Here is a 72,089-nt window from a genome sequence, read left to right on the forward strand (position 1 = left end):
AAAGCTGGGTCTGTGTTTATAACTTTCATGTTTACGCAAAGTCTACTTATTCCTATCAGTCTGTGTGGTGTATATTCAATGTAAATTGTAACATCTGTTTGAAAATCCGCCTGTCTGCCATTTTGTCTGTTACACTGCTTCTCTCAACGTAGACAGACCAAAAAGTATGCTCTCACTTATATTACTACAATAGCATTGAAGACAGTCAGGTTGCCATTTGTAATGTCATGGGTATATTCCCCCCTAGATTACTGACCAGGACTCTGGAGCATCTGAAGCAGAGACTGCCCCCAGATAACCCTTCTGAGGTTTTACCCCGGCTTAGTGATAGTGGTTGGGAGGCGTAGTATTTTGAGAACACTTATGGGGTTCATAGATCTTGTGCATAAGTCCCACTTTAGATCTCAAAATAAGGCTTATGCGGTGCGTAGACCTTGATCAGGTCCTTTGCATGAAATTCATTCCTGTGCACTTATGTACCTCACTATTAAGTCTCAGTACAGTATATCCTTGATTTGAAGAGTTCCCATTAACCTGAGATAAAACGTGGCTGAGGATTTGGCCCAATATATGTATAATAATGAATACATTAAATGAAAAATCCATGTATTGGGCTTGATTCTGCTTCTACTTACACACTGTCTTCACTGGGAAAAGGACAGGGCCTGTTAGGTAGGAATCCAAAACATGTCTGGAGAAGTGACTGGAAACAGAATCCTGTTAACTTTTGGGAGCACAAAGACTGGAACTTGTCACAGGTTGATTTACCTTGAGGGCAATCTACAAAGGTTGATAAAATGAAACTTGTACTTTTGAGAATGTAGGGATTTAGCAATACCAGCTGTGTATGTGATGTGTGGGAATTAAACACCCAGCAGGTAAAAGAGTAAGAATCTTTTAAGCTATTTAGGGTGCCGTAAAGATGTGGGAGTTGTAACCAATTCATTTATTTTTTTCATCCATTTATCATTGTATATGATGTGATGTTATGGTCAATGTATATGCTATTTTATATATAATCAAGGTATGCTAAATGGATTTAAATTGTAGGATTATAGAAGTATAGGATTGATAAATATTTCAGAGTGATGAGTGTAGTAGGTATATAAGTAAAGCATGGCTGAAATGCAAGGCCTACAATCCGAGACTGAGACCTGTAAGATTTTAGCTTGGCCATACTAGGACATAGGCTTAAGAATGCTTAGCATGAGCCTAGGCCACAGGGGTGGGAGGGACTGTGACAGAGTTCTCGGTGCTGGCTGGACCTCCGAGCCCGGAGCCTCTTCCCCATTCCACCCCTTCCCCTGCAGCCATGCCCCCTGCTCGCTACTCCCCTCTCTCTTCCCCCGCTGCAGCCCCAAGAGCAGAAAATCTTTGTGCTCCCGGTGCTCCTCCAGCCCCAGGGCTATGGCTGGGGGAGTTTTTTTCCGGGCCCCCCAAATCCACCACTACCCCCCATCCTGGTGGCATGAGGTTTGGGGAGGCTTAGCCTCCCCCAGCCTCCATTACGTGCCGCCCATGAGTATGACTCCATCTTTGGTATATACGTATGTGCGCACACACACTTGGATGAGGGGAAACTGGTCTAGAGAAGTCTCAAATGTGAATCTCCACAATGTTTCATTAAAAATAATTGACTTTGACCTTTAGACAGAATGAAATTATACAGGTTCACAAGGGTTTAATTGTGTTTCTTCACTAAATTCAATTTACTTGGGCTTATGATGACTTAAGTTTAGTACAGCTGCAAAAGACAGATGAAAGGCCAGCCATGAGGAATGTTGGTTATGTTTAACACATTAATTAACCATAATCTGAAGTTATATGAAACCTTTTATCCACAGACCTTAAAGTGCTTTGCAAACAAATTAATGACACTTGTGCAGTAGGTAAGTATTATTATCCCCATTTTAGAGATGGGGAAACTGAGGCAGGAAGCAGTTAAATGACTTGCCTCACGGTCACAAATTAAGTTGATGGCAGAGCCAGGAATAAAACACTCATGCTTCAGCCCCAAAGTCATTCTCTCTTTAGTTGTTTCTTTGTCATCCCTGCATTTGTATTGTTTCTTCTCCTCCCTGGATAGATACTACATCTCTTCCTGCTTGTCTTGGCTCTCCCTTCAAACATACTTGTAAATAGAGTTCTTCAGCTCACCAAGCCTTATTTTACATTTAGGAGTAAAAGCTGTTAGTTGATAAAACTATTCAGTCTTTTAATCCTTTTTTATGCTTTAAGGTTGTCTCATCACATACAGAAGGAGAAAGAGAGGACATTGTGTTAGGGCAGCTGTATGCAAAATAGGACATGCTCTCCACTGAGCTGTCTAATAATATATCAGAAAAAAAGCATTAATGTTTGCTGGATCCTCTTCGAATTATAGATAAAATTAAGCAAAACTTGTTTGGTTTGTTCAGGTAGGAACATTTGAGAACCATTTGATTATTTTAGAGGCGGCTTGCAATTTTGTGGTCCGATCCTCAGCTGTGGAGCTTGGCGGGCACAGCCCAGCTCAGAGCAGGGAGCTGGATGGGCACAACCTGCAGCTGCCCGTAGCCTTCTGGCTCCTCACTCCCTGCGGGGAGCCCATCGGTTGCACAGAGGCTCCTGGGAGCCGTCTGGACTCTGTGCGTGGAGCTCACAGCCAGGACACTGGCTGCAGCGAGGACCAGGAAGCCAAGACCCTGGGGGGCAGCCAGGCTCCCAGAGGGGAGCTCCATGTGGAGCTGAGAGCCCACGCTCTCAGTCCTGCACACTGCCCCTCTTAAGTCAGTGGAAGCGCTCCCAGGGAGGATGTGCACCACTGACAGAAGGAGGGTAGTGTGGACATGAACCACCACAGTAATTACTGCAGTGGCTATAAGTCAACCTAACATAAGTCAACTTACATTTCTAGTGTACACCTGCACTCATTTACAGGGAGCAGGAGGGAAGTGAACTGTTAATGTGTAACCTCAGAGAGGGGGCAACACTGCTCCTGAGGGAGCCATGGGGAGGGATCTATTACTGGCATTAATTCTTTGTCAACAGGAAGGTTGGGAACTAGTTCTCTGTCAACTTTTGGGCTTTTCTGAGGTCTAGAGGCTGCATACCTTCCCCCTTTTATAGGGACATATTTCTCCTCTGAGGAGCACGTGGTCCCAAGTCTGCAAGGTGAGGTGTAGTAGTTTTTTGCAGTAGTTTTTGCCTCATGCTTGGTGATTTCTCCATGGCAGGGGAGCATTGTGACACATTTGACAGGCCTGTGAACTACTAGGATGACTTGTATTTCCAGCATCTGAAACACATTATAATTAAGTTCATCATCTCTTACTATGGTGTCAGCTTAATAGACAGTTTAGGAGACAGGTTTCAGCAGATTATATTCTGCAGGGTTTGTTCCTAGAAGAATTTGGCATTGGGCATGTTAGCATTTTGGAAAGCTTTAATGTATTGGTGAGTGGAAGTTCTTACATCAAAGATTAGGTGTGTGTCCTTAGTGGTAGGTCTGAAAACCAGATAAGGACTCTCTGCTCTTCACATACCCACACATGAAGACAAACAAGCTTCTGTAGTGCTAGGCAGTGACTAGAACTGGGTAACCACTTTTGGTTGGCAGGGGTTTGTGTTTACATTTTTCCTGGTGGTATGTCACATGAGTTTTGCACCTGCTGAATTTTGCCAAGAGCTCCAGGTTAAAAAATAAAAATGAAATGCTATCAAAATAGCTGTGTTTAGTCTGACATGAAGTGAAAAGTCACGCTGTTTTACATGGTTTCCACACAAATCTATCATTCATCCCGTAACTCAGCACAGGTGCAACTGAAACTTGATCCAGCTTTCCGTAAAGATCCCAGTTTGTAATGAAGCTCCACACCAGACATGATACCTCAGAGTGGCATTTGCCCCCACCATTTGTTGCCTACTGGCCCTGACTTCCTTTTCAGAGAGCTCTGCTTCTCCATCTAGACTTGTTAGTGCCACTGACCCTCCACTGGTTTGGAGGCCTAGCTTTCCTTTTGGAGAGTTCAGCCTTCTCACCTCCATTCTTGTCCCAGGGTGGTGGATCTGGCTTTATATTTTGGAGGGAGTTTGAAATTACTGAAGCAACGAGACTGGCAACAGATCAATGAGGGTTGCAAATCTGACACCCGCAGACATAGATCAGCTTCATTCCAGGGGTCAGAGATGATTAATTAGAGAATATTAGGAAAATGTGTATGTTTTTAAATAATGGGACAAATTCTGCTTCCAACTACACTGTAAAAACAAAGCAATTCCCGGGAAATCACGAGATCTTGAATTTGAAATGTTCTGAATTTACATATCGGCTTTAGTGTTATAGCCCTAATCCTGCCAAGGCTTAATTACTTGCAGAATTCTGAGCACTCTGAGTAGCTCCACTGATTTCAGTGCAACTAATTACAGGGTATAATTTTCAAAAGCATCAAATAATTTAGGAGTCTAAGTACCATTGACTTCACAGTGCATAAAGTTATACCCAGGCGAAAGTCTGCAGGATTGGAGCTTATGCGTAATAGTGACCTTTCTGACAGCAAATATGTAAAATATAATCATTCTATCTATACTTTGTGTTTTGTTCATTTGCTTCCTTTTCTTTTATATATGGTCCCTCTTTCCCTTTAGTCCTCTAGATAAGTGGTTCTCAACCAGGGGTATGTGTATCCCTGGGGGTATGCAGAGGTCTTCCAGGGGGTACATCAACTCATCTAGATATTTGCCTAGGTTTGCAACAGGCTACATAAAAAGCATGAGGGAAGTCAGAACAAACTAAAATTTCATACAATGACTTGTTTATACTGCTCTATATACTATACACTGAAATGTAAGTACAATATTTATATTCCAATTGATTACAATTATATGGTAAAAATGAGACAGGAAGTAATGTTTCAGTAATAGTGTGCTGTGACACTTTATTTTTACTTCTGATTTTGTAACCAAGTAGTTTTTAAGTGCAGTGAAACTTGTGGGTATGCAAGGCAAATCAGACCCCTGAAAGGGATACAGTAGTCTGAAAAGATTGAGAACTACTGCTGTAGATCCTGTATTTTTCTGCAGACTAGTTTTTCCTTTAATACAGCCTAAAAAAAAAGGGATTTTCTGAATTTTTTCTTAGTCCAAGCTGGGCTTCTTTCCTCTTTCTAAACTTTTTCCTTTTTCAGAGTCATGTTGGTTATCTCTTCTCATGTTTGTGAATAAACCTTTCCCATCTCAGTTGAATTCCCCTCTCCCACTTTCATCCTTCCTCAATACTATCCTACTTCCCATCTCCATCTATGTTCCTCCATTTGTGTATTCCTCCTTCAGGTCATTTCTACTCTCACCTTCATTTGATTCTCCAAGCCCCCTACCTTGTTTTCTCTCTGTCCCTTACTTCACTCCCCCGTCACTCTGTGTATAACACATGAATACAGTTTTGCTCAGTATGTACTGTGGATATTGAGTTAAAAACCCCCATTCAGTCAGTAAAGCTTCCTTCCCATGAGAAACATTATTATTTGTGAAACAGGAGACTAGTGTCTGACACAACATTTCAATGCAGTTGATTTATAGTAAAGAAATTATGTGAATAAATGTCACTTTACTGTTTAAACAAGGGAAATATTGTATCAAATCTCACATCATGCTCAGAAATGATGTGTTGTCATAAATGGATGGACAAGCTCCCAAATAGTAATTAAGATTTATTGTCACGTCAGACACTCATAATTTGCAAATACAGTTCCTTTTAAAGGCTGATCTTATGAAGAAATGTTTGCCAGAAGTGTGAAATTCTGCCCTTACAGTCACACAGTTGATTTCAGTATGTCACTTGTGTATTTGAGGGCAGAATTTAGCCCTATTTGTTTTAAATCCCACCCCACTATGTGTCTGTCTACATGATGCAAGGAAACTAGTGCAGGGACATAAAGTGGTTATGAGGGGAAGAAGCTGGCAGTGGGCAAACGGGGAAAGGGCAGTGTGTAGAGAGAAGGCATTGCATGCGTGTTGCAAGGTCAAGGCCAATATTCTTTTAGCAATGGCTTTTGTCTAGTAAAGACAAGGCCCGTGTAGTTATAGTTTGTTGACTGTGAGCATGACATGGCATAGCTGGGGGCTATTTTCGTACCATAGAGCCCAGAACAGTACCTCGCAGCTTTTTGGAGGTGGAGCAGGATTTAACCACTTCTGAGAGCTCCAACATGGAAAAGCCCTAATGGAAACACATAAGTGGAATTTCAGATGTACAGAGCTAAGGCTGCTGAACAATTTTAAATACATTTAAGCAGCTATTTGAAATACACTTTGTTAACCGTGTCTCTCAACTTCCCAGACAGGAGCCTGAAGGGAACAGTGACTGGGGAGTTTTGCCAGCACACCTTGTGTTTCGTTTGCCTCATCTACTCCTTCCTGTAGCATTTTCCAAGTTACATGTGAATTATCTGACAATATTTATTGAAAAATCCCTGCCTGACCCCTTCATATAGGTAAACTGTCTAAAATGCAAATTCTTCCCCACTCTCCTCTCAAAAAGATTCTGAGATTTAAATTACCATGCATCATCTCTCTCCTAATCTAAGACAGAAAGGGACAATTGTGGTTATTGTGGCACATTCAGTGATGGTCCTGATATAAATATGAGTGAACTTGACCGTGCAGCCTGGTGCCAGTTTCAAAGGGAGGGTTAGGGCTTTGCAACCTCTAGATGGAGCTGCTGCTTCCAGGTAGGTTAAACAATACTGCAGGCTTCTTCAGTCAATTTGATCGTCCAAGTGCAGGCTGCCCTGTTAAGGAGCCTGTGTCTGAAATTTGGAGTGAAATCCTGGTCCAAATGAAGTCAATGAGTTTTACCATTGACTGTGGAGCCAGGGATTTCACTCCTGGACTTCCTGTTTCATATGTCTTCTTTTGAGGACTTAAATATGTTAATTTTAATTTTATAATTGATTGAGAGAGCAAAATGTCATAGTTAAAATCAAGGTGGATATGCACAGAATGTAGTATAAAGGGTTACAGATGATATACTGTAGAAAAGACTCAGAGCCTGAACCATTATTGTTTTCTTTCAGTCTTACACTGGAGCAACTCTTGATTTCAGTGGATCTGCTTTAGCATAAAAGTGATGTAATGCTGTGATGAATCAGGTCCTCATTCTGTTCTGAACACGTACATTACTGGCAAGGTTGTGCTGCTGTTGCACAAATACCTGACATTTTGAAAGTGAATGTGAAAAAACAGACTAGTATCTAAATACATTTTTGAACTACGATTAGAAATGCTAGGTGGCCCCCTTGTGGCCATTTAAATTAAAGCGAACCCTCCTTCCCCAAACAAATCCCTGACTCTGTAAAACCATTTGAAAAGATCCATTGTTTTTGATTATAAGATTTTGATATTTGTGTTGTGTCATTACACTTGTTAAAGATGTCATGTTGGAAAATATTTGAATAAATAATTATTCATTGTAAAAAAAGTACTCCTGTATCCTCTTTATACTACAACAATGGCATTATTTTAAAAGGATGTATTTATTGTTAATTTCTAAGGCCCCAATACTACAAAAATTTAAGCACATATGCGTGACTGCAGATCTGATTAGTCCCATTGACATCAGGACTGGGTGTGTAAAATTATTCACATGCTTAAGTCTTTGCAGGATCAGAACCAGATATATTTAGTTCTCCTAATATTTATTTTATTATAGGATTATGGTAGAGATTTACAATAAATAGGCATTGCAGCTTTGGTCTTTTTCTTATTGTGGCCTTGGTCAATTATTGGACTCAATAGGACTACTATGCATACACTTAAAGCTAAGCATGTGTGCAAGTGTTTGTATGATCGGGGCCATGGTCTTGGTGATATCAATTAAACAATGAGTTTGAGAAAACACATATATGATAGTAATAAACATATAGATATCCAGGCCTGATCTATACTAGAAATTTACATCAGTATAGAAAAATCCATGCCCCTGAGCGATGTAGCTGTACTGACCTAATCGCATGTGTAGACAGCACTAGTTCAATGGAAGAATACTTCTGTTGACCTAGATGGAGTACCTATGCCGACAGGAGAAACCTTCCATCGGTGTACATAGTATCTACTCTGAAGTGCTACAGTGGTGCAGCTGCACCACTTGCAGAGTTTTAAGTGTAGACATACCCTCAGGCAGAGGTGACGCATAGGGGGTAGGGATGTAAATAGGGTTTTAAAATAGTAACCGTTTAACCTATTAACATTCTATCAGTTAAACAGTTAACCATTAAGGAGTTCTGCCGGCCCTGCGCCCAGGGTCCTGGCTGCCAGGATCCCGGGTGCAGGGCAGCAGCGGAGTTTAATAGTTAACCAAAACTGATAAGACTGATGCTTATCGGTTAGCCGGTTAAACTTTTACATCCCTAGTGGGGGGGGGGGGCGTGCGGGGTAAAGTGCCTCCCCAGATTGTCCTGCCAGGGGGACGAGAGAGGGGCTCTGTCCTCCTGCTGCGGCTGCCCCCCGGCATGCTCGGCTCCTATTCCTGGCAGCTGGGCCTGGGCGGGGAGCAGAGAGGGTGGGACCAGCTGCTTCTCATGCCAGCTGCTCTGGGTCGCTGCTCCAGGCACAGCAACTGCCTCCTCTTTTCCAAACCAAACATACCCAGTTCCTTCAGCCTTTGCTCATATGGCTTGCATTGCATCCCTTTGTTCATCTTTGTTACTCGCCTCTGGGTCCTTTCCATCCTTTCTATACATAGATGACCAAAATCCAACTGAGGGCAAACCAGCGCCAAGTAGAGCAGTACTATTACCTCCCATGTCTTGCATGCTATGCCTCTGTTAATGCAACCTAAAACCGCATTTGCTTTTTTTGCAACAGCATTGCAGTGCTGACTCATGTTCAGGTTGTGATCCACCACAACTCCCAGATCCTTCGCAGCAGTGCTGCTGCCAGGCAGTTTCCCCCCATTTTGTATTTGTGCATTGGTTTTTCTTCCGTAAGTGTAGCACCTTACATTTGTCTTTGTTAAATTTCATTTTGTTGTCTATAGCCCAGTTTTCCAATTTATCACGATCCCATTGAATTTTAGCTTTATCTTCCAAAGTGTTGGCACCCTTCCCCCATCCAGCTTTGTGTCCTCTGCAATAAAGATGTTAAACAACACTGGACCCAGGACAGATCCCTGTGGAACCCCACTTGAGACCTCCCTCCAATCTGACATCATTCCATTAACACTTACTCTTTGTTTGCAGTTGTTTAACCAATTATGTATCAACTTAATGGTAGTTCTGTCAAGCCCACATTTCTACAGCTTATCAGAATGTCATGTGGGACAGTGTCAAAAGCCTTGCTGAAGTCTAAGTATATTATATCTCCCGCTTTCCCCCTAATGCTACCTTTTTGATCTGGTAGCGTTTCACACCCACTACACTCATTTTGCATTGATGTAAAGGATGACGCAGAGTGCACGGAAAGGGAAATTTAGGCCCCAGTCTGCAAATAATCTTAAATTGTTATTTAAGGAGGCACTGGCAAAATAGTGTAGTGTAAATCATATTATATCTCCATTAACCTAAAAATAGCTCCACTCACCTAAACTCAGTTGTTGCTCCAGAGGTTTGTTTTGGGCCCATTGTTATTTAGTTTGTATGTAACTGACTTGAGATACCTTCATTTCCAGAAATAACTCTTCTAGAACCCAGCCCACATTAGCAGAATGCAACACTGATTTGGAAAACAGTCCTGCAAACACAGCTGTAGCACAGTTACAAAACTATTTTGTAAGCAAAACTGTCCCATCCAGTATTAAACTGTGCTGAGGTACCAACTTTCTGTGTGATCAATGGTTTGCTCCACTGGACATTGATACCCTTATTTTTGTTACCTTTAGTGCTGCATATGATACTATCTGAAAGTATTTTTCTTGGTTGGCTAGCACATTTTCCCATTGTAATAAGACTGGGGCTTTTCAGCTTGGAAAAGAGACGACTAAGGGGGGATATGATGGAGGTCTATAAAATCATGACTGGTGTGGAGAAAGTAAAAAAAGGAAGTGATATTTACTCCTCCTCATAACACAAGAACTAGGGGTCACCAAATGAAATTAATAGGCAGCAGGTTAAAACAAACAAAAGGAAATATTTCTTCACACAGTCAATCTGTGGAACTCTTTGCTAGAGACTATACCAGGGTTCAAAAAAGAACTAGATAAATTCATGGAGGATAGGTCATTCAATGGGTATTAGCCAGGATGAGCAGGGATGGTGTCCGTAGCCTCTGTTTGCCAGTAGTTGGGAATGGGCAATGGGGGATGGATCACTTGGATGATTACTTGTTCTGTTCATTCCTTCTGAAACACCTGGCATTGACCACTGTTGGAAGACAGGATACTGAGCTGGATGGACCTTTGGTATGACCCAGTATGGCCGTTCTTATGTTCTTATCTCAGGTACCTTTTTCTCCACTTTTTGTTTCTACCTGTCCAAAAGGTCTCTTGCTATAACTAGCGCTAGTCACCTCCTTTTATCCACAGGATTCGATAACTGGACTCTGCCTGTTTAACTGTACCTTTGTCCACCTTGTTTTGAATTTAACCTTTGTTAATGTCGGAGATATTCACTCTAGACTCTTGACCAGTCCTTTGGAACAATCAAAGAATCTGCCCCCAAATGATCTTTCCAAGGTTCTACGTGGAGCCCACATCAAGAAGGGGCATACAGGGCTTTTGAGTTTGGGGTGAAATTCACTCCTGAGCATGGAAGTCAACTCAAGGTTTATGCACAAGTTAAATTCCACTAAAGTCCTATTTTGAGGATGAATTTGATTCAACCAACAAAATGCATTAATTCCTTTGTGTATAAAATGATTTGTTTTTGTGGCAGGTAGAAAGTAACATAACATAGGAAAGAAGAAGACTACCCATTAAAATATTTGCAAGAAGAATGCTTAAACCTAGTGAAGTCAGAGATGGACTGTAAAAAATGGAACAATTTAGATATTTGGATAAAACTTATATGAGGAACCCTAACCATGAGGGTCTTTTATAGCAATAACAAAACTGTTCAATCAGCTGTACATTTAAATTGGAACCATCAGTAAAAATCTCTGGAATTTTTGATTCAGATTGCTCTTGGAACATCATGTTCTGCACATTATAAACGCTTCCCACTTTCACCTAAAAAGGAAAGGCTAGACTGAGGTTGTCTAGCTGTTGGCTGATTCTGAGAAATCCTTATGTTTTCTTCTCCTTCAGACTAAAATACTGTAATGCTCTGCTTGTTTATCTGCCAAGCAGACTGATTACATCTTGTGCAAAACTTTGCTGCCTGGATATCATAGAAAGAAGCATGAACATTTTATTGACAGGAATGTGTCGTCTTATGAGTCTGACATTTCTGCACTGAGGGTGAAATTCACCCTAGTGCAGAGGACCAGCACAATGCCCGTGCATCCCTTAAATCCCTGTAACGATCTCAGCATTGGGCGTAAGTGGGATTTGTAGGGTACATAGGACCTCTGCACAGGTGTGAATTTCACCCTGATTTACTCATTTTTGTCAGTAATCTAACTGTTATTTCCCTACAAGAGCCTCATGGTCAGGGCTCTTAGTATAAATTTTATCCATGTCTCTCAATTGTCTTGGATTTGCTGAAGATCTGATTTCAGTGGATATTTTGATAGGCATGTGTAGGACCCATGGATCTTGAAACGTGTGTTGTGGGGAGTATTGATCATTGTAGCAATGGAGATGTGTGTGCAGGTTTTGCAGCTGTTGTTCTGACAGAATGTGGTGCGGCTTTGAGTTGGTGAGTCCTGGTCTGTGGGAAGTTTATAGACTCATAGACTTTAAGGTCAGAAGGGACCATTATGGTCATCTAGTCTGACCTCCCGCATGATGCAGGCCACATAAGCTGACCCACCCACTTTCCCTTAACTCAGCTGTTGAAGTCTCCAGATCGTGATTTAAAGACTTCAAATCGCAGAGAATCCTCCAGCTTGCGACCCCGGCCGTATGCTGCGGAGGAAGGCGAAAAACCTCCAGGGCCTCTGCCAATCTACCCTGGAGGAAAATTCCTTCCCGACCCCAAATATGGCGATCAGTAGAACCCCGAGCATATAGGCAAGATTCTCCAGCCGGATCCTCATTTTACCAGCGATGGCACGTTATTGCCTAATTGACTAAAATCACGTTATCCCCTCAAACCATTCCCTTCATAAACTTATCTAGCCTAATCTTGAAGCCAGACAGGTCTTTTGCCCCCACCGTTTCCCTCGGAAGGCTGTTCCAAAATTTCACCCCTCTGATGGTTAGAAACCTTCGTCTAATTTCAAGCCTAAACTTCCCCACGGCCAGTTTATATCCATTTGTTCTCGTGTCCACATTAGTACTGAGCTGGAATAATTCCTCTCCCTCCCTGGTATTTATCCTTCTGATATATTTAAAGAGAGCAATCATATCTCCCCTCTGCCTTCTTTTGGTTAGGCTAAACAAACCGAGCTCCTCGAGTCTCCTTTCATAGGAAAGGTTTTCCATTCCTCGGATCATCCTAGTGGCCCTTCTCTGTACCTGTTCCAGTTTGAGTTCATCCTTTTTAAACATAGGAGACCAGAACAAGTTTGGCTCTGAGGATGAGCTTGGAGAGGTTGGGAGCTTGTTTGAAGGCCAGAAGGGGGTGAGGGGGAGGGTTGTGGTCCCCATCTCCACTGCTACAATGATCAATACCCCACCAGAACATACTTTTCACGATCCATGGGTCCTACATATGTGCTCTGTTTAGCTCAAAAGCTTGTCTGTCTCACCAACAGAAGTTGGTCCAATAAAGCAGCGGTTCTCAACTGGAGGTCCGCGAGCCCTTTCAAGGGGGCTGTGGGGCCCCGCAGCTGAAACCCAGATCCCGAGCCCTAGCGCCCCCAGCGGGACTCTAGCTGAGAGGCGCAGGGCTGAAGCCCTGATCCCCGCCGGCGTCCCCCACGGGGCTGAAGCTGGGAGGGGCAGGGCTGAAGCCCCGATCCCTGGCGCCCGGGAGGTGCAGGACTGAAGCTCCCTGGCAGAATTTCCTATCTTGGTTCTACTGAGCACTCTCACCAGCACTGAGTAGGCTCAGTAGGTAACTGCTATTGGTGGGGAAATGTGCTGGCTGCTGTTTTTGCCGTTACACTGGGCAGTGTGGGGCAGCTGCTGCTCTCTCTAGTGCCATAGAGCAGGCAGCCGCAGCATTCCCTCCTCTCCTGCTGGTGCCCTGGGTTGATGCTGGTCCTCAGCTCCTGAGTCCCAGCCTCCTTTGCTCCTGCAGAAGCCGCTGGTAAGAGTGGCCTGGGCTCAGCTCCTTGAGCTACCCCCTGTCTGCACACAGCCCCTAGCAACCTCTTCCCTGTAACGTGAGCTACCCCCCTGCCTGCACTCAGCCCCGGGCCCTACGCTGTTTTCAAACTTTTGAGCAAAGCCCCCGACTTTGAGTTATAATTTTTGGTTGCTCCCCCCAACCCAGACAGGTGGGTGGCCTGCTGAGGTGAGTCAGGGGGTGGAGGTGGCACTCCCTCCCTAGACCACTGGCCCCTGCCCTAGGGTTACCATATTTCAACACTGAAAAAAGAGGATACTCCACGGGGGCCCCGGCCCCGCCCCAACTCTGCCCCCTCCCGTGAGCACCCTGCATTCCCCCTCCTCCCTCCCGCCCCCTGGGCTCCGGCTACTGCTGCGCTGGGGAAGTTGCTTCGGCCCCCGCCGTGGTGGAGAGGGGCGGGAGCCGGGAAAGTTGGAGCCCGGGAAGGAGGCGGCTGTGTGCTCGGATGCCGCCCGCCACCTCTGTGCTCCTGCAGATAGCGAGTTGTAAGTTTTGCTGCAGCCATTTGCAGTCGGGGTCCCCTTACCATGCCTCCCTATTTTCCCGGACATGTTTGGCTTTTTGGAATTCTCCTGGACAGGGATTTGAGGACCAAAAAGCCGGACATGTCCGGGGAAATCTGGACGTATGGTAACCCTACCCTGTCCCTGTCCCTCCCCCCCCATGTATAGAAATCAATCTACACCTATGCACAAGGCCCCTCTCACTGGGCCCTGGAATTTTTATAGCACATGGAGGGGAGCCTCAGAGAGAAAAAGGTTGCGAACCCCCGCAATAAAGGATATTTCCTCACCCACCACATCTTGAATATATGATTTCATTCCTACCCAGTGAGGCTGGATCACAGCCTGCTGTGCTCCCTTCGGGTTTTGCCCCCACTCCAGAATTGGCTGCCTGGCATGTGTTTGTGCAACACTTTGGGATGAAAGTTGCTTGATCCAAGTTAATATTTCATTTTTGTTAACTGCCATTATAACCGGTCTGGTAAACGTGGGGTAACCGCGGCATTAGAAGGAAAGGGAAACAGGCCCCTGTGGTGGGTGCAAAGCACGGTACCGCGCTGCCAGCCCCCGCCCACACAGCGCGCGTGGCTGCAGCTTCACACAGCTCACCCCCACCTCGCCCCGTCCCCGAGCAGGCCCCTGGCCGCCCCGGCCATCCGACGCCTTCCGCCTTCCCGGCGATTGGAATCCTGCGACACTTTCCACAGGTCAACGTTCCACAGGGGTATCTGCCCGCTGCCGATTGGCTCCCACAACGCCCGCTGCGCCTTGCGACCAATCAGAATCCTCCACCGTGCTTACATCGGGGACGGGAGCGCTGCCGGGAAAGTTTGAAATTTCCGAGACTGGGTGAGGCTGGGGAGCGCGGAGCAGCCGTTCGTCATGGCGCAGGGGGAGCCTGAGCCGGTGCTGGCGGTGCACGGCGAGGAGGAAGAGAAGAAGGAGGGTGGGGAAGGGCCGGAGCTGGCCCCGGCGGCTGGCGGTGTCGGGCTGCAGGAGGACGTGCAGGGCCTGCAGCAAGGTATATTCCCCCGCCCCCGTTTGTACTCCTCGGGAGCATATTTCCCCCGGCTCCCCACACTCGCCCTCCCTTGTACTTCCCCCCGGAACTTGCACCCTGTGCTTCAATACTTCCTCGGACTCCCCCACCCTAGATCTACTCTCCCCGACCCCTGGAATCTGTAGTTTCCCTGCAACCTGCCCTTCAGCCCCTGGTCTGCAATTTACTTTCCAGTCCTAGGGGTTTCCTCCTGCGTTTCTTTTCTGTCCCCGCCCAGCTCTCCAGGTCAGTTACAAACGGTTGTTGTCAGCGTGATAAACTGTCGGAAGATTGTTGAAGTTTAAGGGACAGTCTCAATGAGTGTATGCTGTGGTGGTGTAGCTTGTCGGGCCTAGGATATCAGAGAGACAAGGTGGTGCGGTAGTGAGGACCAACTGCTGTTTGTGAGAGAGACAAGTTTTGAGATTACACACAGCTCTTCTTCAGTATCCGTGGGTGTCTGCCTGAAACACCTTCCCAGGACATTCGCCTCTGTGTCCATTCACTATGCCCATCAAAACCCGGCAGGCGGTGGTAGGACCTTTGCATTTTTGATCCTAGTGGGTAGGGAAAGGGGGGATTCTCTTCTCCTGCTTTCCCCCCAAAGGCTATGAAATGTTCCTTTCTGCTGTGTCCATGGCACCTGTAATTGCAGGTTGCTCATGTGCTGATGATTTAACCATGTATAGCCTATGCTGCTCCTGGCTAGGAAAGACCTGGCGTACAGCTGTTCAGTTTGGGCCTGTCCAAACTGTGATTGTTTATATGGCTCTAACATTAACACCTCATTGATGTGGGTGGGGTGCTGAGTGGTGGGTAGCATTCTGGAAGGTCCTTAACAAGCTTGAGGCCACCAGTGCAGCTAGGAACTTTTAAAGGTTATTTACATGTGAAGTTGTTCCCCATTAACTCCATGTGTGGATAATCCACGTACAGAAGCTGTGTTTTTTAAAAAGGGCAATGTCCTTTCTTCTACTTTGTGATGTATAAAGGCCTTAGTCAGTTTTTTGTGTTTTTACATCAGAAGTTCAGATCTTGTTTACACTATAGCAATTTACTATGAATGTTTGGTCCCCATGGAACACTTGTAAAAGATTTGCGTCCACACACAAGTGATCCGGATGGGTTACATGTGTCAGCATTCTAGAAGTTCTAATAGATCGGGGACCCACTAAGCCAGGCACTGTACTAATACATGGGAAGCTGCAATACCTGCCCTCATAAGCGTACAGTCAAAACAAGGCAGATAGAAAAAGAATGGGAGGAGAAACAGGCACAGAGATGAAGTGATTGCCCAAGGTCACATAGCCGCCAAATTGGGGATGGAACCCTGGGCTCCTGACTCCCAGTCCGGTGCCTCATCCACTGTGTCTCATTGCTTACAGCAGAATGAGCACATGTTCAGTCTGTGCTTGTGTGGATGGTACTAGCATGGTTCAGATAAGCCCGGTCCCACAGATCATGGTAGCTTTTTCGAGTTTCACAGAATACGCTGTTTGTGGCAGACTTGTGGGGAACTGTGCGATAGCTGCTAGAAGGCATTGCAGTTGAAATGGCTGAGCAGTGGACCTTGGACAAAACTGCACTGGCTCAGAAGTCAGCATCACTAGCATGGGCAGACTGAACTACACCTCTACCCCGATATAACACGAATTTGGATATAACGTGGTTAAGCAGTGCTCCGGGGGGCGGGGCTGCGCACTCCGGCGGATCAAAGCAAGTTGGATATAACGCGGTTTCACCTGTAACGTGGTAAGATTTTTTTGGCTCTCGGGGACTGCATTCTATCGGGGTGGAGGTGTATTTGTGCTTGAATTGGTTGTTAGAAACCATTCTAGTCTCTAGTGTAGAAAGCCTGGGGTGACAAGTGAACTGGTGAAACTGACATGCACTAGAGACTGAAAACTGAACTATTGAGGGGAAGATACTTTCAGCTAGGTTTGATTTTGTATGTCTTATTAAAGCTTATTCAGTGACTAGTGAACGTTGTGGGGTGGGGTCGACAGTCACATGTATGTAATTTAACATCTCTGCCTTTCAGTTATGAAGTGGATTGCGCACCCTTCCAAGAGGTGGACCTTGTCCCAAGAGGTCATCCAGCCAAACCAGGCTTGCCAGTCCTGATATTCCCAACCTAAAAAGTAGTGGGGGAAATCCATTCTACTAGCAAAAGCCTTTCAGACCTTCTCTATACTACACCTATTGGGGAAAAAAAGGCATAATCTCAGTTTTACAAATCCTGTTTGGGTCTGTATCCAATAGATAGGGAGACCCTGTTTTGGCAAGTGTGTGTATCCCTGAAAAATGGAAAAACTAATTAGCTATTTAACCACCATTCCAATAGTAAATTAACATATGGTCTAGAGAGGAGGCATGCATGGATTTTGCACTTAGCAGTAGATCCCTGGGATAGGAATGAAAGAGTGAACAGTACTTGAGTTGAGGTTCTGACTTTTTTTTCCTTCAGAGTTGTTCCAAGATGATGATGATGATGACAGCTGCAGTGATTATGGGAGTCGTGACAAATCAGGGACCATTTTAGGAAGGATTGTGCCAGATGGGAATGTGCTTTTCCCAGACACGTTCCAAACAAATCACCTTTTGTTTTATGAGCGATTTAAAGCCTATCAGGATTACATCTTGGGTGAGTGACCTTTCTGCTTCTAAAATTCCCTCTTGTCATGATCTCTGTAGTGCTGACTTTTCCTGATGATTCAGTTTTAAGCTGTATATATTTGTCCTCCTTTTAAATTGCACCATCCTCCATCCATAGCGTGGTAACTACAGAGGATCTAGACTAGTGGCAGAGATGCAGGAGAGGTCAATTAATGATGGAGTTGAGACTCTAAACATCCTTAAACTTTTACTTTTACATTAAAAATATCATGACATAACAAACGCTTTTAGCTGGAGGACTAGACCTGGTGGATTTTGACATCCCAAGAGACTGAAGTCTGAACAATTGAAAGGGGGAAGGATTTTTGATAAGACTAATTAAAACAGTGTCTTCCTCCCCCCGCCACTTATTTAACTCCAGTGGCATAATTGAGAGATGTTGGCGGTCAAGTGGGCAGTTGCTCTTTTTGTGAAGCTTTTGGGGGGCTGAGGGGGCACCTTTTGGTAGTTCTCCAGTCCTCTGGTCTAAGCTGTTTGGGGGCAGGGACTGTCTTTTTGTTCGCTGTTTATACAACACCAAGCACCGGGGGGTCCTGGTTTGTGATTAGGAATCTCAGGCACTTCAGCAATACAAATAATAAAAAGACTGAGCAGAACAAAGTTGAAGACAACTTCTGACATAATGAAGGAACACTAAAACCCCATTCTGTTCAGCTTCCCTTTAATTGCTCATGTATGAACTTGATTCCTTTTGTCCTTTTATTGCATAAATACATATTGTAAGTGATTTTAATTTAATTTTAGCTGACTGCAAGGCCTCTGAGGTAAAAGAATTCACAGCTGAGTACTTAGAGAAGGTCCTTGAACCATCTGGATGGCAAGCAATCTGGCGCACTAATGTGTTTGAGGTGCTGGTCGAGGTAAATGTAATTCAGTTGCTAGACATTTGTCTCCAATTAACATCACTTTACTCCACTGTTAACAGGCAAATCACTTCCTTTTAATTAAAAGTTTATGAGCTGATAGAAAATAGCATATTTTTCACATCTAATTCTCAGTGTGGAGGATAGAGCATTAGGCGAGAAGCTATTTAACTGCTTGCAGTGACTTCAGTCCTAGTGTCTCTTGGACATGAGAATGCAGGAGAACAACTTGTGACATGTAGAAACTTACCATTGACAGTCAGATGAGATGCAGTTAATTGTTAGCCCTCATGATTGTAACGCATTTTGTGCAGATTGTAAGTTGTTTGGGGCCAGGACTGTCTTATTGTGCGTCCACTGCCTAGCACAATGGGGCACTGATTGGGTCTGCTAGGCTGCTGTACTATAAATAATTATCCACAGGACTGCCTCTCTTACTTTACAGAGCTGCAGCTGTACGGGCTGCATTTTTATTTTACTGGCTGGGACTTTGTGAAAACAATTTGCACTCTGGTTCTATCTGTCAGTTTTGCACCTGGTTCTACTGAATAAAAAACTGTTGAACCTATAAAAGCCTGAATTTAAATAGATTTCACCTTCTAGGCACTCTTTGCAGTTTCTAAGACCAGAAAAGATGGTGTCAACATGGAATTTTCCTTCTCTGTTTCCTTGGTCTTAGAAATTGCTTATCTTCTGTTTGAATGTTATTTTTTGTATTATACTAGTAAGGATGGTATTGAGTTGAATTTTTTTTTTAGTATTCTCTTATATAAACAAATGCATGGCATTGTGGTCTTTTGTAATGAGCTAGATCTGCTTCAATGATAGTATCAGTCCTTCAAGGATGTGACTTTAGGGCAGGGGTTGGCAACCTTCGGTTAGAAAAATTATACTCAAAGGTCAGAGGGGTAGCCGTGTTAGTCTGAATCTGTAAAAAGCAACAGAGGGTCCTGTGGCACCTTTAAGACTAACAGAAGTATTGGGAGCATAAGCTTTCGTGGGTAAGAACCTCACTTCTTCAGATGCAAGTGCAAAGCTTATGCTCCCAATACTTCTGTTAGTCTTAAAGGTGCCACAGGACCCTCTGTTGCTTTGTACTCAAAGGGTATGTCTACACAGCAACTAGACACCTGCAGCTAATCCATGCTAGCCGATTTGCGCTCACAGGGCTCAGACTATGGGGCTGTTTCATTGCTGTGTAGACTTCCGCTGTGAGATGGGAGGGTCCCAAGGCGCCTGAGCCCTGCGAGCCTGAGCTGGCTGGAATGGGTCAGCCGCAGGGGTAGACATACCCAAAGAGGAGCTATCAATGCCTTGCTGTCAAACTAGGAGGACTTATCAAGACTTGCAGGGATGTGTCGTGGGTCTGGTATTGTTCTGTTTTCATTAATGACTTGAATGATGGAGTACAGATTCTCATCTGCAAATTTTATATGAGTAATGCTGGGAGGGGTTGAAAGCACGTTGAAGGACAGGATTAGAATTCAGAATAATTTTGACACATTGGAGAGTTGGTCTGAAATCAACCAGATGAATTTTAATAAAGACCAAGTGCAAAGTACGACACCTAAGAAGGAAAAATCAAATGCACAACTACAAAATGGGGAGAAAACTGGCTAGGCAGCAGTACTGCAGAAAAGTATCTGGGGGCTACAGTGGATCACAAGTTGAATGGGTCAACAGTGAGATGCTGTGGCAAAAAAGGCAAGTGTCATTCTGTGGTCTATTAACAGAAGTGTCTGTGAGACCTGGTCTATGCTTAAAACTTGGGTCGACAGCTGCAGCGCTCAGGGCTGTGAAAAATCTGCACCCCCGAGTGCCGTAGCTCTGCCGACCTAACCCCTGGTGTAGATGCAGTTAGGTGGATGGACGAACACTTCTGTCAACCTAACTCTCATTGCTCTGGAAGGTGGAGTGCCTACCATGATACAAACCCTTCTGTCGCTATAGTCTGTTTATACTACAAGGTGACAGCGGCAGAGCTATGCCGCTATAATGCCTGTAGTGTTGACATGACCTCAGACATCCTGTGTCCAGTTCTGGACACTACACTTTTATTAAAGATGTGGGCAAACCGGAGAGAGTCCAGAGGAGAGGTTTGGAAAACATGACCTGTGAGGAAAGAATGAAAGCACTGGATGTGTTTAGTCTACAGAAGAGAGGGCTGGACATGGGGGCATGAGTTTGTAGAAGGTTGTTATAAAGAGGACAGTGATCAATTGTTCTGTGTCCACTGAGGGTAGGACAAAAGAAATCTGCTTAGCTTGCAGAAGGGAGATTCGGGTGAGCTACTAGGAAAAACTTCCTAGCTATAAGAATAGTTGAGAACTGGAATGGGAAAATTGGAGTTTTTTAAGAACAGGTTAGACAAATCTGTCAGACGTGGTCCTGATATTGTTTGTCCTGCCTCAGCACAGGGGTATGGACTTGGTGACTTCTTGAGGCCCCTTCCAGCCCAGCCTTTCTGCGATTCTATGATGGAGGTGTACAGAGAGGAATGGAAGCTGGGACACAGGGAGGCAAGCCTAGAGCAGGATGTAGAAATTCAGCCTTATTATCTGAATGTTAAACCTAAACCAGTTTTCTACGTATTAAGGTTTTTACCTCTAATCCCCCTGTCTCAGCCAGGTATAATTCCTCACTGCCCCTCATGTGTGCACTCCTGCTGCTTATGGCCATGCTAAAGTCTGCAAGAGGGGAACCCTGCTTTGCTGGGCCTCATAAGGCCTGTCAGAGCCATGTTGTTTTTGTGTGAACCTTCTACATGAACCTGATTTTAAACTTTTAACTCTCATTTAAAAAAGGGAAATGCTATCCCCATCCCACACTTAAAACACCTGCAAGTAAACTATGATCTTAAAATATGTAGATGCATGCAAACATATTGGTGGTTTGTCTTTATAAAGGAGCCCAAGTTGTTTGTGTTTTCCAGCAACATAGACCTGCATTTGATCAGCTTTGTCCTCTCCTTAAATTAGAGGGCAAGGATTGACATGCTTTAGGATTCTCCATGATACATTTGGTGCCTGTTGAAGCACTTTCCAGCCAAAGGGCATGGCAGCCTACTGGGCTAAATATGGGATTAGTGCACAGGAATTCTTGCTATTCCTGGCTCTGCCACTGTGTGGGCTGCTGCAAGGCACTTGGGTCCTGATTTTTTTCAGAGCACCCTCAGCTCCAAGTAAAGTCAATGGGAGCTGCCAGGTACTTGGCATATCCAAAAATCAGGCCCTTAACCCTTGCCTGTGTAAAAAGAAGATAGTAACTTCCTGTCCTCCCAGGGACATTATGAGGCTGTGTTTGTACAGTCCTTTGAAGATGGAAAGCAGTGTATGTATATGTATATATTTGCTGAGCAGTGAAGCTTGTTTTGGGGTTATAATTTCAAATATGCATGCTCAGACATCTCTGGAATAAAATGCCATGTCGTGTTTAAAAAAACTTCATGCTTTAACAAAGTTGCTGATTGGCTTCTATAATAAGACTGAATGTGTGTTGTTTTGGCTTTTCCGGTTGTAAATACTGTTCTGTCTAAAGCACCCTAATAGCTGTGTTGTTCATATCAGGTTGTGGATGTGGAGTACTCCACTCTGAAAGCAGTGGTTCGGCTCAGTGAACCTTTCCTGTGTGACTCCCATGTTAGCACCTTTACCTTGGAGTGCATGCAAGAGCTCTTGGAGCTGAAGAAGCATCAGTTACCAGTGCAGGAGCTGTGGGTTGTGTTTGATGAATCTGGAGAGTTTGACCAGACAGCCCTGGCCATAGAGCATGTCAGGTAGGAAAATGTTCATGAATGGCTAATTGTCTCCTGAACTATTATTTCTTTAATTTTAAAAGAGTCAGATAGTTTAGGCATCACATCTGAGCTACAATAAATAATGTATATGGGTTTCATACATGAACCTATAGTAAAAGATGTTGTTAGTGTCCAGTCAGAAAGAGCTTTTGGTATACACCCATCTTTGTGAATTCTTGAGACCATTCCTGGGGCTACGTTGACCTAGGCTTTAGAAGTAAACCTGATGGCTGCTAGCCCAAGAGCTAAGCTGACTGACCAGAAGAAAAACAACAATGTTGCTATGTCACAAGGAATCAAATGTGCATGCTGGGTTTCATTGTAGCGCATTACCAAATAATTTTCTACGAAGTTTAAAAGATGTAGCTCGCTCTGTTCTTGCTTTTACTAGACCTTCTCACCTCCTCCGTTCACTGCACTTTTTCTGCCTTTTCCCCCCTATAATTCATTGTGGTGTATCTTTCCCTGCAGTGTTTTTAGTTTTTCTTTTCTCTCCCCGATCTCATTCTTTCTTTCCCTGCCGTGTGCACACTACATCTCCCTTATTTGCAGTTTCTCTGATGCATCTCTACATACCCTACTTATTTTCTAGCTCTTCCTTTAAGATCGCTTTTCCTTTCTTTCTCCTGTACTTCTCCTCTTTCCCCGCCCTCCGATACATACATACACACGCGCACACACACACACACTTTGTAAGGTTTAGAGAAATTGATTAGTAATAGCCACAAGGACTGAACTTGAAGACTAAAACTAAGGTGAGAGGCCCCACTCGCCAGGACAATGTCCCAGTGAAAATCCAAGACCCTGGATGCTGCTCCTGGATCCTGCTTTTGTGATGGCTAATAGATGTCTGATAAACTCAAAGCCCAGAAGGAGCATTTGAAGGGTGAGGATGCTAAACTTAATGTGGAAGGTGAGAGGAGGCCAGTGGAAGAATTTGAATTGGAGCGACAGATGGCAAAATTTTCAAAAATGCCTAAGTCACATAGCAATGTAAGTCCTATTTTCAAAAAGTAACTTAGGTGCTTAGCATAAGTTTAGTCAAAATCAATGGGACTTATGCTCTTAAGTCATTCAGGGAATTTTTGAAAACTTTACCCACGTTGTTTGCAGCGGACAAGGAATATCAGGAAATTCTGTGTACTGAATAGCCTGGAGGAGGGTGATATGCGAATTAGAGAGGTGTGATATTTTGAGATGTCTTCCTCAATTTATTGCATTTCTATTTTCAGTCCTAACTTTTGTTAAAGTGACTCTGGATTCATCAATGTACAGTGCACTCTTAACTACTTGCTTTATTTCAAAAGGTTTTTCTACCAGCACATCTGGAGGAGTTGGGATGAAGAGGATGAGGATGACTTCGATTATTTTGTCAGATGTGTTGAACCTCGACTGAGACTGTAAGTGACTTTATTTAACATTTAGTTTAAAAAATGCTGGAAGGAGATGCATGGGAGTAGTGACCGACAAAACAAAATTCATACAAAACTCTTAGTTGGCAAAGCAAGGCCATTGCAGCTTCAGCTTACCATCAGTCGCTAGAAATCTTGTATTTGGAAAGATCCAGGGGAAACAAGCAACTTCATTGTCAGTTATTTTCTTCTTAGCCTTTTTTTGGCACAACCCTCTTCCTTCCATTAGATGGCGTTCCAAAACCAGGTATAGCCTCTTTCAAACATAAGACTAGTTTGACTTCAAGTGTGTAAGTGTAATCCTAATTAAGACTAGTGTGACACGCTCAGATACCTCTGGGTGTGGAATAAGAACCCAAATAGAACAGAATATAGAGGAAAACTTAAAAGAAAAAACCCCTAGTGACGCTGAAGGAGACGTGTATTCTTTCCCCAGTGGGATTACTTTGTATTAGATTTTTCTGAATGTGGCTTTTTAATACCATCCAGCCATATGGAACTTCAACAGCGCACAAGGGCACGTTCTGGAAATATATTAGAAACTCGTTTTTTAAATACCTGAAATGAATCGCTGGAAAGTAGCTTTACAAATTCTCTAGGGCTTTTTCCTCATATTTGATGATACGTCTGTCAATGATTTTCATGCCTGTTTTGCTCAATCCCTTTTTTTCTGCATATAATTATTTAGAATAGGAATTCAGGAATGCATATTGCATGCCAATTCAGTTTTGATACAATGATGACTCTGAAATGGTGATTCTTTGAAATGGAATTGATTATGACAGTTCAGTTCCATGTTATACCTGGGCCATGTTGATACAAACTGGGAGGAAATGTTTTGAGGTCTGGAAATGTTACATGTGGAAATAAATATTTCTTATGTGTTTCTGCTTCTACATTGCCAACAGATGGGGAGGCAGATGGAAGGAGTTGCTTTTTTTTCCTTGGAGGAAAAAAACTTTGCATCAAATGAAACTGGAATGTAATCACATGCAATCAGACTTTTTTTTAAGGGTAGCTAATGGGCTGAGATGGGAGTAGAAGCATTTTTAGAGAGGACCCAAAAGGGAACCATAATGCTTCAGCTTTGTATTGCAATGAAGAGTAAATATTTTCCTTTCTCATTCCCAACACCATGCTTGAAGCAAAGCCTGTACTCTGAGCCACATTGAAGTTTATATACTCTTCTGCTCTGATATAAGCACCGATGTGTCAATTGATAAGTAGCAGTAACATATCCTTCTATCCCTGTAGACAAGCAATTTTTTACATTCTTATTCAGAAGGTTTTCCATGAGCTTAAATTAATTGAAGCAGACAGTCCTCGCACTGCAAATTTTATCTATGATTTTATTTCATTTTTAAATATAAGTTCTGGTCTTGTAAAACAGGTAAATAATTCTTTGTAAAGTATTTTATTGAAGCTTGGTAAAAATCATTTAGTTTTACAGCAAAACCTCAGAGTTACAAACACCTCAGGAATTGAGGTTGTTCGTAACTCTGAAATGTTCGTAACAAAATGTTATGTTGGTTCTTTCAAAAGTTTACAACTGAACATTGACTTAATACAGTTTTGAAACTTTACTATGGCAGAAGAAAAATGCTGCTTTTAACTTTCCCTTTATTTTTTTAGTAGTTTATGTTTAACGCAGTATTGTAATGTATTTTCCTTTTTTTTGGTCTCTGCTGCCTGACTGCATATTTCTGGGTCCCAATGAGGTGTGTGATTGACTAGTCAGTTCGTAAATCTGGTGTTCGTAACTCTGAGGTTCTACTGTATAAATCTACAGAGTGATCAGTTTTAAAATTGAGAGTACACATTTTAGGGTCAACTTAGGTACAGTTTCCATTGTTTTCTTTAAGTAGTGTACCTTTCTATATTACATTAAAAAATCAACTATCTTTAGTTCCTCACCTACTCTAAAGTATATTCACGTGTTGTCGCCAGGCATACTGCATCTTATAACACTATCTCCACACAGTTGTTTTAGCTGTGAGGTTTTTGTACTACTTTACTGTCTGTCTGTTGCAATCAAGCAGATATTTATTATTCTGCCTCCAGTTGTTTGTTCTTTATGGCACATTCTTGAGTGCCCTTTAGCGAACAGCTGAATGATTGAAACTTGGCTCTAGGGAATTGTCTTGGCCCTTAGTTTCCTTGGATGTTTTCTTCTTCCCAGTAAGACCCCTTCAGTGACTGGGCATGGAGTTATTTACACTGGGTTAACTTCCTTCCCCTTCAACTGTACTGAAGACAAAAGAGGATTCTTCTCTTTGCTTTCAGTATCTTTTCATTGCTGTCTGACCTTTTTCTGGAGTGATCACTGTAGAACCACCACTCCGGAATTTTCAGCAAGCCATCTTCTATCTGGCAGATATGTGACTCTGTCTGACTTAGGCAGAGCCACTTTGCAGGAGTGTTTCCATCTCTTGTGTGTGAAACTCCTTGATGGTACATTTTATTTTCTAGTAAATCTATCATCCAGTTCTAATTGTTGCCTCTCTCTCTCTCTTTTCCCTGAGTTATGTTTCTTTTTCTCTTGCTCGACAAAGTTCTGCTTTTGCTATTTCAAAGCCAACGTTTTCATGGTGTCTTAAAAGGACACCATCTAGTCAGTATTTAAGTAGTGACTTAAAAATAGTTCTTGGGAATATACCTGCCTCTGAAGCCTCCTGATAATTCTTGTGTTTTTTAAAAGTATATCTTTGTATTTTTTGAAACATATTTCTCTCCCTTTTTCTGTGTGTACTCTTTAAACTCTAATAATCTTGGGTGTGCATCGTAACAAGGGGGGGGTGGCATATTTAGACAGATGTGCTTTTTGTCAGCCATGCCCCTTTGAATTGAGGTGTCATAGATGCAGGGAGCTCAGCACTTCTGACTCAAAGCCCATTTAAGTCAGTGGAAAGATTCCCCTGGATTAAAATAGGCTTTGGGTCAGGTTCTCTCTGCTTTGGAAAGGTGAAGAACACTAACTCTTCTACACTTTGAATTGTAGGCATTATGACATACTTGAGGATCGTGTCCCTTCTGGACTCATTGCTGATTATCACAATCTGCTGTCTCAATGTGAGGCGCTCTACAGGAAGTTCATAAACCTGAGGAGCGGCATATCAAGCAGTGACTCTGACTCCGAGGCAGAAAATGTCTCCATGGTGGAAGGCTTAAAGCTGTATGATGAGATAGAGCATCTGAAGCAAAAGCTAAAGCTCATTGAGAATCCTCTCTTGAGGTACTGTGTGTGTGGAGGGGTGGAGGAGAAGAAACCAGCTAGGAAATGCTCTCCATCAGGACAGAACTGATGGTTTATTGCTCATGTTTCAGGTATGTATTTGGTTACCAGAAGCACACTGGTCTCCAAGCCAAAGGCTCCCGTCCAATGGGTACGAAGATCACTCATGTTGTATCTTCTACTATAATGGCAAGTCTGTTGCAGTCTCTGCTCAGGGAGAAGCTTTGTCCTGAGACCTGTGATGAAGAACTAGAAATACAGGTAAAATAGTAGTTGTCTTCATTCTCTGTCCTCCATTTTCTATCTTCCCTCAATAGATTAATTTCTTCTTTCACAGTATTCACTTCTGTATGTACAGAGCTTACCATGAGGGGACTGTAATCCCACAACTGTAATATAAATAGCGAGTAATAAGGGTGGAAGAAACAGTGAATGTATCTAACTAACTTGTAACTGCTAAATACTCCTTTACAAGCACTTTCCTCTCTGCACTCCTGTAACAATTTCAAAATGAAGTATTCTAAGTAAGGCAAGAGATTTACTTTGAGTTTTAATGTACCTGGATGCACGCTTTTTAAAGGTATTTCTTTTAAATTTTGAGCAGGTCTGGGTCTACTGATAAATAGGGGGAGGGCAGGAGGAAGGAACCTGTCTCAACACATCTGTTCCTTTCGAGTTTGAGTCCTGCCTCAATTCAGTGACAGATATGATTTTACTGCTTTGGCTCTCCATGCCTTTTAAAGCCAGTTGGGAGTTGTCATCTGCATTCTGTTCCTTGTGAATAAACTGAATTATTTACTCAATTCCAGTTACAGCTGTGTAAAAATTGATAGATAAAACTATCTCTTTCTATATACACTGCTACCTCGATATAACGCGACCCGATATAACACAAATTCAGATATAACGTGGTAAAGCAGTGCTCCAGGGGGGCGGGGCTGCACACTCCGGTGGATCAAAACAAGTTCAATATAACGCGGTTTCACCTATAATGCAGTAAGATTTTTTTGGCTCCCGAGGACAGCGTTATATCGAGGTAGAGGTGTAGTTATATATATGTCATTTAATTGCCCAGATATCTGAGAGCTTAATTTGGCCTTCAGAACAGCTATTACTGGTGTTGTGCAAAAAGGAAAGAACCGGGTTTAACTCTCAGATCCTGGGTTGAGTGTGCAGGGTGAGCAGTTGGAAGAGGATCTTAATACTTGTAAACTGAGCATGCTTAATCTGGAAGTCACTGAGGCAATAACCGTGGAATTCCATTACGCCGTTTTCAGTCACAGTTCAGAGTAGAATCCTGTTGTCATGCTTGTGATAGGTGCCAGCTTGCCCACTTTGGAGACTAACACAAAATGTCTGCCAGACAGATCCCACACTGCAACAGCAGTGTCCTTGAATTCTTTTTTGGAGGGATCAAAAAAGGGATCTCCAGGAGTGAGAGGATAGTGTCTAGACTAGCTCCTACCTAGTTCCCTTGGCTGTTACTGTCTCTGCCTCATATTTCCTTTGTGACCTAGGTGGTGGCTCTCAACCTTTCCAGACGACAGTACCCCTTTCAAGAGTCTGATTTGTCTTGCATACCCCCAAGTTTCATCTTACTTAAAAACTACTCACCTTTGTATTCTTGTTTGATTTTGTAAGCATCACAGCACACTCACTGAAAAATTGCTTACTTCCTCATTTTTACCATATAATTCTAAAATAAATAAATTGAAATATAAATATTGTATTTACATTTCTGTGTGTGTATATATGTGTATGTATGTGTATATATAAGTAATTGTATGAAATTTTAGTTTGTACTGACTTTGCTAGGGCTTTTTATGTAGTCTGTTGTAAAAGTATGCAAATATCTAGATGAATTGATGTACCCCCTGGAAGACCTCTGAGTATCCCCAGGAGTACACATACCCCTGGTTGAGAACCACTGACCTAGGGTAAATCACTTAAGGCAGAACTTCCAACACTGCATTTACAGGCAAATTGGGGTTTGCATTTAGGCACTTTAAAACATGGTACTAATCTTTACCTGCCTCAGTTTCCCATCTGTTCTCTCAGGGATATCTTGAGGCTGATTCACTGTTCTAAAAGTACATGGAGATACTTGCATGCAAAGCACTATTTGAACACAAAGAATTGTATTCTATAGATGCCACTAAAATGGGTTTCCTTTAAGCAGAAGCAGTAGCATTTCGACTATGTAGCAACATTCAAATGAAAAGGGAATTCTGTTGGCATAAACTCAAGCTATTCTCTTGCATTTTCTGAAGCTGATTAAGTGTTTATTTCTCTTTTACAGTTCCACAGTGATCCACTGACAGCTGTCAGTGCCTGCTATGAAGGAGATACTGTCATCATCTGTCCTGGCCATTATGTTGTAGATGGCATGTTCTGCATTGCTGACTCAATTGAACTAGAAGGTATATAAGACCAGCTAGATGGGGTCAGACCAATGGTTCATCTAGCCCAGTACCTGATCTTCTGACAATGATCCGTGCCTGTTGCTTCAAAGGAAATGAACAGAACAGGACAACTTTGAGTGAGTCCAGTCCAAGCTTCTGGCAGTTGGAGGTTTAGGGTAGAGCCCTATGCGGAACAATTTCTTTAATCCCGCTCCTGTTCTGCACCACAATACCCACTCCCACCCATTCCCACATTGTTTCTTGCACGATACCCCCCCCCCCCACAAAAAAAAACTTAAAACCATAAAAAAAAAAAAAAATACCCCCCCCCAAAAAAAAAAAAAAAAAAAAAAAAAAAAAAAAGCTGGTTAATAAAACACATCTTGCTTAAACCACATAAAAGAATACTTGAATTCCTGTTATAATAGACATTAAATCTTTCTATCCCTCGCTTAAATTTAAGTATTTAAACTTTTATTTAAAAATAAGAGTGTTTTCCTACAAATTACAGCAGTCTGGTATATTTTTTTTTTTATTTTTATTTTTTTTTTTTTTCCCATCCAATTCCTCCCGTAACATAGCAGGACCAGGTAAAATGCACTATTATGGCAATGGGTCCTGCAGGACCCTCAGGATCCCAGTTGCACTGCAGGGCTCTAGTTTAGGGACATCTGGATCATGGCAATGCGTCCCTGACCATCTTGGCTAATAGCAATTGATGGACGTCCTTCATAAACGTATCTAATTCAGTAATACTTTTGGCCTTCTAAACAACCCATTGCAACGAGTTCCACATGTTGATCGTGCATTGTGGTGAAGTATTTTCTTTCAGGGTGGACTGATTTAAATCAGCGATTTAAATCAAAGTGGAAAGCCTCGATTTAAATAATTGATTTTAATCAACTTTTCCATTTGTATGTCAGTTACTTTCTAAAGACAGGTGTATTCTTACTGGCTGATATAACCATTAAAACATGTTGATTTACAGCTAATTAGAGCCTTTACTTTAGATTTGGTACATCTCTTTGCTACCTAGGGCGGTACACTATAACTATTTAAATTTATTTAAACAATTATATAGCTTAATATTTTCAGATTTTTATTAATTGTACGTTTTTAGTAGGTTGAATGGTGAATGATATTTGTGTCAATCTGCATTAGGATGGTAACTGGAATTAAATTAAACACACAAAATAGCATATAAAATTTATTTTTTTTATTAAGAAAACAAGCCCTTAGTACATGATGTATTGTCATATTTATAAAGCTTGAACTCAAAAGTTAGATGTTTGCCCTCTATTCTTTCTGTATTTAGAAAAGCAGCCTTTAACTCAGTTTTTTGATTAGAGGCTCATGTATTCATCATATTTATTTTTTATTTAAATATTTTAAGAAATTATAATTTTGATCCTTAAAGTATTTTGTAGTAAATTCAAATTTCCTTTTAAACAGGGTTATTTTTAAAAGAAAAAACTTATATTTTAAAATAACAAAATAAAAAAATCCAATTTAAATAAAAAATCTGATATTTTAGATTTAAAAAGAAAGTATTGATTTATAGCCACTCTGCTTTTGTTTGTTTTAAACCTGCTGCCTGTTTACTTCATAGGGTGACCACTAGTTTTTGTGTTATATGAAGGGGTAAATAACAATTCCTTATTTGCTTTCTCCATATCATTCATGATTTTATAGACTTCTAAGTCCCCCCGCCCTTAGTTGTCTCTCATCTAAGCTGAAGGATCCTTATTTTTTTAAGTTCTTCTCATATGGAAGCTGTTCCATACCCTTAATCATTTTTGTTGCTCTTCTCTGCATCTTTTCCGATCCTAATATATATTTTTTTGAGATGGGGGTGACCAGAATGGCACACGGTATTCAAGGTGTCGGCGTACCACAGATGTTTGATATTTTCTGTTTTATTATCTCTCCCTTTCCTAATAGTTCCTAACATTCTGTTACCTTTATTGACTGCTGCCACATATTGAGCAAATGTTTTCAGAGAACTATGTGCAGTGTCTCCAAGATCTTTTACCATTCCAAAAAAAAAAAAAAATAGTTAATTCAGACCCTATCATTTTGTAAGTAGAGCTGTGGTTATTTTTTCCAATGTGCATTAATTTGCACTTATCAAAATTGAATTTCAACTGCCATTTTGTTGCCCCATCACCCAGTTTAGTGAGATCCCTTTGTAACTCTTTGCTGTCTGCTTGGGACTTAACTGTCTTGAGTAACTGGGTATCATCTGCAAATTTCGTTACCTCACTATTTTTGTCACCTTGAGGGACCCTGCTATTTACTCTCTCTCCATTGTGAAAACTGATCATTTATTCCTATCCTTTGTTTCCCATCTTGTAATCAGTTACTGATCCATGAGAAGACCTTCCCTCTTATCCCAGGACTCCTTACTTTGCTCAAGAGCCTTTGGTGAGGGACCTTGTCAAAGGCTTTTTGAAAGTACAAGTACACTATATCATCCGATCACCTTTGTCCATATGCTTCTTGACACCCTCAAAACATTCTAGTAGATTGGCAAGGCATGATTTCCCATGTTGACTCTTCCCCAATATATCGTGTTTGTGTCTGTTAATTGTTAACTATAGTTTCAGTCAGTTTACCTGGTATTGAAGTTAGGCTCACTGTCCTGTAATTGCTAGGATTGCCTCTGCAGCCTTTTTAAAAAATAGGCATTACATTAGCTACCCTTCTGGTACGGAGGCTGATTTAAGTGATAGGTTACATACCATGGTTAGTTGTTCTGCAGTTTCATATTTGAGTTCCTTCAGAACTCTTGGGTGAACAACATCTGGTCCTGGTGACTTATTGCTGTTGAATCCATTAATTTGTTCCAAAACCTCCTCTGCACCTCAGCCTGGGACAGTTCCTCAGATTTGTCACATAAAAAGAATAGCTTGGGTGTGAGGATCTCCACCACATCTGTTGTGCAGTGAAGATTGATGCAAATAATTCATTTAGTTTCTCTGCAACAGCCTTGTCTTCCATGAATCCTTTTTTAGTACCTTGATTGTTCAGTGACTCCACTGTTTGGTAGACTTATTGCTTCAGATGTACTTAATTTTTTTTGCTGTTTTTATCTTTAGCTAGGGGCTCTTCAAATTCTTTCTTGGCCTACCATAAACTTTTATAGTTGCCAGAGTTTATGCTCCTTTCTATTTTTTCCTGCTAGGATTTGACTTCCAATTTTTAAAGGATGCCTTTTTGCCTCTAACTGCCTCTTTTACTCTGCTGTTTAGCCATTATGGCATTTTTTGTATCCTCTTACTGTTTTTTCCCTTAAATTTGAAGTATACGTTTAGATTGGGCCTCTCTAAACTAGACTATTTAAAATAGACTCCATGCATTTTACAGGCATTTCGCCTTTGTGATTGTTCCTTTTAATTTCTGTTTAACCAGCTTCTTCATTTTTGTGTAGTTCCCCTTTTCAAAGTTAAATGCTAAGGCAGTAGGTTTCTTTGGTATTCCACCCCCGTCTCCCCAGGCTGTTAAGTTAAACTCTATTATAGTCCTATTGCTGAGCAGTTCAGCTATATTCACCTCTTGGACTAGATCCTGTGCTCCACTTAGGACTAGATCAAGAATTGCCCTTCCCTTGTGGGTACCAGTACAAGCTGCTCCAAGCAGCAGTCATTTATGGTGTCTAGAAATGTTATCTTTGCATCCCTTCCTGAGGTGACCTGTATCCAGTGTGATAGACCCAGGCCAGTTGGGTACAGCAGAATAGCAGAAGGCAGATATACTGGCCACTGGATTAACAGTTTTCTGTTCCCTGACTGACCAGAGCAGGGGCTGCTCCAGGCTAATGAGAACACCTGACTCCAATTAACCTGCAACGAGTCAGGTGAGGCCATTAAGCTAATGTGACCACCTGACTCTAATTAAGGCCCCGCTGATACTATAAAAAGGGCTCACACCAGTCAGGCAGAGGAGAGCCAGGGAGCCAGAGGAGAGGAAGTGCGGCTGAAGGGCTGGTTAATGAAGACACCCTCACACCATCAGTAAAGGAGCCCTAAGGTAAGGATGAAGAAGGGAGAAGTAAGAGAGCTGTGGGGAAGTGGCCCAGGGAAATGTAGCAACTCTGGCAGTGAAAGGTTGGCTGCCAACAGCTGCTACCATTAGGGTCCCTGTGCCGGAACCCGGAGTAGAGGGCGGGCCCGGGTTCCCCCCAACCCACCACTACAGGAACATCTCCTGGGAGGGGAAGTCAGGCCCCTGTCAGGACAGGAGGCTAAACTGTTCTAAAACAAGCCCTAGGGACAACAGAGACTGGTGAGAGAATTCCCACAACCTCCTTGCTGGCTTATGATGAAAAGGGCTCAGTAGACTGTAACCCTGGCCCTAGAGAGAGAAGGGCTACGTGGAGGGTCACAGAGAGCCACTGAGGCTAGCATATACTGCCTAGAAGCGCAGGACCCACGGGGACAAGATCAGAGCTCTGCCACACCAGTCAATATGAGAATAGCTGAAGTCCCCCATTATTGCATTTTCTGCCTTTGTCGCCTCTCTAATCTTGCTGAGTATTTCACAATCACAGTGATCATCCTGGTCAGCGGGTTGATAATCTATTTCCACTTCTGTGCTCTTATTGTGTAAGCATGGAATTGCTATCCATAGCGATTCTCTGGTACAATTTGATTCAGTTAAGATTTAAGATAAGGTAGAAGGTTCTTGTAAGTGTGGAAGAGCCTAAAATTAATGTTAACTGGTCCATTTTCTTAAAGTAAACTGAACGGTGCAAAGGGACTTGTTAACTTCAGGAGGGATCTGTTGACCGGGAGTTTATTAACTTTTCTTTTTTCTTAAATGCCTTCACATTCCTGCAGAGGCCCTGCTGCTAGAGCCAGGAGTATGTTTCAAACGTATTGAGTGGTGTGTGCGGCTGTCTGTGCCCGTGAAGGATGTGAGTGCTACAGCTGCAAATGGGCCAGGATAGGACTTCGGAAGAGTACATTTATCCCCAATTCAGTGTGTTCTCATGCTATTTATTTGGATGAAATCATTCAGTCGCTGCCTGATTGTTTAGCTAGCGGACAGACTCTGGCAGGAGTATATAAGGAAGAATTGACTTAATTTAACGAGCACAAAGGTCACTTGAGGTAACTTCTGTATTTAAATTGCAGAGCATTGGTTCTAAAATATAAAGAGTATACAGTAGACCTAAGCCTTCGGTTCTTTATCCTCACAGTAGAACCTCATTTAATTACACTCACCAGGAAGACTCACTGTGCATTAGTTGAATTTTGTGAATCATCAAGGAAGCTAGTTTTCCCTCTTCATTGCCAGGAGAAAGCACTGCAAAATGTACTTGGTCCATGTGATTTAACATGGTATGATCCTTGATCCTATGCTGGTAAATATTCTGCATTTTATATTTATAGCTTTTGTTAATAAGTGGTAATTCTGTCTAGTGGACTAAACTGGTGGCTATTAAGACCTCAATTCTATTCTTGTCTCTGCCAGTTGTGTGCCCTTTGGCAAGCCACTTCACTTCTATGCCTCATTTTCCCTGTTTATAAAATAGGGATTATTCGTCTGCTTGAGAAGGGTATTCTGAAGATTGTACAGCACAGGTTGTGTGTAACCTTATTGAAGTAAGGGACAAGTCAAGACCTTATAGCATGTTGCATTCAAATATTTGTTGAGAAATGTGAAGCTTAATGTGTGTAGTGCACAAACTAGCAGTGTGAATGGTGATGCTATACCATATAGACCAGAATAGAGAAGGGAGTCACTGGCTATGGGTGCAGAGCTCTGTTTATTTTGTGGCACCAAATAGGCAATGTATACATGTTTATGATATTTTTCTCAACAAATGTTTCTGTGCTTTTGAGAATGGCTTTAAAATTAAATGCTCCTGCCTTGTCTAGGATACATTGCATCCTTGTATCTCTCCCAGTAATGCCTGAGCTACAGGCATGTACACCTGTTAGCAGTTTACCAAACAACTTTAGGAATACAGTTCGTTCTATAGTAACCGATACATCATTGTGGGCTGTTCAGAAACTGCTTAAGCTGCATTCTTTATCTTTATCTTGTCAAAACTTCTTAATGGAAAAAAGGCTGGGAGTTTAATTTCCTGCTGTTGCCTACTATATTTTCTTGCCTCTTTTTGTTTTATGACTATAATTTTCTTTCTCTCTTGTATGTGTTTGATTTATATAGATATACATGCCCATATGCAATACATCTGCAGGATAAAGGGCCTCAATAAATTGCTTTATTTATCAGTGAGAATAGTATTGTTCTGAAATCCTGGTGGGTGGTATTTATGACAGATGTTGTCCTGTCTTTGAGAAAATGGTAATACAAGGGGTGAAGTAGCAGGCCTATTAGAGTCATAGAATAGAAATAGCCATTCTGCTTTATGGAACAAAATATATAAGTAAGTTTACTTTAATAGGGACTACTCCTTGAATGAGCAAGTGTCAGGATGAGTAATCTTTGTATATGGACTTGTGTTGGGGGAAAGTTTAGTAGTAGGAGTTGCTGAAAATGTCCTAAAGGGGGCATCAAGTAAAATCTCACTGGCTCTAATCTGAGTAGTTAATACTGTTTTGGTAGCTTTCTTGGCACGAGGGGATGGGAAAATTTGTCAAAGGAATAACACGACTTAATTGTATAGGTGTCTTCCTTTATTTATTCCAAGACACAATGAGAGTGAAGATCTGTGATTTATGGGTAAATAAAAACTTTCAAGAATGTATAGTTATCAGTAAAGTAAGCACTAGGGAATTGAGTTTAGACTAAATTTAGAAGAAACCCTACCACTTGTGATGAAGCTCCTAGTTTGAGCACCCAGATAAATTTGCCTTTGCTGCAATGATAGTCTTTACCCTTCCATAAGCTTCCTTCCATCAGAGATACTAAGTGTTTAATTCTTCATTGTACAGTGGTTGAATAACTCCAGCTGTTGTACAGTCCACAGGCAGACATACTTTACAGAATCTTGACTAGACAAACAGCATACTGAAAAATAGTAGACTAGGAAGCAGCCAATTAGCTCCATTAGGAGCTCTCTAATGACCTGCAAATCAAAAAGCAATCCTACAAAAAGTGGAAACATGGATCAGTTGCCGAGGAAGAGTACAAAAGAATAGCACAAGCCTGTAGAGACAAATCAGAATGGCTGAGGCACAAAATAAGGTACAGCTAGCAAGGGAAATAAAAGGAATAAGAAAAGAGGTTCTATAAATAAACTAGGAACAAGAGAAGATGAAGGAAAGTGTTAGGTCCCCTACTTACCACGGAAGGAGAGCAAATAATTGGCATTGAGAAGGCTGAGGTGTTTCATGCCTATTTTACTTCAGACTTCACTGAAAAGGTTAAAGGTGACCAGGTACTTGAGATAAATTAATATTAACAACAAGGGGGAAGGAGGGAAATGGGGAAAGATATTATTAAAGCATATTTAGATAAATTCAGTGTATTTAAGTTGGCAGGGCCTGATGAAATTCATCAGAGGGTGCTTAAGGAATTAGCTGAAGCAATTATCTTCGATAACTCATGGAGGATGGGTAAGGTTCCAGAGGACTGGAGAAGAGCAAATATTTAAAAAGAGGAACAGAGAAGACCCAGGGTATTATAGAGCAGTCACTTGAACTTTGGAAAGATACTGGGATAAAATATTAGACAATCAGGTTGAGTACCTAGGAGTACCCAGCATGAATTTGTCAAGAAAAAAATCAGGCCAAGCCACCCTAATTTTCTTCTTTGACAAGATTATTGGCCTAGTGGATAGGGTGGAAGCTGTAGATGATGTAGCTTAATTTTAGTAAGGCTTTTGACACAGTCCCACCTATCATTCTCTTAAGCATACTAGGGAAATGTTGTCTAGATGACATCACTATAAGGTGGTGCAAAATTGGTTAAAAGACAGTATTCAAAGAGTAGTTATCAATGGTTCGCTATCAAACTGTGTAGGTGTATCTAGTGGGGTCCAGCAAGGGTCTGTCCTGGGGCTGGTGACCTGACTGGTCATTAGAGATCTCTAGGCCACTTCTAGGCATGTTAACCATGATATCCTTGCATTTGGGTAATAATTCTCCTTTCAGTTTCTGTAGTGTTGTATGTTTCAGCTGGATACAGTATTCATTTTCTGTGCCAAATTGTGTATTCTTGCCGTGCACTGTGAATCAGCTGGCACCTCGGAGGGGTCTGTACACCAGTGGTGGGGGAAGTGATTCTATATTTCTCATCTACCCTCAGAGGTGCTGAGACCTAATTAGTTTATATCTGACTTCTTTAAAACTTAGTGCAAACTTTTTCAATATGCTTTATCTTTTTATTATGCAAGTAATAAAGGCTTTACATGCTGATACATCAGTGGATGGTTTAGTGAATCAGTATTCTCATCTGCTTTAAAGTTTGTGGTTTTACTTGAATTCTCCTGGAAACTACAGCAGTCAAGGGTTTTGACCCACTTCATTTAAATACACAAGTCAGTAGTGCAATGAATGAAATTCGTTGTTTTTTGTGTGGCCCTCCACCTCAAAACCTTTGCAGTAAGGCAGTAGTGGTTTGAGTGAAGCAGCCATTTGGAGACTTTAACCTTGCTTGTATGCTTCAGGGGTGCGATTCCTGCCAGTTTAGAGAAGGCTGATGTAGCAGGGAGTGATGTCTGGAAAACTAAAACCTGTTAGCATGATAGAACTCAAGTTGCAGTCCTTTAACTCTAATTTTGATATCTTGTGATGTGTACGGAGCATCTGTGTCCACCTGTGAACCACAGTAACACTAAGATTTTTATTTTTTCCTTATCTAAACTTTTCCTTTCAGGGTATGGCCTGCCAGATGATGTTGTGATAGAAAAGAGGGGCAAAGGAGACAACTTTGTTGACTGTACAGGGGCGAATATAAGAATCTCCAGTTTGAAGCTGGTTCAGCATGATGCAGTAGAGGGGATCTTAAGTAAGTAATAAAGTGTTTTGTTTGTCCATTTTTATGGACAATAATTACTGGTGGAATTAAACCTTTGCTACTCTGTACATTTGCATTCAATATTACACTCGCCTTCATGTTGGTGCACATGACAAAATTCATAATGTGGGGTTGGGGCCAAGGGGTTTGGTGAGTGGGAGGGGGCTCAGGGCTGGGGCAGAGGGTTGAGGTGTGGGCTCTGGGGTGGGGCTGGGGATGAGAGGTTTGGGGTGCAGGCTGCCCTGGGGCTGCAGTGGAGAGAGAGGACCCCCCCCCCCAGCCCTCTCTTGCCGCAGCAGCTCGGGGCCAAGGGAGGGGCTCAGCCGGGCAGGGCTGAGGGAGGGGCTCCTCTCCCCTGGCCGCGGCAAGTCCAGGGCAGGTCCGTGCTGGGGCCGGCGGGGAGGGGTGCGGCCATGCAGTTTAGAGGGAATTTAGCTGCTAAGTCTACCTGCCTCTAAAAATTGCTACATAGCCTACTCCAGTTTGGCCGGAGAATGAAACCTGCTTGCCTTACTGGCAAAGAGACCTGTCTGGGAAATACCTGACTATTGCTGAACCAACCTTTCCTCTCCTTAGTCACCACAAACCCCTCTGCTGGCTGACAGCACATTCATATTGAGGCTCAGCAGGATACTTCTTTTATCCCTTCCCTCAAACAATATTGATGTGGCTATCAAGTAGGCCCATCCCCCACTCTTCGTGCTGGCAGGTCAGTTCTATAGCTCTAAGCCGTCTACCTTTTCCTTTTGTTCCCTACCCTCTGACTGCCAGCTTTGTGCTATTGTGCCTCACATCACTTGGCCTCTCCTGTTCTTGTCCAGTGATCAAGAACCTGATCCCTTTGCTTCCCCAGAAAGCACTGCTGCCTGCCCTGGACTCCGGTTAATAAGATTTTTCTCATGCTGTAAACCCTTCAGTTGAGAATCTGCATTTTTTGTAAGCAAAACCAAGCTACGTTACATGCTGTTATTTTCATCAGTCCTTGGAATATAGTATCACTCAGACAATTCTTTTGATCATCTAAGGAAAAATTAGTTCCATCTGAAGATAAACTTATTGGGGCCTTCCCTTCTGCCTTTGGGGAAGATGCTAATTAACACTTCACTAAATAGAGGTGGATTGGAATAAATATCACTTTAAAGTTCTTAGCACCTTCATGTAGGTATTTCATATTTTATCAACTTAGGTAAAACATCTTCACAAAGAAAAGGAATCAACGTTGATATGGAGAGGTTACTGCTGTCATTAAAAAAAAAAATCATAACTCGTAAGGGTAGATCTGAGGCTAATGTTCGTTTAATGGTTCCTTTGCAACAAAGGGCCTGGATTATGTTTGAAAGCTTGCACTGGTGTAACTATTTGTTTTTAGTTATATCAGTGCAAACCACTATTGTAGGCAAATTTAAACTGATTTAGCTTAATTCAGAAATTTATGAAATTAAGCAACTGGTATAAGCACAGTTTGCATTAGTTCAAGTGCCTCTACATTAGGTTTTTGCATCAGTGTAACTGAATTGATTTAGTTACAAAAATAAGTGTGTAATCCAGATCACATCCAGAGGGTTACAACATGTACACTGGCATGTGAGAACATCCATGTGTGTAATTGCTTTGGTCTCAGATATACGATAAGATTTATTTTTATTGCAAAAGAACTTCTATTTATCCTGTTTTGCTGTGTTCCATGCATCCCTGACTTTCTTTGTGGGATTAAGCCAAGGCAGTGCATTACTCTGAATTATTTTCTCTTAGAAAAACCATGCAATTAATGAGAGAAATCCAGCAAAGCTAGACAGTTGCCCTCTTTTCCAAGTTAGCCACTGAACAAAATCCGTTTACGATATGACACAGTTTTCCCTGGGCCAATGCCGGCAAACATATGAAAGTGTTCGTTGACGAAGCTCTGCTTGGGTGGCAGCAGATGAACACTTTAAAAGGTGGTAACACATGAAGAAATGAGAGGCCAGTCCTCCTTTTGTTGCAGAGCTGGATATTAAAGCCACAGGACTGGAAGAAATGACTGTTCCTGTATTTTCACCACAATTTTACCAACGGGTGTCTAGTTCTGTCAGCTGTGGGCAGTAATATTGGGCGCTCCTCCTATGGACTGAGAATGTGCCCAAGCCAAATTTATAAATCACTTTATCAGATAACTGTTGTTCCCAAGTATTGGCCTACTTGTAAATGTTCACAATAATTGTATTAACATGACCATCCCACATGCTCATTATCACACATACTTGGAGTTATTTGGCAACAGTTATGCAGAAAGTGAACTCTTTGGCTTTAAGCCCCCTGTAGATCAAAACATTTATGACTTTATTGCATTGTTTCCTTTAAATTTAGGTTAGTTCTAATTCTATTTAAATTTGCTTTAATCTTCTGAAAGTCGAAACTTGAAAATTATCCACTAAGGTGTAAAGGCAAAAGTTTAACACATTTTTGCTTGTCTGATAATTTGGGTCATGTCGCATGTCTAGGGGTATGTGTGCGCATGTACTGGGGTGGCCAAACTTACTGACCCTCCGAGCCACATGTGACAGTCTTCAGAAGTTCAGTAGCCAGGGCACACCTGCCAGGGCTCGAGGCTTCAGCCCCACTCCTGCTGAAGCCCCGAGACCCCCCCCCCCTGCTGAGCAGAACCTCCTACCCCATCACCCTGCTGCAAGGCAGAAGTCCTGAGCTCTCCCCACCTCCCCAGTCTCTCCGTGAACCACACTTTAATGATAAAAGAGTCACATGTGGCTCACGAGCCATGGTTTTGCCATCTGGGCATATACTCGGCCACTTTCTTATTTCAGACTTTCTGAAGTATGTCAAGAGGACAGTTGACCTTGCAGGCTAGGTATACAGCAAACATGCTTGTGGTCGCAATCACAGTATATGTGCGCCAGACAGACTGTCACTATCCATTGTCAGACTCAAGAGTGTTAACTTTAAAGCTGTTTCGCACACTTCTGATCCTGCTGCAGCTCTGTGTGGGGCTGGTCCTGGTCCCTATGTCCCCCGACTGAGCAGCCTGATGAGTACTCAGACTTTTGGTTGGGCTGCACTGGCCATGGGGCGGGGGCTGAAAACACAACTGAGAATCTGCATGGTCCTCGCTGTGCCCCATTTGCTTTGGCTGTCCACCTTTCCCCAGTGGAAACAAGCAGTGGGGTGGGGGTGTGTATAAGGCAGAAGAGCCTTTTCATTGAATATCTGCCTCTGGAGGATCATTCATACATTGCCTTGATCCTCCCTGGTTTTGGACTCAGATCATGCTGCTGATGTGCTGGAAAGTACTGCACTGCAACAGTGTGTCCCAGAATGTGTATGGAAATTGTTTCCATTTAACTTTTGTTGGTTTGTTACCCAGAAAATAAATACTTTCAAGAGCATGCTCGTTAAAAAGGCTGAATGGTAGTGTCTACCTCGGGCTCCACTGAAATCTTACTGAAAAAAATGTTTCCTTAACAGATATTAATCTAATATGGCCTCATTACAGTATCTATCTGGCCTGATGAACAGAAAATTCCTCTCGTTATAGATCATCCGTTATACTCTCTTTTAGAATGATTTCTAATGTCGACACTGGGTATCTTTGATTGCAGGTGTTCACCATGGGAAAACCACACTGGAGAACTGTGTGCTACAGTGTGAAACTACAGGTGTTACAGTGCGGACATCAGCAGAGCTATTAATGAAGAACTCTGATCTGTATGGTGCTAAGGTGTGAACTAACTTTTTAAAATATTTTTTTGAAACAAAACTACAACTTGAATAAAATGAAGCTCCCTGCAGGCAAATAGGGAATCATAATCAGGAAAGAGGATGACTTCCTTGATCCTTTAGAAAACCACCAGTATTTTCCATTAGATGGCTAAATATAATTGGTGTTTAAGAAATCAGAGAATTCTCTTAACCTCTTATGTAGTATGTCTCTGGGGGGGGAACTCATGTTGACTTGCATGTGACACCGTGAAAATCAAACAATAACAAGAGTCTGTTATGAAATAACTCCAGGTGCATTCTTGGAGCTGATTCATGGGATAAGGCTGTTCTTAAAATGAGCCTCCATTTTGTGCCCCTTAAATGTTCTTGTCTCTCATTAAACTAATATTCTTTCTCCAGCTGAACTGCCTTTTTTTTTTTTTTAACATGTTACCTATTGATTCTTACAAAGAGATGATCAAAATCTAACACTTTGTTACAAGCCAAAAAAACCCACTGGATTGCCTAGGGCTGGGTGTGGTGTATTAAAGATCAACTACATCTCTGTGCATGTGTCATGCAATCTCTTCCCAGCAGAACTTTTGTGGTCTGATGATAGCAGCATTGCCAGTGAACCATGAGCATCTGCTACCTGACTTAGTTTACTAAGCCCTATAACAGGAGGAAATAGACTCTTATCATTTAGCCACTAGCTAGAGACAGACCCACTTTGGGGTAATGGGTTACACTGGGAACTTGCTGACTCATTTATGATATGTCCCTTTTAATTTACAGGGTGCTGGTGTTGAAATATATCCGGGTAGCACATGTACCCTGCTGGGCAATGGCATACACCACTGCAAGGAAGGAATCCTCATAAAAGTGAGTTCCAGATGGAATGTGCTCTGATCAGTTATCAAGATCAAACCTGTTCAGATTGGTACCTGCCAGTAACTATTCTAGTTAGTTATCTCATAATGTCACTACTTTTTGATTTTAACTTGTTTGAAAGACAAGGTATGATAACACTGATAGCAGTGGACTTAAATTCTTGTCTATTACAGCAAAATATTCCTTCTATTTCATGGTTGCAACAAGGAAAATGGTGACTATATTTAATTATGTCCCTTAAATACACAAATAGTTCTAGTTCTTTTGTATTTTTGTTTTTAGAGAAGACACTCTAGCTGGGTTGAAATTACCTTTCTGAGAATTTGCTACATAAATCTTTTTTTACATTTGTCTTCTGCTATAGGATTTCTTAGATGAGCATTATGACAGTCCCAAGATAACCATGGTGAACAATGTGATCCATAATAATGAAGGGTATGGAGTCGTCCTGGTTAAACCTACAGTTTCCTCTGATGTAAAAGACATTGCTGCCAAAAATTCAGAAGGTATTTTTTTAACTCTAGTGACTTAATAGGAGTCTAAATGTAGTGGTGAATCTACTGTTTCTCTAAAATATTTAGAACAGGGGTCAGCAACCTTTCAGAGGTGGTGTGCCGAGTCTTTATTTATTCACTCTAATTTAAGGTTTCGCGTGCCAGTAATACATTTTAACGTTTTTAGAAGGTCTCTTTCTATAAGTCTATAATATATAACCAAACTATTGTTGTATGTAAAGTAAATAAGGTTTTTAAAATATTTAAGAAGCTTCATTTAAAATTAAATTAAAATGCAGAGCCCCCCCGGACCGGTGGCCAGGACCCGGGCAGTGTGAGCGCCACTGAAAATCAGTTCGCGTGCCGCCTTCGGCACACGTGCCTCCCGTTGCCTACCCCTGATTTAGAAAATGCACATCATATAACTTGGCAGAAAGAAAGTCTTAAACATTCTAATAAGGAGAAAAATGAGTCTAGGTCTGACTTCCCTGTAATTATCAGAGGACTGAGATTTCCCAGATCACAGCTACTGCAAAGGAATGTTTAGGAGTAGCTGCAGGTTGCATGTGTGTAATTACTTGCACTTCAATTTCACTTTTTTATCCAATGATATCAAAGCACTTGTAAAAATGTATTCTGGGCACTGGAAGCCCGTATCAGGCAGCTGGCATGATGGTCTTTCAGAACATCCTGACTACTTAGCCATTTAAAACATGACACTTTCTGCAATAAAAGGAGTTTTAATCTCTGTTCCATCTAGTTGTGCTTGAGGCTTTTTCCATCTGGCTCCCCTCTAAACGAGTGGCTGGGTCAGTGTGTCTGAGTCTATCTTAAATGGTGTGTAGCTATTCAGTGAGGAAAAGGAGCTTTCCAGTTGAGTCTTGTCTACTGGACCCATCTGCTCCACTATGCAGATCCTGCAGGACTGGAACTAACTACTTGGTCACACACACACAAAATGACATGTTGTCAGGAAGAAAGTGAGCATATTCCTCCCACAATCCTTTCCTACCCATATTAATCCTCTGCTCTCCTGTTCCACCATGCAACAGAAATGAGACTTGTTGGATCTAGCTTATTCCTCCCAGAGTAGTTGTTCTCCACCATAAATATCACTTGACAACTGTACTTTCCATGTTTTATTTCAAAGAAAGATACTAAGCTCTCCGTTGCAATGTCTAATCCCCACTCAGCTGTCTCTCTCTAAAATACTTGACTGTCTGAGTAATTTATTTAAGTCTCCAGATTCTTTCTTAAGCATCACACTCGTATACTTGGACTATATGAGGCGATCGTTAAAAATGCATCCGGAAGGGGTGATAAGAGGAAGCTGATGAATTTTCCCCCTGAACCTTTCATAAAATATTCACTACCGCTTTTCTGTTTCCAGTGGCAATCACCTTGAAAGCTTATTCTTGCATTTTAACTCTTCGTGCTGGATTGTCATTGGATATCCCAGTTGCCACTTGACTTTGTTCTTTGTGCTATATGTACTGAACCTTTGTGTTTGCACTGGAAGAATTAGCTCTTTTTGGCAATAGCTGATGTAGCTGAACTATGTAATACTTGAAACAGTTATTGCAATATGGGGAATATTTTCATTGTTTAATAAGACTTAAAGAAAACCCCTAAATTTCAAAGTATTCCAAGTCTGACACTTTAATTACTTCAGCTCCTCCAGGCATCTGCACAGTCTGTAATAACCTCATCACTGTTTTCGGATTTAGGAAATATACAGACTATCCAGTCAAATGGCGAGACAGACAATGTAGAAGATTTGGGACATGAAGAGCTACATGAATGTGCAACAGATGACTTGGAGCTCCATGAGAGAGCTGAGATTTCTGAACAAACTGAAGGCAATTATGAAATTGCAAATGAACTTGTTGCTACCTCTGTAAAGAAGAGACAGATGCACAAGAAAAGGCTGAGTGAACTGGGAATCACGGAGGCTGATGACAACTTAATGTCTCAGGAAATGTTTGTTTCTATCGTGGGCAATCAGTTCAAACGAAATGGGAAAGGAAGTTTTGGCACGTTCCTCTTTTGACTGTCCTGACTTGCAGTGCCATTCATGTAGACGATTTGCACAAGCTGTTATGCTCACTGCTACTTTCAGAGAAGTTAATCGGACTCATCTGCTTTCCATTATGTTGCTAGAATGTGATGAAATTCAAGAATATTTATTCTTTTTAACAGTGTGCATGTTGCACGTGTGAAGTTGCTTCCTTGCAGCAAATGTAGAAAACAGAACTCCAACGTGGACATTGCTGATCCACAAGCTCTTCCTTTACCAGCCATGTACTTCACTTTTATTATAGTATTTATTTAACTACTAAATGTAAAACACTTTTAAAAAAAACCTAGGCACCAGAGGGGAGGGAGGACAACAGCTGCAGCGATATAGCTCCCTCCATGCTATTTCTTAACCATGCCCGAAGTGGTTGACTTCCATTTAATACTGGCATGGTACTTCATTAGAATGTTAATAAAGGCTTTTTTATAATTAGGGTATTACTCAATCACTTATTTATTGTTAAGAAATTGGGGGTTACCAGTATTATAGTTACAGGATTTATTAGGAAACCTATTGAGCATCTGAAATTGTATTGCTCAAAACAATGTGTATGTGCATGTAACTTGTACTGCCTAGTGCTAAAAATCAGTGTACCCTTTTCTTTAGCCATAGTAGTGTTCTGAATTGCAACAATTTCTAAAGGAAAAGGAATTAAAGTAACATGTTTGTATTTGTTATATTTTTAGATGTGTAACACAGTGCTTTTTAAGTAATAAAACCTGTTACTTGTGGCATCAGACCATACTCTTAGAAAGGAATGGAGTATTATCACAAATGTAGTTTTCAACTGGAATTTTTTCTCCAGCCCATGGAAATTTTTATCAATAAAACAAAGGCAAAGCATATAAGATCTAATCCTGCCAGGCAGTCACCTCTGTGCTCCACAAGGTTAATGGAAGACACAGGGTCAGCTCCAAGTTCTTACTTGGTCCTAACTTGAAGAAAAACTTGCAGTGACTGCCTGAGTGAGAATTTAGTCCCATAACTGCTATAGCATCTTTCTGGTGTAACTTAACATTCTTTATCCTGTTGTCCTTTAAGATCTACAGATTTGCTTTTTTGTCATTTAGAATGCGTGTAATGGAATACTAGCAAGGAGACCGAGGACCTGGAAGTCCCGTAAGGTGTAAAATAACACAGCTGGCTGATAAAGGGATCCTCAAGTATTCTCAATGTTAGGCTGCAGACAATTTCAGAAGATAGCTTAACACAATGTAAAACAAGAAATGAAATGCATAGGGTGTAGAAAAATTGATGTGGGTTTGACTATTTAACACTCTTCGCTCCAACCTCAATCAAGTAGTGATTGAATACCTTAATCTGTTTTCTGCAATTAGTCGTTAGTGCCAAGGAAAAAGGAAAACTTTATAGATTTTTGTCAGCATTCTGTTTTGCTTACTGTAATTTGCACTGTTAATAGAACTGTAGAAAAGTTATTGCTGTTTCCTGCTTTCCTATCCCACCTTTTGCATGCTTTTCCACTTAAGACACGCAAATTAATATTTAATTTCCATTGATTGTTACTGAGAATTGAATGCCACACAGATCCCAATTGCACTCCAGTTATCTTAATTCATTAGGCACAGAGCCTTGCATTTCTGCTAGTCAACAAATATATGGAGATTTTGTCATGGCCTAAGATTATATATCTGGTTTGAGTATTTTAACTCTGAGACTCAGTAGTCTATCTCTAAATAATACATATCACACAAACCATTTTACTCTTCATGGAGGTTTATGCACATAGCAGGTGTGGTTTTAGATCTAACTTTTAATCTGTATTCCTAATTAAAGAATTGGTGCAAAAAGGCTGCAGTTCTGTGGTTCCCCCTTCCCTCCCCCTCATCTGTCTCTTCAAATTTGCTGGTTTAGAGATGGTATTTCTCTCTTCTTTTGTTCACTTTAAAGCTATCTAATGTCTGACATATTGCCTTTTTACTTTTTTTAAATGGGAAAATTTATGGCGGTAAACTAAGACAATATTCTCTTCATATGCTTGCTGTACTACTTAGTTGCTTTTTGTATGCCAGAGCCAAGAGTTGATGCCAATGGAGGTCCATATGTGTAGTGAGAGCAAATGGGAAAGTGGAGTACTGCCATTTGAGTCAGAAGAACTTTGTCCTTTTTGCCTGTTACAGAAACTAAATTGTTAAATGGTGAGTTGCTATTTGGCATCTGTGTAGTACTTTTAAACCTCAAAGCACTAAATAGTCCATGGATACAGGCTGTCTGACATATAGAACTTGGTTTGCTCATCAGAGTTCAATTGTCTCTATCAGTTCATGCATGTGTCTGCCCAAGAAACATGAAAGCCTCTTTATTTTACCTTTTGGTAGCCCTCCATTCACAGATTGTTTTCTGTGAGGTAGGTATGCTTAAACAGGAGGAAGCAAGACCTTTCACTGGGGCAAAAACAATTGCTTGTGTATGTGTTGACTCACCAAGCTGTGCAGTTTGCCACTGACTTCTAAATTCATCTCTCTACATAAGGTCCCTATAAGATGGGGAAGGGGAGAGAGAGACATATGTGATATAGTGTGACTTATTTTTTTTGCATCCCAATTTAGAATCTGCCTCCCCGGTACTCTTGCTTACACGGCTGAACAGCAGCGTGACAGCATCTTGCTGCCAAAACGTTGGTTTCAAGAACTCTTCAGAGGGTTGCTCTTTTGTTTGGTGCAGGCACAAGATGTTTTATGGTGGCATTTTTAAAAGCTCAGTGTTAGCCTTACCCAAACTCCCATTGATTTTTAAAGGGAGCAGAGTTTTGAAAGGGTTGAACCTAACACCCTTGAAAACTAGCTCACTCTTAGTAAAGAGGTAGCAACATTTAACGTAAACCTAGGAACCTCTGCCATGGCCTCCAGCCTTTGGCTTGTTGACTGTAGTTGACGTGGCCATCCCCCCAGAGTATATGCCTTTCCTCCTTCCTTGATTCTACCTCTTCTTACACAAGGGTCATTTAGTTGTGTGCTTAGGGTGGGGTACAGGATCGGCTCTAGCCATTTTGCCAGCCAGGGAGGAAAACCTTTTCAGTAACCCTCCCTCTGCCCTGCCCCCCATTCATTGCAGTCATTTAAAGGGGTTGAGCAAGAGCAGGTGCACAATACTACTGCAACAGGCTTTTGTGGACTATATTTAAACATAAATCTTGTTAGTCCTTGGCCTTTGTAGACAGGGACTGATTGTGCAATAAACAGTCTCCAAGCTTTGACTAGTCAAAGTGTGGTTTTGTACAGGGGTAGTTGGTATGGTTAGGCCGTATGTACACAAACTAAAGACGCTAGCACTCTTAACAAGCAGTGTTCTCTGGACTTTCCCTGGCCAGTGTAGAAATCACTTACCTAGAGCCCCTAACCTCTCTTGGGCAATGTTCTGTATATAAATTTGGTAGGAGATAGTCACTGCCCTGATGAACTTAAAATCTAAAGACCTACAGGCTGGGACAATTGAAGTATCCTATACAGCTGGGAAACCAAGGCAGGGACAGATTAAATGGCTGTCTGAGGTTGCTTGTCAAAATTGTCAGAGTCAGGAATTGAGCCCAGATCTCCTGATTGTGTTTCAGTTCCCCACCTGTAAAGGGAGATAATGCATTTCCTTACCTCAGAGGGGTGTTGAGGATAAATACATTAAAGATTGTGGGGCTCCAACAGTATGGTATAGGGGGCCATATGAGATAGTGTCCTACTGCCCATCTAAAGGCCTAAGCTGCTCCGGTAAAGGAAATTGTATGGAGGACATGTCCGTAAGCCACTTCCTTCTATTGAACCTGGATTTCATTTCAATGAGCAGCGTGCAGATGAGTGAAAATGGTGTGAGTAGATTCAATTTTGAAAGGAGAAAATGAGAGAGTACAGAGTGGCAAGAAACTTGAATACATACAGAATTCCTGCTCAGCCACAGTAGAAAAACAAGGTGCCGTTCAAAACCTCTGCATCTTAGTCCGGGACAATTCTTATTTACATTTAAGGAGAATCTTTTTATACCCAGCCCATGATAAATGCTTAGTCGGGCAACTCAGTATTCAGATGAACTTTTATTAGAGTATAAAGAATGGTGCTGAATTTCAGAACTATTTTTTTAAAAAGTGAATCCAATCAGAGACTAATAAATTATAACAGTGCAAATTGGAATCCTACCTCACTTTTTATGGTACACATAAAACACTGCAAGTGTAAGTAAATGATTCTGTTAAAAGTCAAGTGTACTTAATAAAATACTGTTAGCTGGCCTTTAATTCACAGTCACCTTTGTAAGTGATATTGGCTTGTAGGTGATGTTTTGTCTGCAAAAATTTCTTGGCACCAATCTGCTTAACTTTATCACCCAGGACTATTGTAGGGCTCCACATATATGTAAACTACAGTCTCAGTAAATCTGAGAGTCTGTTTTGTGTCTAGTATCCTTGTGGGATACTCAGTTAGTTGCAAGCTTGGGAAATCGATTCTAGTCACTAACTGTTTCTGAAATAAGGTTTTAATTTTTGCACCACTAACCATCTCATTATTTTTGTGTCAACACAGCTAGGTAACATTGAAATTAATTATTCCTGGTTTTGTGCTTGTGTCTTAACACTATTGTTAGTGAAACAAATCCTGTTTTGAGATGCAAAATGTAAATGAGCATTTTGGCTTTTCATCATAGCATCTGTATTAAATGTGCAGAATACATGTCCCTTAACCTTTGTAAACCCATTCGTGGGGAAGAGCTAACAAAGAATTGCCTCCTCAATCTGTGTGCCCAGGCTAATGTGCGTTTCAAAAGAGTTTGTCCTTCTAAACCCACTTCTCACTTGTCCTTTTGAATACCCGCTTTGTTTAAAATGGACATAATAATTCCATATTACAGAGAGGTTTTTCCTAATTTAGAACATTGGGTCAATGTCTGTAACTCTTTTAATGGATGTAAAATGTATGTGTCCAAAACTGTGACAGTATTTTGCAGTGGATAGGGGATGATTCTGCTCCACCATACTTTAAGCCAGGAAAGAAAAGATTGTGCTCTAGTGAGTGCTATATCCTAAAAGGCTCCTCTGAGAGGAAGCTGATATGAATTGGTGTGATATCAGCTTCCAAACCAGGTAATTAACCATTACAAGGAAATGTAAAGAGGAATGGAGTCATTTGGGAGAGGCCAGGGACTTACACTAGCCAAGGAACCAGCAAACTCTCCTTATTTAGCTGTATTTTTAAGTCATATTCTTACTGGATGCCTCACTTGCCCAGAAAATGAAACACAAGCTCTTTTAAAAAGAATCTCATCCTCTGCCTCCCAGTTTAGAAGTTATCACCTCGAGCCACCGCTGTGTTTTTTTTGAAGGGACAAATCCTTCAAAAAGGAGGAGCCTCTGTTGGACTGGTGGTGGGCTGAGACCACTGCCTTTCCTGCTATCCCATAGCATCTGCTTGTTTCTTCGTGCTTCCCCATCTATCTACATCCACCTGTTGTCTTACACTTCGACAGCTCTTTGGGGCAGGGATTGCCTTTTTGCTCGGGTTGGCTACAATGCCTAGTACAGTGGGGGTTTGGGGCCATGATGTGGGCTCATAGGCACTACCACAGTATAAATAACAATAAAATCTCTTAGCTGACTGGAACCAAGCAGTGTTACTGACTGTTCTCTCCAACCCTGTGTCCCTCATTTCAGATTGGGGGCAAAAGCAGTCAGGAATCTAAATATTTATATTACAGTAGCATCTATCAGGGCCCTGCTGGGCTACGCACACCAGAGGTAGCCTCAGTCTCTGACTAAAGAGCTTGTAATCTAAGGCACCAGTCTTGCAAGCTACTCAGTGTGGACCCTGCACCAGCTGAAGTCAATTGCACTGACTTGATACATGTAGAAGTCAGTGGGGCTCCATACAGGTGCAGGGGTGGGCACCAAGCTGCTTGTGGAATCGAGGCCTCAGGGATGATTTTCACTGTGGTTATCTGATATGCGCAGTGTCTCTTCATTGACTAGCAAGAATATCGTCATGCTGGGATTTCCATGAGGGGATAAAGTGCAGAAATGTAGATTGCACATCCACCTTTCCTCATGCTCCATCGTCCTGAACCATAGCCATTACTGCAGGATGGATTATATTAATTTCTCATTCCTGACAGCAGTTGGATCTATATTCTTGTTTTCTGTAAGTCCTTTCTTCCCAAACGATCCCTCGCCAGTACAGCCACTCATAACTAACTATTGATATTTACGTGTCTTCATCTAGGTCAATAAAAATGACATGTAAAAAATCTTCTGTCTGGAACAACCATAGCTGGGTGCCTAAGGCTTATGAACAGCCTTTGGAGTCAAATCAATAGTGCCGGAGCTTCTGTTTTAAAACTCAGTAAATGATTAACAAGGTAAGTTAAGAGAAATCAATAACTGGGTATATATCACTTCACAGTTTAGGCAATTAAAAAAATTCACTTAGCTTTTCCTTGTAACAAAAAAACAGATGGCAAGCAAAGAGAAATTGATCTAGGTTTTGTTATAACCAATAGCTCAACACCCACCTCCTTTTTTCATAAAACATTCATTGGCTGTCTTGAAGGCCAAAGTGAGAGGGGAGAGCTGATATTGTCTAAATGAGTGTTCTATAACAGCAAAAACCCTATGATTTTAGGAGAAAATGGGCCGATTCTAGAGCTTTGCCAGCTTATACCATCTGAGGATCAGGTACAAAATGTCTCTTAAATGGGAAAAAATATTGTCTAGGAATAGAACAGCTTTACTTGGTTTTATCCCAGGCTTTACTCTGGTGTTGCTGTGTGACCTTGAGGACAATACTCATCTACTTCAGAGGTGTGACAGTAATAAGAATTAGGTATTATCATTACTGTGTTGCGTGAGCATTTAGGAGTGGAGGCTGTTGGCAAAGAAATCCACAGCATACTAAGGAAACTTCTTTCTTACCTGTTACTCTCATTTCCATTTAGCAGCAATGGTGGCACTTCTATAGCTACTTTCATCTGCGGATGTCAGACAGTGATGTTAATTTGCACTTTCATAAATTACCTTTCATCCGAGGATCTCAAAGTACAATTATAGATGTCTCAGAGGTAGATGAGTATTATCTCCATTTCACAAATGGGAATTAGGGCATGGAACAGTTACATGACTTGCCCAAGGTGAAAGAGCAAAACCATGGTGAAGCCTGGGATAAAACCAAGGAATGCTGGCTGTCTTCTGCTCTAAATTACCAGGCAATATTTCTCCCTTTCAAGAGATAATTTGGATCTGATCAGATTGCATGAGCTATGGCATTCAAAGCCCCAAATTGTAAATAATGATTTTCCGCAAAAGGAATAAAGGTATCACCTCAAAGATTTTGTGGAGGTTGCACATCTTCTTTCTCATGGTTTTTTTTATCTTGGCTGCTTTCTAACCACAACTGCAGAAATGTATTAACATGGAGGCTATTCTGTCCAGGTTCTCACTCCTCCCCAATAATATAACAGACTTATTTTTGTCATACCTCCAGGTTGACCTGAAGGAACAAGTAATAGAAAATCTTGCAAGATCTCTACCCCTGTTTTCTAGACTCCAAGAGCTTTTTGCACAAGGGTCACCAATTACTACTATTGCTAATAAATTGAATGTCACCTCTAGTGATAAAGATTCAGCAGACCGAATAGTGCCCTGGATGAGAACTGTGCAACTCCACTGGTTATGGATTGTACTTTTCATGACACTGGTGCCAACAACCATTGCTGTCAGAATCTGAACAGCTGTAATTATTTAGCTCTGTAATTAGAGCTTAGTGACTGCTTCGGCCGATACACCAGAAGGAATAGAAACCCACTCGCTCTGTTAACTGCAGGGCTAACAGGAGTAAAAAGTAGTAAACTCTTATTTTTGTCACTGAACTAAAGAGACATAGAATCACAGGGTTAGAAGGGACCACAAGGGTCCTCTAGTCTAACCCCCTGCCAAGATGCAGGATTTGTTCTGTCTAAACCATCCCAGACAGATGACTATCCAGCCTCCTTTTGAAAGCCTCCAGTGAAGGAGCTTCCACAACCTCCCTAGCCAGTCTGTTCCATTGTCCTGCTGTTCTTACAGTTAGGAAGTTTTTCCTGAGACTTAATCTAAACCTGCTATGCTGTAGTTTGAACCCGTTGCCTCTTGTCCTGCTCTATTGGAAAAGAGAACAACTTTTCCCCATCTTTTTATGTCAGGCTTTAAAGTATTTGAAGCCCTATCATATCCCTCCTTAATCTCTTCTTTTCCAAACTAAACATGCCCAGTTCCTTCAGCCTTCGCTCCTATGCCCTGCATTCGTCCCTTTGACAGGGCTGAGTTCACCCAAGGAAAGCACTCAAGAGCTTTCCTAAATCACAGCCCCGATGAGTAAGAAGGTTACATAGTCACTTTTCAGAGTAGAAACATGCTTTAAATTTGACATTTCCCACTTCACTTCCAACTCACTAGCACCTGCCCAACTAGAGCATGTTTAAAGCCCAGACTTTGCTCCCCATTTACTCACATTTAACAATACCTTACTTGGCGAACAGTTCTACTGAAGCCAGTGGGGATGTTTGTGGAGTAAGATATGATTCACTATCAATGGGAAGGGAAGAGTCAGTCCCTAAATCATTAGTCTGTGTCCATTATAGAAGCGTTTCATTTGTTACATTCCAGACTAGTAAGCCAGTTGTTGCTGGCACATTTCCAGTTCCATGTTCCCTGGAGGTAATCAAGCTGTTCCATCCCACACTGAGAATTCTAATTAAAACCAGCTCTTGTATGCAGTGCTACATGTTTTGACTTGTGATTTTTGTTACTTAGGACTTATAAAGCCACCCACTGTATAGTACATTTTATAATACTGCATGGACGGCCAGAGTCCTCTGACTACAACTGAACTGGGGAGCTTTGGACTCAGTGTGGGTGCTTGGGGTGAGGGAGAGAAAATAACATTTATTTTTTTTTAAATGCTAAAGAATCCTTGAGTCTTCCTATTTTTCCTCTTCACAGCAAGATTTTTGTCAGGTTTCTCTTTGTTACAGTTAAGTTTTCCTGCGGATAATGTGGTGTTACAATCATAAGCACATAATTTCATATAATAATAAACTAAAATTGTAAAATCAAAGACAGGCAGTTGTCCAGTTACATTTAGGAGAAAAGGTTAAAAGTTTAATAACTAAGTTGGTCTTAAAAGGCAGTGTCTTTGGAACTTGTCAGGATGGGGGGAGGTGCAGAGAAGATGAGGAGGAAGGCAAAACAAATAATCTTAGTTCCTAAATTTAAGACCAACAAAATACTGTTATTTTAGGGCTGATCTCCCTGTTTTTTATTGATGAATAAAATGCCTTCCTATGAAAGAACAGTTGGTATTGTTATACGTAGGAACCCCACATTATCTATCAGCCTGCTCAGCAGTGGTAGTGCTCTTCAGTTAGCATAGCCAAGATTTTCAATAGTGACTAGTGACGTTGACTCGTGCCTAACTCAAGATACTTTAAAAGTGGCCTTATATTCAGAAAGTGTTGCGCACCAGCCCTTTGACATTCAGGCCACTTTAAAGTGACTCAACCTAGACATCCAGAAATGGAAGCACCCCACCTCAGTGGTCACTTTTGAAGATCCTGGTCTCATTGTGTGTTTGTAACACAACTTTTAACTCGCGTCCAATTTTCAGATGGGAGCACCATGGACTTCAGTTGGCATTGCAAGTGCTCTGCAAAATCAGGTCCATAGTCCCTTGTTGTCATGGGGTTTCTCAACATCCATTTCTATGCTGTTCAGAGCTTTGCCTTTCTCTAGTTAAATGGAAACTTTCTGACACCACAGAGATCTGATTTTTTCAGATGTGTTGGGCACTCCCTAATCCCGTAGGAGACAGAGAGAGTTAGAGGTGCTCAGCACCTTTGAAAATCAACCCATAAATGAACAACCCATCTAAAACAATCCAAATGCAGGCTGAAAGTTGTTTTTAATATGACCTGAGTTTTGGCTCTAATTATCCATCAACTGAATTAGAGTAGACATCCCTGTGATGGTTTTTTGAGTAGTCTTTGTAACTATCCTGAACATTTCTGTCATGTTATTTTCAGAATTGTGACTAATCTCAGACTATTTACTAATGCTAAAGGAAGGAACTGCACGGGAATTGCCATAGTGGATCAGACTCTTGGTATATCTAGTCCCATGTCCTGTCACTGAAAATGCAAGCTAGATTTTCTGATGGTAACTAAGCTGAACTGGACTGACTGCTTGGTCACAGAAACATAGTACCACAAGAATGCAAGCTGATCCAGGACCTAATTAGAGGAGGATCCACACTTTTCATGATGCCCTTTGTTTTAGTTCTTCCCTTCCCTTTATGTCCTTTATTATGTGAAGTTAAATAATGTGTTGTCTATGTACTTTGTCAAAAATGTTAATTAAGTATTCTACTGCAGTGGGTTTGCCAGAAGCAGTATGTTGTGTCAGAAAACCTTTTTTCCAGTGCAAAGGAGTTCTGCCAGATAGCTGTTTTTGTTTTATTTTGATTTTTTAATGGAACATATCAGCTCATATGCTGCTCGGAACTAATTAGTGTGGGTTTTGTTTATTGTGAATACAAAGTTTGTTTGTAATATGCAGAAGGCTGAGGGTTAAAACATAGCAATTCAACTAAAACTGACAGATTTTCATTTTTTATACACCAAGTCTGGGTTTTTTACTTTTCTGTGGTGTGATTTCAGGGAATGGTTTGCAGATATTGGGTAAATTGAAAGCACCATTTTCAAATCTTTTGGAAATTAGAAATTGTGAAAATCGATAGGATATTTCAAAACCCAATAAAAGGATCTTTTAATCAACAATACACTTAAGATATTACATTATGTAAAAAGAAATAAAATTGAGGTCTCAGCTAAAAAGCCTATATCATTCAATGCATTTCAGCAATGCTGCTTTCTGATTCACTAGTTATAATCTCCATTGCTTATGAAAACGGGAGGAACCCAGCAGGTGGTAGTTGTGTGGAGCCCTCCTTCCAATCCACATACCGACACTGTGAAAGGATGAGCCCTCTGCCCCCACGATCCTGGTTACTGGCAAGAAATCCCAATGCTACTTCCTGCTGTCAGCTCTTCTCTGACTGAAGGATGAGGTAGTGAGCAAAATTAGGCCCTGGAAAATACTAAAAAAATATTTTGTTTCGATTACTTTTGAGCACTGTGTGGCTGGGAGTTGCACTTGAACCAATGCCTTCTGATTTCAGCTTTCCCTTTTTATTAAAAATCCTTCCCAGGGAGGATAACTGTTTTCCCCATTTCTGATATTGTAATAAAAGGCTAACGTTTCAGCTGGAGTTGCAGATAAAATGTGATTTAAAGATGTGTTTGTACTGACCCAATTCATGACAAAGAATTAGATTAAATTGTCTGAGTGAACAATTGCATTTTAGACGCTACCTAGCTGTCTGACTTAAAGTTTTACTTTTTTATTAAAAATAAAAGTGAGCTATAGAAAGTTTGTAATTCTTATGGTTTAGAGTTTTTTAATAAGTGTCAGAGCTAATATATGACATAAATTAACCACTGCACCAACCCTTGAGTGAACAAAGTCCAGGGGGAATGGAGAAAAGAAATGTAATTAAAATTAATATACATGTCTCTAGATTGATATATATCACTTCAGCTCATCTTCTAACATCATCATCTGAGTATGTTTTATATTACAGGCACTTAGGCTAGAGAGCTCACACATATTAAAAATATATAGTTAAGGCTTGATCCTATCAGATGGTGACTTGAGAGGTGAGGGTGCTGAGTGCCTTGCATTGAATCCTAATGCCTTTCGATATGGGTTGAAGGAATATGGGTGATGCTCATACCTGTGGGGTATCTCAGTGCACAGTGATGGATGATTAACTTTCTGAAAGATTGCTCCATAACTGAGAGTACAGACTTCCTCACTTTAGGCTCAGATAAAGAAGTAGATTTGTTAATGTATTGAGTGATTTGATCATCCAAGCTAATTAGCTGTCTGCTATCTGGCACAGGGGTCCTCTCCTCCCATTTGAGCTCAGACAGATCCTCCCCTCCCCTTCATAATCGCATACAGCCCTATGGCTCACATAGTTTGAACACTTTGTTGATGTTATTTTCTATCTTCAGCTTCTTAGTTTGCCTTATTTTTAGCTGCTATCAGCATGTGAATAACCACCTGGCTGCAGACCACTATCATGTGTTTCATGGTCCAGGGACTACAGTTTGTGAGCCATTAATCCAGCATGATACCTTCATGTAATTCTAGGTGAACAACTGGAAGGTCTAACCAGCTGTTGCTGGCCTTAATTTGCCAACAGAAAATTAAAATTTGAAAGGAATGAATAGAACTGAGGTGTCAGATTATTTGAGAATTCTCAGTGTTTTTCAGATCTTCTTTTCAAAAGAGTATTTTACAACATGCCCTTTTATGCAAACACTGCTCCACATTTTGGTGTGCTTGTTAGATACCATTATGCATCTTTGTCACAAGTATTTATCACTAGCACAGTCTCTAGTCCTGCAGTTGTTTTTAAATAAATACTAGTCTCTAATGTGTATGTTGAGTGCAGCTCATTTTCTGCAAGTTTGGGAGAGAGTTATTAGTGCTTTCAGGCTTATGTATGGCTGGCAGGGTGTCTTCTCCCTGAGATGGACTCAGGAAAAATTCATTACTGTGCTAACTTGAACAGCTTCCTTCTCCATTTTTTATTTTCTGGGACAGAGGTAAGACCATGTCTCCATCAACATGACCTATGTTAATAGATTAGTAGTGGTCTCAAAAGATGATACATTCTCTTCACATTGCTCTGTGAAAACTGCATATTTCCAGTACTTGTAGCCATTTGTCTGTATGTTGATTTAAACAGGCTATCTGCTAACTTAATGCCCTTCTCCACAGGCTGAAATACATCCCTTCACAGCTCCATGATGCTTTGTACCTGGTTAGTTTGAATAGTTTAATTTTACTTGTCATTTCAAAGCTGGTGCTTTTCAATTGATGTTAGTGTCTGTTACGTAACTGTAAACAATTACTTTTATTTTCATTGGTAACATGGACAAGCAGGACATGTTAATCATGGGATGTATATTTGAAAATGAAACAAGTTACTTCAAAAGGAAGCTTTTACTCTACTGTTGTTTCTGGATGTGTGTGAAGGACCACAGGGCTGGAATTCCCCCCCCCCCCTTTCCAAATGATTAATATTTGAGATCAGCCTGAGCTCTAAGCTTGAGGTCATTTGGACTTGGTTGTTCTGTGCCAGGCCCACCTTGAGATGATCCCAAGCATGACATTTTGATTAGATCGTCCTCAGAGTTCAAGGGGGTTCAGGTCTACTCTTTCAATTTGGGCCTATCACTAGTTAATTTGTCCTCCTGTATGTTTACCAAGCAGTGCATATTCTACTGTAGGCAGAGATAGAAGGGACAAAATACATCTTCATGGTTCACCTGAATTCATGGCATGCTTATGGGCAGAGGAAGATAACATGAAAACGTGGGAGGCTTACCTAAAGGTATGATGGTGACATATGATTTGCTTCTTTTTAAAGATCTCTGAGGGGCCATAGCAGTGTCTGTGTAAATCTTTCCGATTATTCCTTTAAAGCTGTTCCGTGGTTTTGATGTTGGTTTACAAACTTGTGTTCATGCATCATTGGGTTTCATGACTTCCTGACAGCTGCAGCTTTTTTACTGTATTCAGAGTTACTGAAATTGAGAAGTCAGTGCTTCATGCTAACACTTAAATAATACAGGAAAATTAAAAGGAAGGAAATCTAGCCTTGCATTCTGACCTGAAAAATCAGAACACAATACAAATGATAGAAAAACAGTGAGATTGTACAGTGACATGAAAGAAGCCTCCTACATATCTCATACATAAATATGACAATTGTGTTGATATTTATATTTAAAGGGGAAGGCCTTTGTGGAAAGGGTTGGGGAAAAAAAACTTGGTATTTTCATCCCCAAATACAAATTCAGAGAATATGAACAGAAGTGGGACTGTCTTCTGAATTGAGACACATTTGATAAAATCTGTTAAGAATGAAATGGAAAGAATCTGCAATCTTCTTTAGATGCAGGTAAGTGGGGGGGGGGTGTCAAATCCACTTTTATTTTGTTGGAAGCAGCAGAAATCAAATACTATCTTTCCCCTTTGTGCCTCCCTCTCCCCTGCAACCTCCATGGGATATTGGGTACAGATCTCAACAGCTAGTGACATTATAATATCATGTTAGCTAACTTTGCTTCATGCTAACATTATACAGTGAGCACAGGGTTGTCTTCCTGCAATAAATAGGGAAATGAGAAAATGATACTTGACAGCTCTGTCCTTTTTCTTATTACTTGGCATAGACTCCACCAAATAGGTGAAATACTTTATGCAGATATTAAGGGCATGTCTATGCATACAGCACTGCAGCAGCGTAGTTGTATCGATACAGCTGTGCCGCTGCAGCGTGTCTGGTGAAGACGCTCTATGCTGATGGAGAGAGCTCTCCCTTCAGCCTAAAAAAACCACCTCCGCAAGCGGCATAAGCTATATTGGTGGGAGAAGCTCTCCTGACGACATAGTGCTGTGCACACGAAAGCTTATGTCGGTGTAACTATGCTGCTCAAGGGGTGTAATATTCACACCCTGGAGTGATGTGAAATTTGCCAGCATAGGCTGTTGTGTAGACATAGCTTTTGTCTGTATTTGGTATATTATCTCACATACAACTCCCATTGACTTTGATCTGAGTTAGAATTGTGTAACTTAATGGGAGTTCAACATGCAAAAGGTTGACAACAGTGAATAGCCAGGGCACTTGATGAAATTATCCAGCCCCCATGATAGGTTCCGATTGTGCAGAATGCACACTTTTGTAACCCTTATGATTGCAAAGAAAACCTTTCAGATGTACCCTGATCTAGTTCTGTCTTAGCACTCAGAACATTTCTGGATATGAGCTGCTCCCCTGCATTTATCTCAATGGGGTGTTAATGCTTAAGCTTAATGTTGCTATGTTAGGGGGCAGTTTATTATACGGTTGGCTGTATTTTCCTTGACAGGATCAGAGAGTGGTGAGACTGGAAAGATTGACAGTCTGAATAGTTTGCAATCAGACTCTCCAGCAGAACCCTTCACAGTTTGGAATGGCTGTATTGACTACAATGTTTTGCATTTTATATCAGCAGCTGGCAAATTTAAATCCTTACAGTTAGAGGCAGTTTATGTAAGGTTTGACTGTGAACTGAGGGGAGTGGTTGTATCCCATGTTAATGCGCTGCTGTGAGAAGCCAAACAATATCCCAGCTGCTTTCTGTGCAAAAGTGATACCACTTATTTAAGCCACTAACCACATGTGCATGAATATGTGATTATTACAGAATTTCCAGCTCATAGAGATGCTCACAATGAAATCTGTCTCCTGGTAGATAATTAAGTGAAATAACTGCACTGCTGCAGGTGTTTGGATATGATGGTGGATGTGTGCATGACCTAGTATCCTCTCTCTGCAGGTACAACTGGATTCTACTACAAATAGCTGACAGATATCTCTGATATCTACCACTTTGCCTGCCTTACCTGGGCTCATGTGTCATTGCAGCAGTGTAAGCCAGGCCTATGTGAGATGAGCCCAAGCACGAAATTCAGATTTGATCTTCCTCTGAGTTCAAGAGGGTTCAGATCTACTTTCAGTTTGGGCCTATCTCTAGATAATTTGTCCTCCTGTATGTTTACTCAGCAGTGCATATTCCACTGTAGGCAGAGATAGAGGGGCCATAATACATCGTCACGGTTCACCTGAATTCATGGCATGCTTATGGGCTGGAGGATCAATGTTCCTGATCTGAAAACATTTGATGCTATTGGGAGTGGATTGTTCTGTCCAGGTCCAGACGTGGTGTTAAGATCAGCAGAAAGAGAAACTTGTCTAACGTATAAGTATGTTACCCTTACCAGTTTGCACTTGCCAAGCATGAAAAGTCTAATACGATATCCTTATGTAGTACTGTTCATTCATGGATCTCAATGCACCTCACAAAGATGTGTACATATCCTCATTTTACATACAGAGTGACACAGAGAGGTTAAGTAACTTGTCCAAGGTCACCTGGTGAATCACTGGCAGAATTGGCAATAGAATGCCTGCTAGTCTCTTGTTCTAAGTAGTGCTGTCCAATGGATGACAATTCTGTTTCACGACAACTTTTGAGGCTTCGAAATTTGTTTTTGTTCCTTATTTGAACAAAACCAAAATCTTCTGTTTGAAAACCAAAAAGGATTTCTTTCAAAACAACAGCTGTTTTAGGATTCAACAGCTCCAGTTTTTGATTTGGTTTTTTTCTTCTCTCTCTCAACCAGAGAGCTCTGAACCTAAAAACTTTTCAGACAAAAACATCATCAAAACCTTTACCTGTCTGCGAAACATTAGCACTTTGATGAAACAGCATTTTTTGTTGAAAATACTCAAACCAGCTCTAATTCTAACTACTAGGTTATGCTGCCTCCTCCTCTTTTTTTCTGCTCACCTTTTGCGCTTCTTTCTGCACTCTTCTCCAGTTCTTTCTCTTCCCTTTGCGTTACTCCTCTTCCTTCTGTGCAGTTTCTTTGCATTTCTCTCTCTGCGCTTTTGTCAATTCTTGCCAGCTGCTCAACAGTCATAACTGCAAGGGGACAAATATTTAATTGAAAATCTGGTGGAAGCAGCTGTTCTCTCTCTCTCTCTGTGTGTGTGTGTGTGTGTGTGTGTGTGATGTGTAGTGTTTTTGCATTAACCAGACTGGTGCACTGAATGGAATGACCCTGGCCACTTCCCTTTCAGACAGCATTGTGGGTATGGAGAAGATTCTGACTCCAAACGTTTGCCTCTTCTGCCATTCCAGACTGCCTTTCACTGCTTCCATAAGGTCACATAACACTGTATGAAGTGTGTGTGTGTGTGTGTGTGTAAACAAGCATGGCAGAAAAGAACATTCTTGCAGCATACAAAATACCTCTTCAGTTTAATTCTCCTGCATCTCTTACTCTCTCCCTCCCTCTTAAATAACTATGGTCCCTGCTTCACAACAGTCCTGTGAGGAAGGGAAGTGCTGTTATCCCTATTTTACAGACTGCCTCTCCATATCTTAGTGGATCTGGGCCTTAGAGAACTAAGACATTGAGATGTTCAGCATTGAAACGCTTAACTTTTAGGTGCCTTGAATATCACTGGGTTCCACAAAGCCTGGGTTAGGTACATAGGCTCCCTATTCATTGCACGGGGGAAGAGATGGACCTGAGAATGGGATCCATAAAAGTCAGTACTCTAGGCAGGGATTTGTCAAGGAGAGGGGTGTCTTAAACCCACCCACTCTCAGAGTTTGGTGCCTTAGTCCAGGATTGGTGAAGGTGCCTATCTCTGACTGTGATCCACAGCTGGAAACCCCTCTCCTGAGGTCAGGCGACTAAGGCGCCAGTGATGAGGCATATGCCCCACACTGGCCCACAAGGGGTTAATAGAACCCTAGGGAGGCTGTTAGGCAGGCAGCCAATTAGACAGGGCCCTAGGGAGGCTGCGTGGGAGACAGACAATTAGAAAAGGGCTGCGAGGAGCAGCCAATCAGGCCCGGGCAGGCCCATATAAGAATCGCTGCAGGGCAGAGCAGCGTTAGTAGCTGCCTGGAGCTCGAGGAAGGAAGATCAGGCTCCTAGCAGGAGGAGGGCGCACCAGCATCTTGGACAGCGCAGGGCTGCTAGCATTGAGGGGAGCTAAAGGTGACTCCTGGGTGGCTGCAGGGCTTTGCACACTGAGGCCCTGAGGCAAGGGCGAAGAGGGTGCTGAGATGCCATGGGGAAGTGGCCCAGAACAATGAACTGAGGAGTGAGAGGGAATGCATCAAGTGGCGGCCATCTTACAGAGTCCTTGGGCTGGGACCCGGAATATGGTTGGGCCTTGGTTCCCTCCCCCTCGCCACTGAGGAAGTGGCCAGACAATTAGCTGCAGTTGCCACTGAGGGAAGTGACTGGACAGCGGATTGCAGTTCCCCCAGAACAGGGGAGAACAGAGCATGACATGGCCAGAGGCCTGTGTCATGAAGAGGACGCCACAGTCTTGGGAGTGACAAGGGTTCTGGAGCAGAAGTGACGGTGGCGAGAAACCAGCAGAAGAGGGCGCACTGGCTAGCAGAGCTAATCCCCAGGACAGCCAGCAGGAGGTGCTGCTGTGGTGAGTGAACCTGGTCACAGCGCCTAAGCTGTTTTTTGTTAGAATGGCTTAGGTGCCTGCCTAACTCCACACACAATGTTTGGGGAGGGAGGTGGCCTCCCTTATAACTTTTAGCCCAGAGGTTAGGGCACTCACCAAGGATGTGGGGGCCCTGGTTCAAGTCCCCCATTTACCTGATGAGGAGAAAGGATTTGAACAGTGGTGTCCCACCTCTCAGATGAATGCCCTGACCGCTGGACTAGATTGTTATTCTCACCCTTTCCCGGGCCCAATTAATATGTAATTATTTAATAGAAAATGGAAGGGTCAAGACAGACTGAGAGAGCCCCACAACAGACTATCCCATAGCCCAGTGATTAGAGCACTCACCAGTGATAATGCAGGAAGTCTCTGGGGAAACAGAAAATAATTAGAGTCTCTCAAATCTTAGGCCAATAGTCTAACCACTGGACCATCCTCTTCTCTGCTCTTTGTTCATTAGAATTTATTTGCATTAATTTTTATGGATGAGATTTTTTTTTTTTTTTTTACCTAAGAGATCCCTTTAAACTGCACATTTGTGGGCCTGGCAGCATTCTTACTGGGTGAAATTTTATGGTTTCTATTATGCAGGAAGTCAAACTAAAGGATCATAATGGTCCCTTCTGGCTATAAAATCTATGTAATGTTATCTACCTCATTTGCCCACTTCCACTGGGTCTAAAAATTCAGATGAGTGGCCAAGGAAAATTTCTGCAGGGAACCCTTTTCTGCAGTCCTCTTTCCCTTGGCTCAGATGCCATTCCTCTTGTTTTGTCACTCTGTAGTCCAGGGGAGGCATATGCACACAACAAAATGGGGAATTTGAGTTTAAATAGGAATAAGGAAACTGAAAAGTACAGTTCCAAGACAGACATCAACACCAATAATCAGAGCATGAAGTAAACATGCTTTTTAAAAACATTCTTAAGGGTGTAATATAAGAAAAATGAAGAAGGATTATATTTGGAGAAGGAATAGTCAGTGTGCCTAAGCATCAACCAGTCTGCATGATGTGTCTTTCCCATTCATACAAGCAGGCTGCTGATGCTGTGGGAAAACATCCAAAGGTGATTACTGCTGGTTTATTGAATAATGACCCATGTAAATTTTAGCTGTGAACATGATCGGTTCTTCCATGTGTAAAGGAAGCCATTCAGCAGGCTCATGCTTGATTTCTGCACATAAGCACACACTTTGTCTGCCAGATTGTATGCCTAAAGTTTTCATTTTGAATCAGATGTGGAGTATGAACCCTGATTCAGGGTTAAGGGACTCATGGCACAAACTTTTAATGTCCCTATAAGCACTTTTTCTAGGAATGCAGCTGGCAATCTTAACCAGTTGATTAGAGAGGAAATTTGATTTGGGGTGTATTTAACATAGTTTATCAGGAGAACAAGTGATCTGTACAATTAAGTCTATAACTGCAGTTTGAAGGAGAGGTGGAAGAACATTTTTCTTGCTAAAGTGACTGTATAAAAGCTATGTAAAGTATGGGATAACTGGACAAGATCTCCTTCATAATTTTCCAGCCTCCTAGGAGGATTTGGTTTGCATGGTTCCAAGTGCAGTCTAACCAAGCATCCTTAAACAGTCAAATCAGTTAACATTTCTCTGTGGTTGGGTTAGGCAGAACGTCAGACATTAGCAATCACACTGACCCGCATTAAAAATGATATGTTCAAAACCTGGGGGATTTGTTCCCAATTTGGGATTATTTCAATGGAGGAGAGCGTCATATTTATATTACCTTGCATAGGACTGGCTTACTCTGCTGCAATGACACAGGAGGCATGGTAAGGCAGGTAAAGGGGTAGTAAGCATTAAGGATTGGGCCCTGAATTACCAAGAGGTAGGGAGTGGGTCAGTCTGTTCTCAGTTTTCTGTGCTGGTATTAAGCAGTCCAGATAATGGAAGAACATTTACTGTAGATTAGTTTGTCAGTTTCTTTTCACTAAACACAAATACAGCATTTCATTTTTAGACCTGCTTTGAAATATATAAAGAGAGAGAGAGAACATAAGAATGTCCATACTGGATCAAGCCAAAGGTCCATATAGCCCACTATCCTGTCTTCCGACAGTGGCCAATGCCAGGTGCCCCAGAGGGAATGAACAGAACAGGTAATCAAGTGATCCATCCCCTGTCGCCCATTCCCAGCTTCTGGCAAACAGAGGTTAGGGACACCATCCCTGCGTATCCTGTCTAATAGTCATTGCTGGACCTGTCCTCCATGAATTTATCTAGTTCTTTTTTGAACTCTGTTATAGTCTTGGCTTTCACAACATCCTCTAGCAAGGAGTTCTACAGGTTGACTGTGCAATAAAAAAAAAAAAAAAAAAAAACCACAAAACTTCCTTTTGTTTGTTTTAAACCTGCTGCCTATTAATTTCATTTGGTGACCCCAGCTCTTGTGTTATGAGAACCAGTAAATAACGCTTACTTATTTACTTTCTCCACACCAGTCATGATTTTATAGACCTCTATCATATCCCCCCTTAGTCGTCTCTTTTCCAAGCTGAAAAGTCACAGTCTTATTATTCTCTCCTCATATGGCAGACACGCCATACCCCAATAATTTTTGTTGCTCTTTTCTGAACCTTTTCCAATTCCAATATATCTTTTTTGAGATGGGGCAACCACATCTTCACGCAGTATTCAAGATGTGGGCATTCCATTAATTTATATAGAGGCAATATGATATTTTCTGTCTTATTATCTATCCCTTTCTTAATGATTCCCAACATTCTGTTGGCTTTTTTGACTGCCATTGCACCTTGAGTGGATGCTTTCAGAGAACTATCCACAATGACTCCAAGATCTTTCTTGAGTGGTAACAACTAATTTAGACCCCGTTGTTTTATATGTAAAGTTGGGATTATGTTTTCCAATGTGCATTACTTTGCATTTATCAACATTGAATTTCATCTGCCATTTTGTTGCCCAGACACCCAGTTTTGAGAAATCCTTTCGTAGCTCTTCTCAGTCTGCCTGGGACTTAACTATCTTGAGTAGTTTTGTTTCATCTGCAAATTTTGCCACCTCACTGTTTACCCCTTTTTCCAGATCATTTATGAATATGTTGAATAGGACTGGTCCCAGTACAGACTCCCAGGGGATACCACTATTTACCGCTTTCCATTCTGAAAACTGACCGTTTATTCCTACCCTTTGTTTCCTATCTTTTAACCAGTTACCAATCCATGAGAGGCCCTTCCCTCTTATCCCATGACAGCTTACTTTGCTTAATAGCCTTTGGTGAGGGACCTTGTCAAGGCTTTCTGAAAATCTAACTACACTATATCCACTGGATCCCTCTTGTCCACATGCTTGTTGACACCCCCCCCCCCAAAGAATTCTAGTAGATTGGTGAGGCATGATTTCCCTTTACAAAAACCAGAGAGAACTTTTTGCCTTATAATATATAGTTACCTGCAGCATCCATTCTTTTTTTTTTACCTGCATTCCTGTTCATTTTTCTGTTCTGCTAGGTACTTCCTCTGTATCAGCTTAATTCAAGTTTTAAACTATTGAAATAGTGTGACACACATAGCAGTACCTATTACCATCTCAAACATATAGCATCCTTCATTTGTCAAGCGCTTTATTCACATTCATAGAATGTTTTCTTAGAAAACTGCATTTTCATTCTTTGCAGGGTATTTTAGAAGGACACAGTGCTTTTAATCTCATCCTTACATTTGTGCATATTGGATATAAAGAAACAATTTAATAATTGACTCATGCAGTATTAATCCTAGATTATTTTAATTAGAATACTTAAATTCAGAGGGAGTAGTTAAACAAGCTAGATTTCAATTGTGATTTCAGTGTTTCTACTTGCATGTTGTCATTCCTGGATTTCATTTCTTGAGTTAATTTTTGTTCTGCTGCTTTGATTATATACATGGGTTTACACATGCTGTTAGTTAACAGTAGTTAAGTGATGCAGTAAATGAAACTGTTTTGACTTTTTTTACATTGTGCTTTCTTCCAAATCAATAAAGGACTTGGCAAAAAAAATAAAAAATTCATGGTTGAGCATTGATTTTTTTTTCCCCATTAGGTATATAAAGTACCTGTATTTTAATGATAAATCAATGTAAACGTTTTAATGCCAGGTGTTTTGGATGGCTGCTACAGTTTGCGGATTTTGCTTTCCTGTTCCCAAATCAAGTACATTTACTTATTTCTGTGACTGCTTCCTTTTGACTTCAAGTACAATTTTCAAATGTGTCTAAGGCCCAGATCCACAAAGGGACTTTGGTGCCTAGAAGATCACAGGAAGAACACCCTGATTCACAAAGCCTAACTCATGTTCGGCAGCTAGGCTCCTTATACAATGAATAGGATGAGAGGCATCTTAGAATACAATCCATGAAGCCAACATGCTAGGTAGGGAGCTGCCTGAATTAGCCAATGGGAGATGCTGGTGAGAGGAGTATGTCCAAAGCCTTGCCCCCTCACACAGTTTGGCACCTATCTCTGCTGGCAATCCATGAAGTGGGGGGAAGATAAATGCTCCTTTGCCAAACTCAGGTGTGGGGCCTGATCTGGTAGGTGTGCTCAGAGGCCACCTAGATCTACAAAAACAGCTTGTAGTGGGGGAGGTGAGCCTCCCTTACATTATTTTAGCCCAGTGGTTAGAGTACCCCATCTCTGCCTGCTGAAGGGAAGAGATTTTAACAGGGATGGTCCACCTCTCTTGTGAATGCCCTTACCACTATATGGGATAGTCTGTGATGGGACTCCCTCAGTCTCTAACTGAAATATTTCTATTAGATTAAATATTAACTGGCCCAGAGAGTCTCTGTAGTCCAGTATGCTAACCTGAGAGATGAGAAACCCCTCTTCAAATCTCTTCTCAGGCAAAGTAGGGATTTGAACTACAGTCTCCTATATCCTTGGTGAGTACCTTAATCGCTGGGCTAAGGGGACCACCACTACCATGCTACAGCTCCTAGGGGAGACCACTTCCCGAGCTGTCTTGTGTAGAACTTGGCAGTTTCTGATCATGCCTACCAGATTGGGCTCCGCGTGTGAGTTAGGAGGAAGAGTACCTAGCGTCCCCCGGTTCATGGAGTGGCCTGGGACTTAGGCACCCAGATGTCCAGAGTGAGGCTGCAGTGCGCATGGTCCCAGGCAGAAATATAGCACCCAGGGAGCTCCAACTGCAAAAACGGAGGCACTAAGTTTAGGCATTTACAGCATGAGGTGGAGTTGAGCAAGGATTTTAATTGGAGTGGTGCCTAAAAATAGGACTTAAGCACTTGAATATTGGGGCCAGGCACCTTTGTGGAACTGGCATAAGTGACTTTGGAGCACAAGTCCCACTGAAAATCAATTGGATTGGGATCTTAACTCACCAAAGTGCACATGACACTTCCACCTGTGGTGTGAATACAACAAATGGATAATGGCAGAAATATGGTAAGTTTAGAAATAGATCTAAGCACACTGAATGCAAAACAGTGATATTGAACAAACTCAGCATTGGCTGTCAGCACCTAGAAATAGAAAAATATGATGGTACAGCAGCATAAAGGGGGGGGGGAGCGCACAAGACAAGAAATTCAGTTACAAACTGAGAATTATTGAAGAGGAAGACAGGAAAAACACAAATGTCAAAAATAAAAAGTGGAGATGATTCTTTGTCCAAGGGGAGGAGGAAAACATTTTGCTTTGAAGCTGAGGGTTAAGCTCTTTTCATGGTGGCACAGATGAGGGGTCTTCCCTCGCTTTTGGGGCTATTTTCATTAGCATGATCATGAACAAGCAATGAAGGCCTATCTCACCACTGCACAGATAAAAAGGCCACCATCTTGTAGCTGATGGTGCCAATAGTGGAGAGAACATGCAAAATGCAATAATCACCTCTGAGAAAGTGAGTCAAAATGGCTTTTGCTAACCTATCATACCCGACAGGGTAAGCCAAGCTAATCAGGGAACCAGAACAAACATTCTATGAATTGCACACTAATTACAAACTCCCCCATTTTAAAATTTGCTGCAAAATGTTCAATCGTCCTAACATTAACAAAATTACTGCGTGGAATGTCATAATTGTTCCAATTTTACAAGGGTTTAGGATACACACAAAAATAAACATTTTTAAATGGAAAAAAAAGTTTTGCTATACATTTTTCACCACCTCTGATAAATAATAATCCATTGGAAATGCACTAATTTGAAATCTATTTCCTAATATCTGTTTCATTTTCCCCCCTCCCCTGCCTGGCACTTGCATAGTAGTTTATTACTGTATTCTAAGGCTGCATGAGTTTAAAGGTGCAGGCTCTTAATTTTTTTCTCTTAAAAAAAAAATTAGTACATTTTGTTTAGGAAAAGAAACCCATAAAGAATTTTGAAAACAGTCAAAATCTGACCTACATTTTGATATGTCCTTTTATGTCCATATACATAGAGAATACTTTAGTCAGAATGGGGACTCATCAATCAAATAACTATCAGAGTTGGAGATAAAATATCCCACAAGTCATTTAATACAGATCTAGATGAAAAAAAGTAATAGTATTTTTGGAGGCACAAATGTAATACAATATAGCAGAAATAATTTTCTGGCAATGGTCTGCTTATTATTGAATTAGATTAGTTAAAGGAATTGCGGATTTCCTTATTGACATTCAGAAAAATTGATTCTTCTTCGAGTGATTGTTCATGTCCATTCCAACCAGGTGTGTGCGTGCCGTGTGCTCGCCAGCTGGAAGATTTTTTTCCCTTAGCAGCGACCTTAGGGTCGGCCTGGACACCCTCTGGAGTGGCCCCTTCATGGCGCCCAATATAGGGCCCTGCCGACCCTCCACTCCCTCAGTTCCTTCTTACCGCAGGTGACAGCTAGCTGGAACTTTGCTCGCTCCTGCAGCAAGCGCTCTAGCAGTGTCTGATAGCATATTGTGTATATAGTTTCTCAGTTAGTTAATAGTTTAGTTATAGTTAGTTGGTTTGGGCCCCCTCTCCCCCCAACGTTCCCCCTCTTGGGGTATGCCCAGGTCTCCAGGGTTTAAGCTCTGCGAGGCCTGTGGCAAGTTTATGCCCAAGAGTGATCCTCACTCTTCCTGCTTGTGGTGCCTTGGTGACAGTCACCAGAAGGAGAAGTGCTGTATCTGCAAGGGTTTCCATCCCAGAACCCTCAAAGACCAGGAACAGAGACTAAAACTTCTGTTGATGGAGGCAGCATTGAGGCCACACTCCGTCCCGGGATCCACTGAACCGGCACCGAGCATGTCCTCATTGGTGCGCAGTGCTCCGGCACCAACGGCACACAAAACGGCCTCGACTAAGGACTCCAAGGCCCCTTGGCACTGCCACGGTTCGGGCCATAAGAAGTTGGCCTCAGCACGGCACCGATCTCCATCCCCGGTGTCAGTAAAGAAGAAGAGGCCGGTGAGGGGTCAATCGCCCCTCTCGAAACCTAAGGGGTCTGCGGTGTGCATGAGTGTGTCGGGACAGACCACCCTCTCCTTCCTTCCGCCTAAGGTCTCATCGACTCCTGCCCCGGCCGGGGTCCAGTTGAGTCTGAATCTTCCTCGGTCCCTGGACTACCAAGGGGACATACAGCTACTGTCGACGCCGAAGGCGTTCAAGGCAGCCACAGACCTGATATGCCTCCCGGTGCCGTCCTCCTCACAGAGGAGGGACAAGTCACTGGTGACCACGCGCCCCCCGTTCCACTCCAGGGGTAAGCCTGCCATGATAGCCCTTCGGTCTCCATCACCACCACCCCAGGCACCGCCCGCACAGACAGAAGGGCCGCACCATTCCCCGGCTTTGCGGCACCGCTCGCCGGCGACCCGAGGTACTGCTCCTCTGTGGTCCTCCTACTCGGAGACCTCGGAGTCAGAGGAGAACTCTTATCACTCCAGCAGATCACGGAGCAGGAGGTCCAGGTCTCGACGGAGTCACCAGCCATACCCAGCACTGTAGCAGCGACAGTGGCAGCCATCTGCTCAATGGGCCTTCTGGACACCCTGGGCTTACAATCAGGGCCAAGTCCATGTTCCACGATCCAGGACTGCGTCGGTGTCTTCGGCATCTTTTGTGCCACAGTCAGCGCTGGCACCGCCGCCAGCGGCACCATCGTCCAAGGGAGCAGCACCACTGGCACAGCCATCTCTGGCACTGTCTCTCCAGACAATGGCACCGCCAGGGGCCCCAACCTTGACCCCGCTGGCACCGTCAGGCTCAGCACCACTGGATTTGTTGTCCCCGGCACCAGCCACAGTGCTGAATTCCCCATCAGCACCGGCACCGCAGCTCAAGTACCGTGTGCCAAGGGACCCCAGAGGGGCCAAGGGTAGTGAACAGGGCCCACTACCCGTCCTCTCATCCTCGTCCTCGCCGGATGAAGTGGTCGCGGGGACATCGGCCCCGGCTCTCGTGGACAACCGTGTTCTCCAGCAGCTATTGAGATGGGCCGCTCAAAGCCCGGGGATACAGGCCGAGGAGGTGGAGGAGGATTTGGACCCTGTTGTGGACATCCTTGCTCCCTCTGGCCCATCCAGGGTGGCTCTGCCATTGATAAAAACAGTAGTTGACACATCCAAAAGTCTGTGGCATACCCC

At 42.1% G+C, this 72,089-nt stretch overlaps 1 protein-coding gene across 2 annotated transcripts; it reads left to right on the top strand.

Annotated features, from left to right (window-relative positions):
* Positions 1–14,655: 14,655 nt before the first annotated feature.
* Positions 14,656–46,060, top strand: SHCBP1 (SHC binding and spindle associated 1). 2 transcript variants are annotated; one of them, XM_024199721.2, is made up of 13 exons: positions 14,656–14,831; positions 17,317–17,493; positions 18,270–18,385; positions 21,955–22,163; positions 23,492–23,584; positions 26,595–26,828; positions 26,921–27,089; positions 29,128–29,248; positions 38,021–38,152; positions 41,755–41,873; positions 42,650–42,736; positions 43,110–43,251; positions 44,961–46,060. In XM_024199721.2, exons 1-13 carry the CDS (start codon positions 14,693–14,695, stop codon positions 45,287–45,289), a joined length of 2,067 nt encoding a protein of 688 aa, XP_024055489.2. In that variant the 5' UTR covers positions 14,656–14,692; the 3' UTR covers positions 45,290–46,060. The 2 variants fall into 2 exon arrangements, with proteins under 2 accessions (XP_024055489.2, XP_024055490.2); XM_024199722.2 differs by having other exon boundaries at positions 44,967–46,060.
* The last annotated feature ends 26,029 nt before the right edge of the window (positions 46,061–72,089 follow it).

The sequence above is a fragment of the Terrapene carolina genome, unplaced genomic scaffold, assembly GCF_002925995.2.
Source record: "Terrapene carolina triunguis isolate 2854851 unplaced genomic scaffold, T_m_triunguis-2.0 Scaffold130, whole genome shotgun sequence".
Lineage (NCBI taxonomy): Eukaryota > Metazoa > Chordata > Testudines > Emydidae > Terrapene > Terrapene triunguis.

Excerpts from the sequence above, each read along its gene's own strand:
- SHCBP1 (XM_024199721.2), top strand. The coding sequence starts at position 14,693 with ATGGCGCAGGGGGAGCCTGAGCCGGTGCTGGCGGTGCACGGCGAGGAG. Across the intron at positions 17,494-18,269 it reads CTATCAGGATTACATCTTGG|CTGACTGCAAGGCCTCTGAG; the intron begins GTGAGTGACCTT and ends ATTTAATTTTAG. Across the intron at positions 18,386-21,954 it reads TGTTTGAGGTGCTGGTCGAG|GTTGTGGATGTGGAGTACTC; the intron begins GTAAATGTAATT and ends TGTTCATATCAG.